This window comes from Mandrillus leucophaeus, unplaced genomic scaffold, assembly GCF_000951045.1.
Source record: "Mandrillus leucophaeus isolate KB7577 unplaced genomic scaffold, Mleu.le_1.0 Scaffold1065, whole genome shotgun sequence".
NCBI lineage: Eukaryota > Metazoa > Chordata > Mammalia > Primates > Cercopithecidae > Mandrillus > Mandrillus leucophaeus.
In genome coordinates, this window is record NW_012098821.1 from 286640 (window position 1) to 353752 (window position 67113).

Genomic DNA, 67113 nt, shown 5'->3' on the forward strand with positions numbered 1-67113 from the left:
TTTTATTGATCTCTTCAAAGAATCAGCTCTGTTTCAAAGATTTTATTTATTTTTTTTCGTTTTTAATTTTATTGATTTCTTCTCTTATCCCTATCATTTCCTTCTACTTGCTTTGGGTTTTGTTTTGCTCTTCTTTTCCTAGGTTCTTGATGGCATAGCCTAGATTGTTGATATGAGACTTTTCTTCCTTTTTAATATATTCATTTAAGCTACAAATACTCTTATCAGCACTGTTTTGTCTGTGTTATACAAATTTTGGTATGTTTTATTTTCATTTTTGTTCACATCAAATTATTTTTGATTTCCATTGAGACTTCTTTTTGTTATCCATTAATTATTTAGGAATTTCCACGTTATCTTTCTGTGATTACATTGTATTTGAAGAACATATTGTGTGTAACTTTTATTCTTTTAAATTTGGTCTCTGTCGATACTGGTGGTGGGGAATTTGTTACTGCTAAGTGAAGATGGGAATTTTCTTCACATTATCTTTATAATAACATGGTGCGAGGGTCCTCATTACTCTTGGGTGATGGTGAATATCTTGATTCTCTACTAGGCCTGCTCTGCCATCATCCCATTGGGGATGGGATGGACGTCTCATTACTGCCCAGAGAGGGTTGAAATCCAGGCACCCACATGGTTTCCACTGACACCATGGAGAAAGGGGCTACTCATTACTGGCTGGCAGGAATGACAGTCTCAACTGCCTATTCAACTTTCTCTGACACCACCACCCTGAGGAGGGTGTTGGGTGCCTCATTACAGCCTCATGAGGTTGGAAGTCTGGGTTCTCCATTTGGCCTTTGCTGACATGAGTTGGGGAGCCATGTGGTCACAGGTTTTTTTTTTTTTTTTCCTGCAGTGTTTTGCTGGAGTAAAGTGGTTTTTTGAAGTCTTCTGCCTTGCTAGGATTCCCCTTTCATTGGCTAGAGGGAGCAGGCTTTTGAGAGGGCTTTTACTGTCTGTGCACGTTTGCATTTCTGTGTTGTCAGTTTCTTCAGCTCCAAGTCAGATATATGAGGTAAGAAGAAAATCCAATCATTAAGGATGACCACTATGTCATTCCTCTATTTCATGATGTCTTTCCTCATATCCCAAGCTCCTTAGATGGTCTGCCTCTTGTCTACCTTTGGAATTTTGTGTTTGTTTTATATACAGTGCCCAAGATTTTTAGTTGTTCTTAGCAAATAAATAAAAACATGTTCTTAGCAAATAAATAGGAAAATATGTCTATTCTGTCTTCTCCAATGTGGGAGGAGTCTTAAATCTTAAAGGATTAGTCTAAAAATCTTAAAGGATTTTTAATTTATCTATTCAGCCTTGGCTCCTGAGACAATTGTAAATCATTTAAAAGCCCTGCAATTTCAATTCCTATTTCAGTCACTGCTATGGCTGCCAGTTCTGTGCAGGCACGGCCTGTCACAGGCTCATCTGGGCCCTGTGCCATGCGTCACCCCCTTCTCACCTGGGGTTTCTCCTTTGATGCTCTGTCATGGGGGCCCATGGGAACCCACTGAATACTCAAGCATAGGCAGTCTGCCAGTATTGGGAGTTAATGCTCTGTGGAGCAATTCTTAACTAATTGAATACAGGAGGAATAATTACTTTTCATTTACTTCCCCAGGAAGAAGACTATGGGCAAATCCTGCAAGATCTGGCAACAGTCTCCTATTATGTGGACAACTCTACAATGCATGTTTTTTTGGGGTCTCCCTTTTCCCTGCTCCAAACTCCCTATCCCTGACTTTTGCTCACTGGGTCCAGTCCCCAGTAGAGTAGCTGCTCTTAGGCTTTTGTCTTAGGAGAACTCAGGGGAACACATGTCCTATGCTCTGGCAGTAAAATCTTGCATTGTCAGAAGTCACCTCACTATTTGATGCCTCCATGTACTCCCTCTGCTTTAATCTCACTTACTTCTCCCAAACCTCAATCTGGCACCTGTTTAAATGTCACCTGTTCATGAAGCTTTCCTTCTTCTCCACAACAAAGCTGTTTTCTCCCTTCTCTGTGGCTGCTGTACCTTGTTTATTCCTCCATGGGGGCACTGAGGGCTCTCAAGACATTTGGTTTTATATCTGATACTCATTGTAGTGTCCACTATTATTATATTTTGTTTCTTTTATATTTTAGGTCTTGAAACATTGTCAATGATTCTTGAATGTCTAACATTAAATGATATTAAGAAATGGACACTGGGCAATAACTTCAGCACCAGCTGGGAGAATTGGTGATGATTATAGTCGGAAAGAATCCCAAATATGTGATGCTGGTAATCTCTGGTCATAAATATATATTGAGTGTAATTCTTTTCTTACAATAATAAAATGCCTAAGGAAATATCTATCCCCAGAAACAAACACATTTATGTTTTTCTCTTATTTCTTATCAATCTAGGGATAGATGATGTGCTGCTCAGAGATGGGGGCTAGATGAAGTTACTGGGGGATGGGAGCTGTCCTATTTATTGGGCAACGTCAGACTGTGGCTCTCTGGGGGAATTGGCTACCTAAACTGGTACCCTCCACTGACCAGGCCAACATAAACATGGCTGGGAAAAGGGCAATGTTTTTATGGTCCTTAGTCCCTGGAGACCCTGTTTCACTGGGAAAGACAATCTCACTACAGTGACCACTTGCCTGAGACTCCCAATTCTGGAAGCCTCTCACAGAAGGAGCTGTCTAGGACCACATCTATGAGTTGATTCAGCTCCCAAGACACCCAGAAGCCCTTCCAGATTAATGAGAACAGGAAGGCAAACACACTCCCAGGACGCTGACCCTTGTGAACAAGGAATAAGCAGTGGCCATAACCCCTCTCTTTTAATTCACCACCTTTTAAACTTCAATCATATTTTCCTGAGACAACGTTGGAGACTGGCCCTTCTGTTGGCATTCCTTCTTCAGTGCATAGATCAATCAGTCATTTTAGGCTCATTTAAATCCTATTTGAATCCCATGTCCCCTGCCCACCATGCTACCTTTCTTTTTACTGTCTTCCACTCTTAGTCTTGGTACTAGTGTGTGTGTGTGTGTGTGTGTGTGTGTGTGTGTCTGTGTGTGACAGAGAGAGAGAGAGAGAAAGAAAGAACAGAGACAGCAAGAGAGAGAGAAGACAGACAGTGAGAGAGAGAGAGAAGAGAGACAGCGAGAGAGAGAGAGAGAGAGAGAGAGAGAGAGAACGAGAGTTCTTAAACTTCAAGCTTCTAGGCAGATGTGACCAAGTGAGTGCTTTAAGAAAATCTGTGACTTGCTTGTCACACATACCAATGCACATTCTCATCCCCTCCATTTTCGTGTGAGGCAGATATTATTACCTGTTCCGTTTCCATGGTAATAATAATGAGTATTTGTTGAGTTTGTACTATGTATTAATACTATCCTAGGCATTGTCTGTGGATCATTGCACATAATTTTCACAAAAGCACTGAGCGTAGACAACATTATCATCCCTAGTAAACAGGTGAGAGAAGCCAGCCTCACAAAGAGTGAATTGAGTTGATGAGTAAGATAACTATCTGTTCTTTTTATTGGACTATGTTTCCTTATAGGAAGCCTGTGAATATCTCTTGGGGTAGAACATCCACAATATTTGGGAACAGATTTGATTTTTGAAGAGAGTCATAATTGGCAGGAACAAGAGGTAGGAGATCAAGTGGAGAAATGCCACCTTTGGGCAAAGAGGTGGCCACAGGGAAGGGGGCTGGCTTTCTCGTGTGGGTCAAAGAGTAGTTTCCAAGGACACTGCAGAGAGTGTCAGCCTTTACAGGCCCTTTGGAATTGCCTGTGACTTCTTAATGGTGTTCAGGGCATCTAATATTTAGAATGGGGGCAGGTTTTAGAGATTTTCTAATTCAATTACCATGTTTTATAGTTAATCCCAAGAGATTATATAAATTAAGTAAGGTCGCCCTCCTAGTAGCAGAACATGAGATGTAGCTCAGAGCTCCAAATTCCATTCCAGGACTCTATCCTTCCCTCAACATAGGACCCAGGGCAGGCTATTCTTGTGTTTTACCCCCGCCCCCAGGTTCTCTCTGGGCCTGCTCTTTGGGAACATAGTATGGAGTAAGAGGGAAGGCATCTCTTTAAAAGCAACTCAACATAGGGCCTGTGATTAACACTACTGTATCGTACACTTAAAAATGTGTTAAGAGATTAGCTCTTATGTTCAGTGCTCTCACCACAAAAGGAAAAACAATAGCAACAACAGCAACAACAATAAAGGAGGTGAGAGGAAACTTTTGGAGGTGAAGGATAAGTTAACCACACTAGCTATGGTGATTGTTTTAAGGGTGTATCACTTATGTTCAAATATATCAAGTTGTATACATTAAAAATCTGTAACTTTTTGTATGTCAATCAGACTTCAATAAAGTGGCTTAGAAAAAAAAAGAAAAAGAAAATCTCACATCACTCTCATGGGTAGAACCTGTGGGAACTGGGACAGATTGGGTTACACTTCTGATGTTCTTTTTCCTCGCAGAAGGGATGCAGAAACATTGAAAGCAAATGATCCTGTGCCTGTGACTGAACCCTCCTTGATCTCCGAAGGGCAAGTGTTACACCGTTGCCCATGTTTCATCTGGAAACAACAGAAGTACACAGAAGAACATGATTTGTGCAAAGTCACCTCCTGTCGTGGAAGTCTTTTCCCAGCATCGGTCATCACTTTGCTGGGCCAGTCCATGCCAGTCCATGCTGGTCCATGCCTGCCTGGTCAGGCTACAATCTTCAAAAAGTAGACTACGAAGTCAGAGAGACCCAGGTTCCAGTCTGAAGTACTGAGTGACTCAGAAAATTATATGACCCCCAGTTGTGCCTCAGTTTCCTAGTTGGAACAGTGGCCATCAACATAGATACTTGTTTTTTTTTAAAAATTAAATTAAATTTTTATTTTTTTAATATATTTTTTTGAGACAGAGCCTCACTCTGTCACCAGGCTGGAGTGCAGTGGCACGATCTCTGCTCACTGCAACCTCTGCCTCCTGGGTTCAAGTGATTCTCCTGCCTCAGCCTCCTGAGTAGCTGGGACTACAGGTGTGCATTAGCACACCCGGCTAATTTTTGTATTTTCAGTAGAGATGGGGTTTCACGTGTTAGCCAAGATGGTCTCGATCTCTTGACCTCATGATCTGCCCTCCTTGGCCTCCCAAAGTGCTGGGATTACAGGCGTGAGCCACCACCCCCAGCCCCAGATGCTTTTTTTGAGGATTATGTAAATAAGGTATTATTTTATTGGAGGATGAACAGTAAGCCCTCAGTATATGGTAATATTAAATGCAATAGAGATAAATGAATCCAAAATTTCTCAAACCTTTACCACCCTCCACTCCCCACAACCAGGTGGAACAGATGCTCTGTGTCTAATGTCATACCGCCTTGGCCCTCTTCTGACTTTACCGGGAGCTGTGTCAGACATTTTAATTCATTCTGAGTATTTCTCCCACTTTAAATTGGTGCCCTTTCTCCATGCTTTTCTGCTTTTGTGCATTCTTCAAAGTCATAGAAGTAGGCAAAGCCCAGGGGCAACCTTGGGTCAAATGAGGATGCAGGTTGACGGCAAATGCCCTAGTTCAGCCTTTGGACAGACAATTCCCCCAAGGCATTCTGAACAGAGTCCTAGCAGAGTTGAGTGCTCATTGTCCACAGCAGCAACCTTGGTAATAACTCTGTGTTGAATTTTCTTCTGCCTTGTCTCACTGTCTCTGTTCCCTCACTCCTATTTTCTAGAAACATGTCTTAATTACACTAGCTTCACCCAAGTCCCTGTCTCAGGCACTGCTTTTAGGACCCCCAAATAAATATTCCAGACATTTCTTTTTTTTTTTTTTTTTTTTTTTTGAGACGGAGTCTCGCTCTGTCGCCCAGGCTGGAGTGCAAGTGGGGAATTGCTTGAAGCTCTACCTCCCGGGTTCATGCCATTCTTCTGCCTCAACTTCCCAGGTAGCTGGGACTACAGGCATCCGCCCACCACGCCCAGCTAATTTTTTGTATTTTTGGTAGAGACGGGGTTTCACCCTGTTAGCCAGGATGGCCAGACATTTCTTACATAACTCTCTGCCTCATGCTTAAGAACAATTAAATGGAACAAAGTACATCAAAAGGAGAGAGTTAGGGAAACGTATTTATGGAGTGTGGAGGATCTAGGGTTAGTCATAGGATGGTTTTCATATGGATTTTTCAGGGGTTTTGTCTTTAGAACATGTGAGTTCATGCAGAGTTATGGTTAGATCAGTTTATCTTTGATCTTTAGTCACATGGTCTAAGCAAACTGTTATTAAAATAATTTAAGCTTGGGGCTGGGCGTGGTGGCTCACCCTTGTAATCCTAGCACTTTGGGAGGCTGAGGCAGGTGGATCACCTGAGGTCTGGAGTTCAAGACCAGCCTGGCCAACGTGGTAAGACTCTGTTTCTACTAAAAATACAAAAAATTAGCCAGGTGTGCTGGCAGGCGTCTGTAATCCCAGCTATTCGAGAAGCTGAGGCAGGAGTATGGCTTGAACCCGGGAGGTGGAGGTTGTAGTGAGCTGAGATTGTGCCATTGCACTCCAGCCTGGGCAACAAGAGTGAAACTGTGTCTCAAAAAATAATAATAATAAAATAAATAAATAAATAAAAGAATTTGGGCTTGTGTAGTTTGTGATGCCGACCTTAGATTTGGCTGGCCCAGTTAATTTGATTTGTGTTTTGCATGTTGTTTTTATGGGGTTTCTTTCAAATTTCAGTTCTCCCTTCACAGGTTAGCTGCTCACAGGGACAATTTTCCCCACTTTTATAACTTTTAGGTTTGTATTTGTCAGAGTTCTCCAGAGAAGCAGAATCAAAGGAGATATATAGATAGATAGACACATAGATAGATAGATAATATGTAGAGATAGAGAAATAGAGATATTTCTGTTGAGGAATCAGCTCACGCAATGGAGACTAGTGAATCCAATATCTGTAGGGTAGGTCAGTAGACTGCAGAGCCAATCTGGAGACAACATGGCAATTAAGTCCTCAGGCCACCTCTGTTGGGATAATTCTTGTTGCCCAGGGCAGGTCAATCTGATCTACTGAGGCCTTCAACTAATTGGATAAGGCCCACCCCCATTGTGGAAGGTAATCTCCTTTACTCGAAGTCCTCTGATTAAAACATTAATCTCATCTGAAAAAAAACATCCTTACAGGGAAATCCAGAAAACATGAGTGACTAAGTATCTGGGTACTATAGTCCAGCCAGTGGGCACATGATATTAACCATCACAAGGTCATATGATTTTTTCTCAGCCACATGATCACAACTTTATTATTCCAATCAGTAAGATATTGCTAAGTTATTATTTGACAGTCATAGAAGGATAATTGAAAGTATAATTGAAGGTTTTTTTCTATTTCTGTACTGCTGTCTGAGAAATGAAACCTACAATAAGGTTACAGGTAGAAAAATGGAGAAGAGAAAGTTGACTTACCCAAGCGTGCACAGTGCCAGGAAGTCTCCCGCCTTCTGTTTGCTCAGCCTTAGGCTAGGTGACCAGATGTACATACAGCTGGTATCCTTCAGGATGGGATTTGAAGACTATAAAAATTGCCGCTATAAATAATGGCCCTGTTACAACCTTGGTAGCCCTACTATTAAAGCTTTATTACTTTGAACTAAATATCATCCTCTTCAAGCTACTCTTTAAAATACCTTAATAATATATTTTAAACCTGACATCTAAAATATAATCATTTCAACATATTCTCAAGATAAAATTGATCATGAGAGTTTTGCATTATTTTTGGCAACTTTTATTGTGGTAAACATATGTAAAATAAAATTTAACATTTTAAACATAAAATGTACAATTCAGTAACATTAAGCAAATTCATATTGTTGTGCAACCCGCATAACCACTATCCATTTCCAGAACTTTTTTATTATCCCAAACGGAACCTCTGCACCCATAAACAATAACTCTCCATCCTCCCCTTCCCCAGCCCCTGGTAACCTGTATTCTACTTTCTTTCTTTATGAATTTGCCTATTCTAGATACTGTATGTAAGTGGAATCATATATGATTTGTCCTTTTGTCAGCTGGCTTATTTTATTTAGCATAATGTTTTCAAGTTTCATCCATGTTGTAGTGGGTGCCAGATTTTTAAGACTGAATAATATTCCACTGTATATATAAACCACATTCTGTTTATCCATTCATCTGTTGATGGACATTTGGGTTGTTTCCACCTTTCGGTGATTGTGGATAATGCTACTATGAACATTGGCACAGAAGTCTTTGGCCTATTTTGTTTTGTTTTGTTTTGTTTTTTTTGAGAAGGAGTCTCGCTCTGTTGTCCAGGCTGGAGTGCAGTGGTGGAGATCTCGGCTCACTGCAACCTCCACCTCCCTGGTTCAAGTGATCCTCCTGCCTCAGCCTCCAGAGTATCTGGGATTACAGACACCCACCACCACACCTGGCTATTTTTTGTATTTTTAGTGGAGATGGAATTTTACCATATTGGCCACACTGGTCTCAAACTACTGGCCTCAGGTGATGCGCCTCCCTCAGCCTCCCACAGTGCTAGGAATACAGGCATGAACCACCATTCCCGGCCTGGGCTACTTTTAAAAGTTAAAAATCTTAGGACAGAGGGAAAGGGAGAGGAGGTGATAAGAGTATATAAACAACTTGGATCATAGTGGGAGACAGTAAGGGATTAGCTGTTCACAGAAGAGAGAGAAAGAAATCTACTACTCATTAAATTGTCAATATGGCTATGTTCTTAGGCATATGGAAGTAGGCTGGAGGATCTGAATTGAGGTAAAGGAGTGGACAGGAAGGTAGAAGAGGACTGAGATTGTGGGGAGAGACATAGTAGAGTTTAACCTCGTAAAATGAGGCACATGACCTCATTATTTGAGGGTGGGGCCCAACACCTGAATCTGCACTTTACAGAGAGCATGGGTACACTTTCATTTCTTTAGAGAAATCATCCATTTCTTCTATTGTGTTTCCTCCCTTTAGCCCTGGCCTATGTGCATTGATTAACTGCCTGACTTTGGAAGCCACTTTACTGCCTCTGAACAATGAAGCACAGTTGAATGCTCACAGATCTATATGCTGGCAGAGCCCGTCATCACTACACATCAAGTATCTGTGATTCCCTCCTCCTAAGAGAGAGCCTACAGTATAGAGTCTCCCTCATGGTTTATCTACCCAAGTCCTGCACCCAAGACTTGTTTAGTGAAGCTACGGAGGGAACATATAGGCCCAATGATTGTATTCAGATCTCAGCTGCTCACTGGATCTGCTCAGCAGTACAGTGGGAATACCCTACATTGAAATAAGATGCATTCAGCATCCTTACTATTGTGTGAACCATTCCAGTCAGGATTCCTGCACTGGTGAGAAAGAAGACTAGGGAATCTCTCACATCTCCAACTCTGATTTATAGGATTCTATAAATGTAAAATCAATAGGCATAACACTCAGCAAAATTTAAAATAAAATTTTATTTTATCTTATACTTAAGTTCAGACAATAGCATGTGGTGTACATTCAAAATTTTTGACAGGTACAGAGCACATTAAAAAATGAAGACATGATCAAGGAGATGTAAGAGACAAATAGACAACAACATTCTCCCTGAATCTGGAAAGAAGCAAGCAATAAGACCATGAAAGGTGGCTGTAAAACAGGAAGAGTATTCTGCATGTGTTGCCCACAACTAGGGCAGGATTATCTCTCATCACACGTTCAAAGCCATTGATGTTAGCGTGTAACAGAAAGAAAACAGAGGATTTGTACAGCTGAGGAAATAAATGGCAGATGTTACCCAGGAAGCAATATAACGTGGTAGTTAAGTAACTGTATTCAACTGTCGAATTTAATTTTAAATCTTGGTGCAGTGCCCACAAGCTGTGTGACTTTAGTCCCCTTGATAATATAAACTTCATTTCTCTCACTTATAATAAAGAGACACAAATGGTACCTACTCCACCAAGTTATGAAGAACACATGAAACCTGTAAAGCACTTACAATAGTGCCAGAACATTGTGAGCACACGTGATATGTTGGTTGGCGTTATTATTAACGGCTTATATAAATTCCCAGGTAATGCATAATGACAATAGAGACTGTGACAAGCCCTGGCTTACATAAATGGTCAGCTTCGTTTTCCCTATTTCATTTGACATGTTATTCCATTGTATGCTTTGAGACAGGGTCTTGCTCTGTTGCCCAGGCTGGAGTGTAGTGGTGTGATCATGGGTCACTGAACCTCAAACTCCTGGACTCGAGCGATTCTCCCACCTCAGCCTTCCGGGTAGTGGGGGCTACAGGTGCATACCACCATGCCCAGCTATCATATTCCCTATTTAAAAAGTTGTACACGGGCCGGGCGCCGTGGCTCACACCTGTAATCCCAGCACTTTGGGAGGCCGAGGCAGGTGGATCACGAGGTCAGGAAATCGAGATCATCCTGGCCAACATGGTGAAACCTCGTCTCTACTGAAACATACAAAAAATTAGCCAGGTGTGGTGGCACGTGCCTGTAGTCCCAGCTACTCAGGAGGCTGAGGCAGAAGAATTGCTTGAACCCAGGATGCGGAGGTTGCAGTGAGCCGAGATCATGCCACTTCACTCCAGCCTGGTGACAGAGCAAGACCCCATCTAAAAAAAAAAAAAAAAAAAAAAGTTGTACATGACAGTTAACCAATACCTCCATAATAATAATAATGATAATAATAATAATAAAAAGAAAGTAGGGACAACACTAAATCATTAGCAATTTGAGCACATTTCCTCCAAGGCATATGCTATTTTTCAACTTGGCTTCAATCATGTATCTTTATGTTTGGTTTTATTGTAGTCTTTAATTCACATAATACTTCATTAGTATGTATTATTCCACATAATAGTCCTTTAAGTAGATGGACCATACTTTAGTTTATTATTCCAGCCAGAGAAAAGCACTGATGTGCTTATGGGCAACTGGAAATAAGCTAGTGTTGGAAATAATTGTTTATCAAGCCAATAAAGATAAGGAGAAGTGTAGTGTTAAGGGTCACTTGCCTCCCACAGCCTGAAAGTCCTTGTCACAGCTGATCTTGAACATAGCCAGCACCCTTGTTCTGATCTGTTTGGTTTTGGCACCATAGATGATGGGATTGATGACAGGAGGCAGCAGCAGGTAGATGTCACCCATGACAACACGCACAATGGGATGAAGGCTGTTTCCAAAGCGGTGTACCACTGAGAGGCCAATAAGTGGCACATAGAAGGCAAGTACCACACCAATATGTGACACACAGGTTCCAAAGGCCTTGGCCCGCTCTGACTTAGAAGGCAGTTGCAGCACCGTTCGTATTATCAGAAAATAAGACAAGGAGATGAACATTACATCCACTCCCATGACCAGCAGAATGGCAGTAAGACCATATACCACATTGGGCAAAGTGTCTGCATAGGCCAACTTCATCACATCCTGGTGGACACAATAGGAGTGTGAGAGTACATTGGAGTGGCAGAAGGCCAGTCGCTTGATCAGCAGAGGCAGTGGGAAAAAAAAGAGGGACCCGCGGACCACAGCCACGATGCCAATCTGGGCTGTTACTGTATTGTTGAGCACAGCAGCATGGCGCAGTGGGTGGCAGATGGCCACATAACGGTCAAAGGCCATGGCCAGCAGGATGGTGGATTCAATGGCCGAGAGGGCATGAATAAAGAACATCTGGGTAAGGCAGGCCTCAAAGCTAATCTCTCGGGAATCAAACCAGAAAAGTGCAAGTATCTTAGGCATGGTGGATGTGGATAAGGCCAGGTCAATGGCTGCCAGCATGCAGAGAAAGAGGTACATCGGAGAGTGCAGGTTGCGTTCCGTCCTTACGATGAAGACCACGATGCAGTTTCCAAACACTGCCACTACATACATGGAAAGGAGGGGGAAGCCAACCCAGAAATGGGCTTTCTCTAGTCCTGGGATACCAATAAGCACAAAGGTGGCATGTGTGAAGTTGCAGGAACTCATAGCTGGAACTGAGGAGGGGTGACTGGAGAGGGTGAGGTCACACTGGCAGTCTGCAGGGACATAGAGCACAATCAGAGAATGCCCTGGAAACTTGAAACTGACATCCCACCCCTTTTGTCTCCTCCCACCCCCACTTAGGGTCTTTTATAAGCTCTGAGGCCCTCTTCCAAAGGGGGAACTGTGACAGCTCAAATTCATTTATGCATCACTACTCTCAAGGTTTATTTAAATTTTTAAAAGGGAACCCTGGGAGAGCAATGCTTTTTCCAAAATGTAGCCTTTCCAAATTCCCTCAGATTCTTCCTACTGATCCATACCTTCATTGTCTGGATATTTGGTGACCCTTTTTTTCTGATATGTGTTAAGAGATACACTTTTGGGAGCTCCTTCCAGATAAGGCTGCCTTTCTTATTTTACTTTCCCTGCTTCCCTCTCCCCACTTTCTTTCTTTCGATTATTCCTTCATTCCAGAAGCATTACTAGCATAATGTATGCATTTAATTCATGCGAAAGAGAGAGGCATGATCACAGAAGAATCTTCCTGTTTAGACTTGAAACATGAGTAGAAATTAGACAGAGAGTGGAATAATGGGTGTTCCAAGGCAGTGAGGATAGGAGATAACTTTGCAAATTTTCAGGATTCCCGGTCCTCAATTCTGAAGTCAGCCAGAGGAATAAGAAGCACAGCAATGACATTTTTTTAAAGCTTAAAAGAACATAAATAAACAAAACCTAAGGAAAAAAAAAATGCCAAAAGCCAATCTCTTTCAGATTAAAGGAAACTCATCTGTGGTCATAAAATCAAAGGTAGTGGCTCCCTCTGATGACTTCTTCAGAGATGAAGGTGCTGTCAAGACACTGGTGAGTACCTCCACATCTGAAAGCTTCTTCCAAGGCCACTTTAATTGCATCCAAGGATAGTTTGAGTTGAGTCCTTACTTTGGAGAAGTATTATTAATTTTACAATGATATTTTTAGAGCTTTGTCTTTCCTGAAACTTGTGCCAACAAGTCATTCATCTCAGGGGAGACATTTCTTTTTTAGAAGCCCAGTGTTTCTTTGCCCCAACTCCCTACCCTCACCCAAACACCTGGGTTCTGACTTCACGAAACTTCTTCTCTGCTAGTTTGCCTAGGTACCTTGGTCTTTAGAGCTAATTTTCTCTAGAACGCCAAAGCCTTGGCTGCAAGGCCTAACTTTTGGAAACAAATGATGCAGGTGTCTTCATTGATTATCTGTTTCATTGAAACAGGTTAGCCTGCTTATATTGCACTCCCCTAACCCCAGAATTTTTCACTCATCATCTGAGTTCTTCCTGCAGCTGGGAGATGCCCTTCAATTTGGTCTTAATGTAGAGGGGTTAGATACCAGTGATCTTAAATTACAATATGATAACATTAATACAAAGAGATTAGAACTGGATTCTCCCCATTTTGGATAAGCAAGGAAGGACAGATTCGGGGTTCAAAGGTTACAAACCCATACTTCTGCCTCTATTTTCTCTTCTCCACCTTCAGAACTTGTGCAGACAAAATAGCTAAGCTCCTTGACAAATATTAAATACCATATTTGGCTCCCAGTTGCTATCAGAACATGAAAAGCCCTTTTCAAAGGCAGATGATTGCATCCTTTAGTGAGATACAAGGTAGTTTGCATCTTGCATCCATCCATCCATTTCTGTATCCATCATAGCTTGGGGAAGGGGATACAGAAATTTAAACAAATCATGCTGTAATGTGTGGGGCAGAAGTAAGGAACCTTCCCTGAAGAGAGGCCAGATCACTAGACCACTGTGTTCCAGCGAAATAGGACCCAGGGTGAAGAAAAGAGCAGGCATGGAGGGAGACCAAGGGGAGCACAGTGACGTATATTTTCTTTCTTAATGCCTTTTGCTATGCTACCACATGCAGTGCTGATAGATAACAAGATTATTGGCCCCAGAGCTGGTTACTTTCTTAAACCCTCTCTCTGCAGAGCATATTTTCTGCCTTGCTGGTACCTGCACATGCTCACTAGAGTATAAGACTTTGGGCCATCATCTCATCTCCCAAAATACCTATCCTGAAAGACCTCACGTCACCCTCCCATGTTGCCTGGCATCCTGCCTAAAGTAGACTCCCTGCTAAACCCAATTTCAGCTTCTCTTTGGGTCGAATGTGGCTGTTGCATTCATTCTCACTTGCCTTTCCTGATTGTTGCTAAGACTCTGGGATATCTCTTCCCAGTCCATAAAGTTGTGGATGGGATGCAAGGACTTCTCCCTGCCCTGACTTGAACCAGTATGTGGGGTCTTCAAGGTCCCTTAGGATGGCAGGAGCTAAGGCTGCCTGACCCCAGGTGAGGGTGCACTTACCTGAGAATGGTACAGTCCTACTTAGAAAGAGCAACTGGAACTGGTTTTGCTTTCTGGTTCAGGCCTTTTTTATAATGTCCCTCAGAAAGCCCATGGGAACAGGCTGTGGAGTATGAACTGAGGCCCCAGGGACTTGGCAGACAGAGGAAAAATATCTCCATGTCCACTTGTGTGCCATTCCCACGGGCTTCCCACTATTCCTGTCCAGGGAGAACAACCTCAAAGCACCCACTGCCTCTGCAATCACTCCCACACTCACATATACAGGGCTTTCGACAATCTGCTCCCACTCCTCCAAGCTAACCTAAGCACACAGAGTCAGCCACAGGATGAGCGTGTTTCTTCATGTGCCACTCTGCTAGACACAACAGACAACATGTGTGACTAGGCATGGTCCTTAGGCTTTAGGAGTTTGCATCCTCTCTAAAACTACAAAAGTTTAGTTCCATAATTCAAAATAGGGACATGCAATTCTCCATATCTTTCCCTAGCCTTTCTTCTGGTTGACAAAACAGCCCTTAATGTATCAAAGCCACTCTTCATTGCTCCTGGATTATAGATAAAGCCTAGATGAGATGACAGCTTTTTGTCCTAGGTCGTATAGTTAATTAGTGATAATATTGGTTAGAGAACCAGGTATTCTGACTCTTTGTTTATTCACATTAAACAAATGTTTGTCAAAGGATTACAAAGTTATAAGCAAAATAGATAAAAAAAAACCACCCCAACCACCTTCTCCAGGATATTGAGGTATCCTCAGTACCTCAGGATGCTTGATGGCTCTCTTCCAGTGACGTGTCCCCTACGTCATACCCAGCAGAGTTACCTTCATACTTTATTAATATTTAACACTAACCTGTTCTATCTGCCATCCTTTCTAAGTATGCCTCACACATGAGTCTTACCTTGTCATCATCACCGTAATCTTTGAACACAGAAACAGAATTACTTTCTTATCAATCAGCCATTAAGTATTTGTTGGTCACCTATATCTGGCAATGGAGTTAATTAATTCATTCATTGTGTAATAAGCACATTCTCAATGCTGGTTTTGTGCAGGTACTGTGCTGAGTTTAGGGTGACAGAGGTGAATAAGACAAAGCCCTTGCCTTCAAAGTATTCACAGACACCTACCCAAAGAAACCTGAAATAATATGAAAGAGCAGTGAATGCCACAGATTTTTGTGGGAACTTGAGAGGGGTATTTATTTAGTCATTGGGTGGGTCCAAAAAGAGCGTATTTCAGCAGACAGAAAATCATGAAAGAAACAGAATTTTCTATAGAGGAATTATGAACAATTGTAGCTTGGCTGAAGCATAGAATCAACCAAAAAGGAAAGAGAAATTGAAGAGGTCAATGGATGTGAACTGATGATAGGCTGTGAACTCAAGGACTTCATCCTGTAGGAATTGGGAGGTGAATAAATGGTTTTAAGCAGGGACATCACAAATAGACATGTGTTTCAGATTGCTATTCCAGAAGCTGTTAGGAGGGTGAATTTTAGGAGGATGAAGTGGATGTGCTTATGAGTTTAGTTATGTGAGACAAAACTTAAGATACGTAGCATTTCCTCATCCTTCACATTCAGTTATTCAACCGATCTTGTCTATTTTTCCTTCTAAAAATCTTTTGCATGTTTCCTCTTATTTCCATCTTCACCACCACTACCATGTTCAAGTAGCTACAACAGTGGCCAGTGGTCACTACTAGTGCTCTGGCTTTTAGGAAAGTCCCCAACTCATTGTGAGCTTATGCATCTTGGTCAGAGCATGACATTTGTTCTGCAACCCACCCAGTCTCGGTATCTACATTATCAATTTCCTATAGATGGAAGCTTATAAGCTGCCAGGATTGTTGGACAGAAGGACTATCCACAGGTTAGCATTTGTGAGGTGAGGTGGGGGAAGAGAATCTGCAGAAGTTGTGCGAACATCTCAGTTGTCCTTGAGGTTGATGTTCCTTTTTCTCCTTTCTATTTTTAGGACTCTGAGTATCTCCATCCTTTTCCTTCAGCTCTATTTGCTATCTTCTGTAATAGTAGTGTATGGAAACAAATAAACATAACCCTAGTCTGTAGGCCTGTATCATCTGAGCTTTTCCATCTTTCCACTTCAGATCTGCCTGTAGCTTCTCTGGATTTTTGTTTTTGCTTCATTGTGAGTTACAGATATGTAAAGATGATCTGTGGGGGTACATATTAGGGAATAGAAGGGGAAAGAAATATGTAGAAATAAACTGGCAGTTTATTCAAAATATAAATCACCCCTTTAAAGTGGCCTCCTAAGTTTTACTATTACCTACATTCATTCACTAGACAAAGCAAGTTTTATGTTGGAAAGTGGGAATAAGGCTTCACAAGATTAGGATCAGGGTATACTAGATCATATGAAAAAGAGTGAACTTTTTATACCAAATAGCAGTACTTGGCACAGTATTCTCTAAAATGTGAAATTTCACAAAAATATATTTGTAGATACGAAGAACTTTCTGGTATAGGAGAACTTTGTTATCTTCTTGTATGCCATCAAAATCCTTACGCATCAAAGACACTATTAATTCATTAATTCAATGAAGAGTAAAAGTTACAATGGAGCAGACACTATAGATAGAAATGTGGAAACAACAGTGAATAGACCCAGTCCCTGACCCCAAGAAGTGAGCTCAGAGTTTGTTGTGGGGAGAATGGTGACAAGAGAGTTTGGAAGGAGTTGTCTTGAGAGAGAAGAACAAGGTGCTGCAGGAGCACCTGGAAAGGGCACCAGACAGACCAGAGAGGTCAGGAAAAGTCCCTGAAGGAGAGCCCCTTCTATTCTAAGTCAGGAGAAGGAACAGAGTGAGAATGCTCTAGGTGGAGGTAGGCTTAAAAGGGACAGGACATTCTTTACTGGGACTTAGGACATGCAGGTTGTTTGTTGTCTCTGGGGCATTGTACAGAGGGGAAGCAATGAAGCTTAAGAGGTAAACAGAGCCAGATCATTAAGACATTCTACTATTTTTACTATGTGGCAGGCCCTATTTTAGGGCTGGGAGATAGCGTAAATGGACCAATTCTTTATTCTCAAAAACATTATGTTGTGGTAATGAAACCAGAAAATAAATAACATTTATGTAATATACTGGGGTATAAAAATGCTAAAAATTAAAAGTAAGGCAGATAAAGATGAGAGTGAATACAGGCAGGAATTGAGGGAGAGGTGTTGTTGTTGTTATTATAACATCAAGGGCCCTGTAATAGGGTGCACTTGAGCAGAGATCTATATAAAGTGAAGTGTAAGTCATGTGGGTCTCTGGAGGACAAACATTCCAGGTAGTGAGAATAGCATGTGTAAACTGATGTTGAAGCATGCTTGATGAGTTTAAGAAAATATTTGGAAGCTAGTGTGGGTGACATAGAGTGAATCACTGGCAGAGCAGTAGAAGATAATATTGGGCTGATGGAGGGAATATAGATCATATAGATCTTTATATGCTTTTACAGTGACTGTGAATTTTTCCTAGGTAAGACAGGATGCCATTGGGGTATATTGAACTTGATCTACCTTGTGCATTAAACTGATTAGTTTAATCAGTCTAACTTCACTATGGGAGAAAATAGACTGTAAAGCAAATGTGGATGAAGGAAGACCCACCAGAAGGCTGTTATAATAATTTAGGTCCAAGATGATGGCTTGCATCACAGTGGTAGCAGTAGAAGTGGTATAAAGTGACTTGATTTTAGACATCAATATCTGAGATATCTAGAAGAAAGGGTTGCCAGAACATGCAGATGTAGCATAGGAGTGATAGAAAGGCATCAGGGATAACTACAAGTGCTTTGTCTCAACAAACTGGAAGGTAGAGTTACTGAGTTAGGGAAGACTGTGGGTGAGCATGCTTTTTCCTTGATGGGAATATTAGTGTATATTAGATGTTGATTCTAAGATGATTATGAGACATTCAAGTAATGATACTGATACATAGGCAGTGGGATGAGTCTGAACTACGAATATTAATTTGGATTTTGTCAGCATAGAGATGGTACTTAAAGACATAATACTGAATGGGATGACCAAGGAAGGGATTATGACAAAGCATAAAGGTCTGAGAACAAAGTCTCAGGACATGCCAACATATTAAGATGAAGACTGACAATAATTGAAACTGAAATGTTGTGATCAAACAGGCTGAGGATTTGACATAATTCTTACAGTACTATAAGTACTATAGTCATTTAATAAATTCCCTATAGGGAATGATGAGGAAACCAGAAAAGAAACAGCCTATATGTAATACGTTGAGGAATAAAAATGCTAAAAATTAAAAATAAGGCAGGTAAGGATGAGAGTGAATATAGGAAGAAATTGAGGGAAAGGTATTACTATTATTATTATTATAACATCAAAGGCCCTGTAATAAGGTGCAGTTGGCAGAGATCTGCATAAAGTGAGGGGGGAAGCCGGTAGATATGAATGATTACTTCTACTTCATTTCTGGATCTATAAAGCCCATCTTAAATTAGTGATATTAGTGTGGCATTGAAATACATGCTTTAAAAATTTTGAGAATTAATGGACATACCCAGGGTGGAACTAATTCTCTTTCTGGATTAAGCCATTACATGACTATTATGACACAAATTTAAAAATACATAAGTAAATGACCATAATTCATTTGTAGTCACTTTCCATTTCTGTTGGGGCAGATTGTTGATGGAGGGCTGAGAGAAATACTGAAATATGCTTGAGTCAGGAACGATCATCAAGTAGAAATATATTTGTAAGGTTTGAAGATTTGATTTGGGCTTTTTCTCCCTAATTTGACTGAAAATTTCTAGAGGTTAGAGTGGTGGTTTTTAAAAATTAATTGTTTTACTTTTTTATGTTTCCTAGTAAAAATTACCTGAACTTCTCTCTATATTTAGATTTATAAATATAAATATAATTTATATATAAGCATATAATTTATAAATATAAGTTTATATATATATTCATATAATTTTTGGAAATATAAATTATATATAAATTATATACCTATATATTATATTATAGGTAGCAATATAGCATTAAAGTTAAGAGTGTGGGGGGCTCTGGAGTCAGTCTGCATGGATGTGCTCTGCCATCAGCAACACCAGTTACTAGCTGTTTAAGCAAGCTACGTAACATTTCATGCTTCAATTTTCTTATTGATAATAAAAGTGATTATCTTATAACATTGTTTTAGATATAAAATGTGTTAATACACATAAAAAACACTTAGAACCATGACTTGTCAGAGCAAATAATAAATGGCAATCGAAATTACTAGAACAGTTGGAAAATACTACCTATTTCTCACACAGGAGTGACTTTTCTATAATGTGTCATTCTAACTGCTATGAAGTAGATGAGATAATAATAGAAAGGCTGTCGGCAGGGACAGAAGGCAACAACAGTTTGGACCCAACAGTGGTGTGAGAAGGAGAATTTTTAGATGTAAGGCTAATTTTAGGCTGTTCATCTCTTCCATTCCATGTCTTCACCTCCTCATCTGGGAAATAAAGTAGTCAAACTAGCTGATGTTCTAGATGCATTCCAGCTTTAACTTTAAATGATTATATGCTTAGCTTCAATGGGCACCAGTTCTTTGGTTGTTTTTGTTTTTAATTGGTAACATGACCTGAAGTATACCATCTTGAGGGGTCCATCTAGTGCTGGAATTCTACAATTCTATGTTTCTTTGGAATGGAGAATTTTTATCACAGCTCTACATACCTGTTTGGTTTTCACACTGTAGATGATGGGGTTCGTTACAGGGGGAATCAGCAGGTAGGTGTTAGCAATCATAGTATGTACATAGGCTGGGGCTTGTTTCCCAAATCTGTGAACAAAGGACAGGCTGATCAATGGAATGTAATCTATAGCAACAGCCACAATGTGGGAGACACATGTGCTGAAGATTTTCTTCCTCTCTTCTGGGGAAGCAATGCTAAGGACAGTCCTAATGATCAAAACATAAGAAAGGAGGAGGAGAACTGAGTCTACACCAACAGTAGGGAACATGGCAGTCAACCCAACTGCATTGTTGATTCTGGTGTCTGTGCATGACAGCTTCATCATGTCAGGGTGGTAGCAGTAGGAGTGGTGGAGTACGTGGCTGTAGCAGTAGGAAAGTCTTATAAGAAGTGCTACCATTGGTGTCAGCATTAGGATCCCCCCGATGACACTTGCCACTCCAATTTGAGCTATTCTGGAGTCAGTTAAAATTATGGCATACCTAAGGGGATTAGAGATGGCCATAAAACGATCAAAAGCCATGTACAACAGCACCGAGGATTCCATGACAGTGAAGAATTTAATAAAGAACATCTGGGACAGGCAGGCATTAAAGCTGATTTCCCTCACATTGAACCAGAATATACCCAGCATGGTGACCAGAGTGGATATGGATAGGCCAAGGCCAGTGGTAGACAGCATGGAGAGGAAATAGTACATGGGTTCATGGAGGCTGGGCTGAGTGATGATAGCGAAGAGGATCAGGCTGTTTCCCAAAAGAGCAGTTACATAGAGGAAGCAGAAGGGAATGGAGATCCAGGTGTGGAAGGCTTCCAGCCCAGGAACACCAGTGAGCAGGAAAATGATGGAAGTGGAGGTGATAGTCTGCAAAGCTGACATGCTGAATTAAAAGTACAGAACAAGGTGAGAGCTTAAAACAAAAAAAAAAGCTACGTTCGTTTGTGTATTGATCGAATTAAAATAATTTTATTGTACAGAAAACTGACATGAGTATTTATATAATATGAAACTATGAATGACTCATTTAAATTGATTAAAAAATGTCAGATTTCAACTGCTGTAGTGGATACTTTGCTTTGTCTTTGAATTTGCCTCAGTGTACAATCTTTCTTCTCTAGGGCACTTTGCTGGCAGCTGTGTTTATATCATGTGACCAGTCCTCTGATCATTCTAGCCATAGATAACCGAACTAATAATAAACACTTTACCCCAAATTTGCCAATCATATTTCATTCTTTCTGGCATGTTGAAATTGTGCTAAAGAGGTAGTGCGTTATTTTTCCTCTATGGTTATCGCCAGAGAAAAATTCACTGGAGCTGTGGAACAGCAATATTACATTGGTCGTAAGTGTGGAAAGCAGAGAAGCTTACAGACAATTTGGGAAGCCAGAAAATATGAAGAAAGAGATCATTATAATACAAAGTCACACATAGGAAGTGACAAATAAATGGCTTCAGCATCTAACTATTAAATAAACCCTTACAATGTGATACCTGGCGTCACATTTGGAAGAGATGGTGAATTAGAATACAGACCTCCCACCAGGCTTAAGAAGACAGGAGGCGGCCCCCACCTGATAGAGTGTGCTGCCACCTTCCAACACAGTTCTCTCTTCAGTCCGCTTGAAGACTAGTTCTCCAGAACGGAATCTCTCTATTTTGTTAAGACATACTTCTTAGGAGATAACTAATGGAATGTTACTGTTTTGTTTCGGGAGGAAAAAGTATAACTTTATTGCAAACATCACATTTTTTTTTTTCATTGAGTACGGAATTGCAGAAAGGTAGATGGGTATGGGTGAGTTGAAGATGGGGGTCAAGGGAAAATCAGAGATTAGGGCTTTGGCTGCAGAGGGCTCAATCAATGAGAGATAGCTAGTTGCAGGGTAACTATTCTTCAGGGGAAAAGAAAGGGTGCTGGGTGGCTGACAGTAAGTGTTGATAAAAGAGAGGATGGAGAGGAACCTCAACGTATCCAGACTCACACATTCACCCTGATGAAGTGCCACCTCAAGGATCACCGAAAGAAGTCTTAGTGAAAAAAAGGGTAGGGATTTAACTAAAATTAACAGAAAACTAGAGGAACAATAAGAAATTTTAGGTTACACGATTTGACCAAATAATGAAACTATAGCTTTAGATTCTGGAATAACGTGTCATCAGGAGAGTGATGAAAATATCTAAAATGTATGATCAAACCTCTTAGAGAAATAAGACTTATAGTTAATGTATAGTATATTTCCAAGAAAACAAAAAGAATTTTAAATGTTCTCACCACAAAGAAATGATAAATATTTGAGGTGATGGATATGATAATTAGCCTGATTTGATCATTCCTCAATGCATACATGTATTACAACATCACATTTTACCCCACAAATATATACCATATTATTTGTCAACTAGAAATACGATAAAATAATTTTTATAAACCAAAACACACTAAAACGGAATTAACAGAAAGAGAGCATTCAGTGGTTTGTCGAATTTGGAGAAGGCTTTCTAGAAAAACCAGTGCTTGAAAGATTTCTGCGTTTTATATAAGTTGAGATGAAGAATTCCCAGGCTTTCAGAATGGCCTGTGTAGAAGTGTTGAGCAGTAATGCACTTGTAACACTTCTTCTCTTGATCTTGTTTTACTCTCTCAGGGACATTAACTGAGTATCTGGATCTTACATAGTGCTGTGTTAGAAGCTAAAGGACAACACAAATAAAACCCCTCTTAGAGAGTTTATAATCCAGTGAGAGAGAGAGAGAGCAGAACCATTGTTCAGTAACTTCAAGATCTCATATACATTGATGAATAATACAAATGGTTATGAAAGTACAGAGGGGCTTCATTTATGTCAATTAATTCAGGCTTTCATGATTTTTAATTCCCATGCAATGTCTGAGTTGTAATTTTTGTCATTGTGTTGTAGGAAATTTTATGTAACCACTTTAAAAAATTTAATTGCTATTTGAATAATTTCTCTTTCATCCTAACTTCTTCACGGTTCCCATTACTTCATTTCAACAATTTATTCATTGCCTATTTTCATTCTTCTTGGCAGTTTTTTCCTCCTTCTTGCTGAGAGATCATAAACAAAACAAAAGAAAACCATAGTGTATATAGTTTGACCTGATCTGTGTTGGGCCCAGCAAAAAAGAAATGATTTCTCTCCTTTCCATCACTCTACAACCATATCTTCTTGCACCCTTCCTACATTCACTCTGGGCTCAGAGACAAGAGGGTACCTTATTCTTTTCCACAGCCAATAACTCCACTTTAGCTCCTGACTATCAACCATGAACACTTGGTTCAGTTCAAACTGAACTGAACTATATGTATACATATACAGGGAGCCGAGTTTGCTGTGTCAAGAGTCTAGGGACTCTTACTGAAAATAAAAAATGACTAATTTTAAATATCCACTACATGCCAGACAGTGTATATCAGCAGTGTCAGAGACAAACAGACAAACAGATAAATGCTACTGGTTGTAGAGTGTATAAGAATAGGTTGTATCTAACAGATAAGACAGAAGAGATAATAGTGTGGAGTGGCAGATTTGGAGTGTGTGCATACATGAATGTGTCTGTTTGTGTCAAGAAGAGCCAGTTCCAAGAATTTTAACAGACTGTACGACTTATAACTGTGTGAAGTTTTGATGGGTAGATGTGAGTTTATAAAGATGAAAAACAGGAGAAGTGTGCTTTTGCAGTGCCATTGATAACATGAGGAGAGACATGAATGAAAGAATAACATAAGGCAGTTTGTTGGATAACTACAAGAGAAGGGATGTATCGAAGTCTTAAATGTGAGGCTAAATGAAGCTAGAGAAAGCACCAGAGGTCAAATCATGAAAATCTTGAATTTCGTGGAAAGTGTAATGAACTTAAATTTTTGCAGAGCATCAAGAACCAGACATTTCTAAACATTTTATTCACCTTTTATTGACCACTGGAAGCAAGGAGCTTTGCTTTTAATAAATAAATCATTTTCCATCTCTTCTCATTTAATGCCAACAAAATTCCTTTCCCTCTTTAGTATCTTGTTTAGTACCATTGGTTGCTTTTTTGCAGTCTGCAATACTCAAGTTTTACTCTAACTCAACAATAAAAGCTTCCCACAGTTTTATATAGATATTTCCAAACCATTCATTTCAACCAGGATATATTGAATAGTTTTCATAATTAGCCTTGTGCTTTGATAGTGATAGTGAGGGATACAAGACATAAACCCTGTTTCTTTCTCAATTTCCTGCTGTATCTTTTATAAGGATAAAAATTCCTTTGGAGAACAATCCGCTTTTGTTTATTATTCCTTCACCTTCAGTAACAATCTGAATTCTTTCCCTAATGACTCTGAAAATCCTCCAAATGATGTCACCCGTGATTTTTAATCTCAGTTTAATCTCAGATTTGTTTTTCTCTCCCTCATCTCAACTTTTGGCAATGTTTACCTCCCCCTCCTTGAAACTTTCTCCTTCATTAGCTTCAATGATGGTTATTCTGTGAGGTGTTTTTTTTCTTTTTTTCTGTTTGTCAAACAATGGTTTTGTTCTCTACCTTACAAATTGTGGGATTCTAGAGGAGTCTGCTTTTCTCCCAAGAAGTATCTCTTCTTTCCTTGCTTTTCTTATGCTCTCCTTGAGATATCTTGGTTATTCTCATGGCTTTAAATAGCACTTATATCCAGAAGACTCATAAATCTGCAATCTAATTATGGCATCTCCAGAGTTCTATGTTTTAAAAGTTAGCAGAATCTTTAATGCTGTGGCAAAGTTTCTGGTTTTAAGTGTAAAGGTAGTAATGAAATGTGAAAATACAGTGAAGCAATCAAACCTGTAATTTAAAAACATAATTGATAGCACTTTGGAGAACAAAGCTCCATGCTTCACGTGGTGAATAAAAGGTAAATAAAATACTATGGCAACCCCTGAGGGACATCTTCACCCATCATCACTCAGTTACTTCAACCTCTGTATGAGACAAATAGAACTCATTCTCTCCTCCCTTCCAAACTTGGCTCTTCTTCCTGCTTCATTTATCAGCAAATGGCATCGAACTCTAGCAAATCACTGAATTAAAATTACTACCCACCATATGCACACACATGTGTGCACACACACACCCTCGTCTTTCTCTCTGTCATCCCTTACATATAAAGATTAGTTTTTAATTGATTCTACTCCTGAAATGCAAAAAATGAGAACCTCGGGAGGTCTATATAAGAAGGCCAAGCAATTGTTAGTAGTGGGTATTTGAAGCTATTATTTCATTGTGTTTTTCTTACATTGAAAAAATCTTAAGTGTTTCTATCCAAGACTAGAGGGGGACTAATGAATATTCTTAGAAGGAGGCACTAAATTTCCCCCAAGCTTCTCTTTTGTGCTGCCTTCACTCTCAAATCTTTCCGACCCATCCTCTGCAATTCATACATACCTTCATTTTCTCTCTTGCGAAATAAGGTATATTCTCTCAACTAATTTTCCTGCCTACTCAGATTATGATGATACTCTTCTTTCACTGCACTATTATAAGCTATAGTTTGTGGCTCTCTTAATCTGCTGAACTAGACCGTATAGTGTCATCAGTATTCTCCATGCTATTGGCAATGGTATGGCTATCGTGTGTAACTGACCTGGGTTCAGATTCTAGCTCAAACACTAACTAGTTTTGAGACCATCCACACCATTAATAAAAATATTGCTCAAACACTAACTAGTTTTGAGACCATCTACACCATTAATAAAAATATTACTCATAGAAATAGCTAACATTTACTGGACACTTGTTTTGTGAACATTATTGTCCTCAGTGCTTTATAAGCATTATTTTAATTCTTACTATATCGTCATGCGACAAGTATTATTAGATTCACTTTAATTAATTTTTCTGGTAAAGACACTGAGTATCAGAAGTTCTGAAACATATTTGAAATCACACACAACTAGTGAAAGTCAGAGCTGAATTTTTAACCCAGGTGTTTTTAATTCCAAAGCTCATGCTCTCAAAAACAATTGTTTTACTGAAATCTACAAATAATACAAACTTTCTGTGATCCAGTTTCTTCATCTATAAGACAGGATATGCACTGTGTCTAATACCAGTAGCTGGCATGCAACGTGCTCGAAATTGGTAATTTTTCATTTTTAGTAATAGCTATTGGGCATAGAAATGAGATTCACTGACTGTGATAAATATATTAGCACACTAATTAAACCATTTGACGAAAAACAAGTTATCCAACCTGTATCAGGCAGAACAAAATACCCATTCTCTACCTATTTCCTGAGAATAAATAATTCTGCAAATTCTACCATCCTCCTCAGCCCACCATCCCAACATCTAATCTAATTCTGCACATTGTGAAGAAATTATTCCCTGTGGGTGAGAAAGTCCAATTCATCTAGAGTCAAGCATTTTCATTGAACAAAACAGTTTTACTTACAGAGCCCATACAGCAGTCCGGCCTGTTCCTTTCAGGCTGACTCAGAAGGCTGAGAAGCTTTAGATTCCAGGGGAGGGCCAAGCTTTCAAATATGAGGAGACTTATTCCAGCCTGATTGGAGACAAGCATAGAGCTGAGAGGCCAGTTCCTGGTGGTGGTGCTACTAACTCACTGTGTCTTCAGGGTGTGGAGATTCCCAGAAGACTTCTTTTGCCTCATATAGTCCTTTTATATCCGTTTCATTATGCAATTACTTATGGTGGCTATGTGCTTTATGGGCTGATGTAACTTTTTGTTCATGTGTCATTTACTCAAAAGCTTTTTTATTTAACAGCTTTATTGATATATAATTCACATACTATAAAATTCACCCATTTATAGTGTATGATTCAATTGTTTTTAGTAAAGTCACAGAACTGTGCAAAAAACATCATCACAATTCAATTTTAGAACATTTTCATTACCCTTAAAAGGAACCTCATAATCACTAGCAGTCACTCTGAAGGAGATTTTAAAAGACAAAATATTGTATCAAATTGCTAAATGGCATCCCCTATTATGAGTGAGAGTCCAACTCCAGCCCTTAACTCCTCAGTATCTATTATTATTCACAGCAGCATGGTTTCATTAGTCTGCTTGTGGTTCTTTGCAGCAGCAGTCTTTCTCTTATAGATAAAAAATGATTCATTTACTCATCCATACATATATCCAGTAAATATTTCATAAGAATGTCCCATATTCTAAACATTATGCTCAGTGATAGAGTTTTTTTTTAAAGAATACACCATAATTCTTACTGTTTAGGATTTTAGTGTAGAAGATAGGTTAACCAATAATTACATGTTAACCAATGATAAGGTTATCCTAGAGGCATGAACCAAATGTTTGGTGAATACGGTAGGTAAAAGTCTTAGTTCACAACTTAGTTGTGCATAAAATACAGTTTCATTTATTTTTTGTAATTTTGACCTGTTTTATATTTTGAAGTCCCAACCTACCAGGTTGAAGAGAATTAGTCACAATAATTTGGGGTTCTCCCTACTTGTAGTCAAATTTTGAAAATCTTGTATTGTATCAAGAAAAATTGTGGGTAGATGGGTGATTGATGTCACCTTCTGTCAGGTTACTATTGCTCTCATTAGTCTTTAATAAATAGAATGCATAGATTGCTATAAGTTGTCCATCTTGTCTACTTAATGGCCTCTTTAAATCCTTAGATATTCCCACTAATTTTGGACCACTCTTTGGGCATGTGGGGCTTGGATTCATTCTCGGTTTCTGTCTCTTACATCCTGCATTTAATCCATCAGTAAATTTTGTCAATCTCTTTGAAAAATACAACCAGAAATTGATCACTCTTTATCATCTCCAGAAATGTCACCTTTATTTAAGTCACAATTATCTCTCACTTGAGTAATTTCAGTAGTTTCCTAACCATTCTCCCTGCTTCCGATATTATATCCTCCCCACTATCAAGTCTGTTTCACTACTGAAAATGTGATAGCCTGAGTGATTTTCTTCTTCATAATGTAACAAAAACAATAAATAACAAGAACAATAATATTTTATTAAGCATTCTACATCCACGATACTATGCCAAGTGTTTGCGATAGGCAGGATAATGGCCCCCAAAGATATCTATGTCTCAATGCCTGGAATCTGTGAATATGTCACCTTACATTGTAAAGGGACTTTGCAGATGTGATTAAAGTTAAATAACTTGAGATGGCGAGATTAGATGGATTAGCTGGGTGGACCCAATATATTCACATGAGTCTTTAAAAGTGGAGAATGAAAGAGATGGCAGCATGAGAAGGATTTCATCCACTGTTGCTGGCTTCGAAGATGGCAGAAGGAGGCCACAAGCCAAGGAATGTGGGAAGCCTCCAGAAGGAGAAAATAAGATAATTGATGTTTCCCTATCCCCTCTATAAAGAAATGCAGCCTGATGATTCCTTGATTTTAGCTCAGTGAGATCCATGTCAACTTTTGACTTACACAACTCTGCAATAATAAATTCGGTAGAAGAATCCATTATTAGTTTGATTTATGTCTTAAACTATGTTTAAACCAAAAGTTAGCGTTTAAGTAACTTAGTTAGGTTTCTCAGTTATAAATGGCACAACCAGTATTCAAAGCCTGGGCTATCTGACACCCTTTCAGTTTTCAAAACTCAAGCCTTCACATGACCATCCATCCACCACTACTTTCAATTTGAGTCGTCTACACCCAAAAGCCTTCATGCATGCTGATGCGCCAAACCGAATGTTAACAGGTTGTCACTTGTGCATGCTTATACCTTGCACATAAAGGTTTTTTATTGTTGTGTTTCCTCACAGTAAATTTCTTGAGACCTTTGAAAACACTTTGCCTACCAAGTTGGGCAAATTCTAGGGCTGTGACTCTTTTCCCATTAGTCTCAGAAACTGTTTTGGAATAGTCACATATTTTTATTCTTATGGTTGAAAGAATGTTACTCTTATAAGAAAAATAAAGTTACTGTAGTGGTATCATGTAAATTTTGTGCCAGAGCTTAGTACATGAAAATGAAACTAGTGTGCATACTGGTCAAAGCACCAATACACACACTGGTACACATACTTCAAAATATGACTCTTCTCACTGCCCTATTCTCATGCCAGCCTAGCAGAACAGTAGTTGGTAATTTAATTAAACTTTCTGAAAATTCCAGTTCATTGTTCCTCCATGAAATTACATAGCAACACACCTTGTTGGTACATTAATATTAACACCATTGAATCCAGGAAACATATCATAGTCTGTGATGTCATTTGACTTCATACTAATGTTTCTGAAACTTGGTAATCCAAATGGGAAGTACCAAATTGGAGACAGGAAAACTCTGCACTAGGAACTTGAAATAAGTCTCATTTATTGACTGTCAACATTTTACTACAGTAAACAGTAAAATATTCTTGCCTATCAAATCAGCAAATGTTTTTTAAAACACATAATACACAGTGTTGTGTTGCTGTGTTACAGTGGACTAGGCATTGTTTTACAATGTTTGCATGAACTTTCTGGAAGCAGATTTTCCAGTATATTTTATTGTCCTAAAATGTCCATAATATTCCATTTCTAAAACTTTATTGAAAGGAAGATATCAGAAATGCACGTATTTTATGTACAGGAAAATTTATTGCCCCATTATTTACAGTGGTAAAAATATAGATAAAAATTCTCAATGATGCAGAATATATAAAGCATTTATACCCAGTCCCGGGATGTTATGCAACCTTTAAAATTTGTGCATATAGCAGCTCAAGTGGATGGTCATGCTTGATCAGGAAATAGAAAAACAAGTTTCAGGGCTAAGACTAGTACAAGGAGCAAACAGTTTAGGATATAAAAGAAACAGAATTTGATACAGGAGCAAGAGGTCAGAGGCAAACCAGGTAATACAAGGTTAATGTACTGAAATTGTAGAAATAAACTTAAAAGAGAACAAACGATAACAACAGCAACAAAAATGGGTTGCTGCATGTTACTGTTTGAATATGTGTCCCATGTTGGAAATTTAATTCCCAAATTCATATCTTGATTAGATATGAAACCTTTGGGAGATAAGTAGGATTAGATAAGGTCATCATGATGGGACTGGTGGATTTATAACAAGAAAAAGAGATCTGGGCTGACACACATGCCCTTGCCCTTTTGCCATGTGATGCCCTCCACTATGTAATGACAGCACAAAACCTCTCTCCAGATGCTGGCACCGTGCTTTTGAATTTCATAGCCTCCAGAACTGTGAGCTAAATATACTTCTTTCCTTCATAAATTACCTAGTATTTGGTATTGTGTTAGAGCACGAGGAAATAGATTAAGACACTATGTCAAAAACCATTTTGTTTATACTGCTGTTTAAAAAAGTTATTAAAACTCCATATCACCTACTAGCCCTCCACGGTCTGATAAAAGTCTCATTCATGTCTTTTCCTGGATCCAGCCATGTTGGATTTAGCAGTTTTCCTACCATGTTTATATGGCCAACACTCACCATTCAATTTTGGTGTGTATAGAAATGTCACTCATCCTTACCTCTCCCTGTGAACTTCTGGCTATTCCTAATATTCCTATTTATTCCATTCCTCTCTGCTCCCACTATATCTTGTTGCACATGCCTTCATTATAGTTCTTAATTCATTTATTAAAAGAAATATGGTATAATCTACATATATCTGGCATTGAACAAGATCCTGAGGGTGTAACAGTGAACACAATAGATATCACCCCAAATATTACACAGTTTGAAGTCTAGTGGGGGATACAAATAAGTAAATGGGAAATTAAAATACTGTGTTATAATTACTCTATAAGTGGTATTCACAGAGATCTTTGCTATTGAAGGACCAATAATGTTAGCATCGCCTGGAAACTTGTTGGAAATGAAAAGAAAATTAGATCTTCTGAATTAGAACCTGCACTTTTGCAAGATACCTAGAGCATTAATGTGCTGTTCATATTTGTGAAGTGCTGGTATAGATCACCTAGGTGCTGGGACAATTTAGCCCGTGTGATCAAGGGAGGCTAACCAAATGTAATCGATAATATGAGATCTGAGTGAGTGAAAAGGGTTTTGTCAGGGGAGCTAGTAATGAGGGCAGGAGAGTAGAGTAGGGTGAGGGGATGACAGAAGGTTAAGGAAATATTCCAGGCACAGTCAACAGCTGTGGTGTTTCATCTGCTTGGCGGACTGAGGACCAAATTAGGGCACTGCAAAGTAGGGAAACTAAAAAGAAAAATTAAAATAGGATAAAAAGCCCTACAGAGTTAAGCTTCCATTAGTTTATCCACGATCTGCAAATCAGAAAATCTAGGATAAAAAGCTATTTTAATTTTAATATAAATAAAAAATAAAACTGTTTTGAATTATATTTGAAACAGAGTTTAGGAATCAGTAAACATCATAATACTGCCTCAGAGAATAGAATGAAAGAAGGCTCAGACCTGAGCCAAACCATGCCATGTTAAGTTCTGTGTGACTGAAGGAGAAAGAGTAGAAATGAATGTTTCTCCACCTCAAGGGGTCGCAAGGCCAGATTTCTGAGGACCTGGGAAGCCAAAGAATTGAAAGCAGGGTAATGTCCTGACCAGATTTGTGTTATAATGGTTGTCTATCTATCTGTCATATATATGAGTTCCTTGAGAGTAGATACTACACCTTTTCATCTCAACATTGGAACACAGTATCTGACACATACTAGGCGCTAAATGATAATTTAATAAAATTGCCATTTTAATGAAAACTAGTAATCATAAATAATAAAAATAAATAATTATAATGATTAATAACACATTTTGAGTGAGTGAGTGCAAAGTGTACTGTGCTAAGACCTTTTTATGGATCAATACTGGGTTACCTTATTTTACAAAATAGACTTATAAAGCAGTATAACTATTTTCTCCAAACTGAAAGCCAAAAACAGAGATGATGTAGTTACACAGTTAGCCTAAGGTCACACGATTGGTGACAGAACTGAGCTTTGGTCCAAGGTTGTCTTGTTCCAAATACTTTCAGTTGAACCAATGCTATGTTGACTCTTTTTTTTTTAATTTTAATTTTTTTTTTTTTTTTTTTTGAGATGGAGTCTCGCTCTGTCGCCCAGGCTGGAGTACAGTGGTGCGATCTCGGCTCACCGCAAGCTCCACCTCCCGGATTCATGCCCTTCTCCTGCCTCAGCCTGTTTAGTAGCTGGGACTACAGGCACCCGCCACCACGCCCGGCTAATTTTTTTGTATTTTTTTTAGTAGAGATGGGGTTTCACTGTGTTAGCCAGGATGGTCATGATCTATATTGACTCTTAATGGACAGGTGGGTGTAGGCAAGTGTTTAACATACTTAAGTCCTGGGACAGTACAATTAGAATATACAACCAGTCAAAATGAATATTGATCATTATGCCCTTCTTGTAACCACTGATTGTTAGGCCATGGCTGGTGAATGGTTTAAATGTCTGGAGTTTGCACTAAAAAAGAGCCTGAAGTTCTTCTGTGTCCCATTTTCTGCAGCTGTGTGTAGAAGATCAGCCTGCACATGTGTCTGTGAGCATCAACCAGTGCTCCTCAGACTGGAATTCCTAGCATGGATAGTAAAATTTTCACATTTATTTCCCTGTAACAGCCTGGACATCTGTTTTTGCTTCTGTATCTTGAAAGCTTCTATTTAAATTGTGCATTTTTTCCCACGGAGTCTCACACATTATGTTGCACATTTATCTGGGACTGTTAAGATTTCCCCCCAACCCGCTGAAGTATTTCTGGGGGAAGATTGTGTTTCAATTAGTACAGAAGATACCTAAAAAGAGAGCATATTTTCTCAGGTTCTTTGTGAACTTCTGGGAAAAAATGCGTCTTTCCAGATTTTCCTAGAGATCTAGCATCTTGTAACATAAGAAGAAGAAAAAAATTAAACAGGTATCTGCTCTGTAGCAACTCTAATGGGAATAGTTACCACGTCCTCTTCTTCCATATAGCAGGCCTTTGCAAGGTAATGTCCTCTTGATACAGCCTCTTATACCAAGAAACATGTTTAAATAGTTGTCCTTGAAACTTACCAACCTTCCAAGCTCACCATTAATTGTGAAACACTGTATTAATGAAAAAGCTGAAAGTCATTTATGAGCGTTCACGGCTTAAATAGAAGCTATCTGTCAAACATGGTTAATTCTCCACCACAGTGGTAAACATACTGGTAGCAGTTTTAGGACAGTTAGAGCAGCCTAGTATCTCTGTAAGCTAGCAAGGGACACACAAGGGACTCATAAAGTTTTGTAGTCTTCCTTTAGTCACTTCCTCTTAAGTTGTCATTTTCTGTGACTATGCACAGGTTAGCAACAACTCCCAGGAAATTCAGGGGAGGGCTTGGGCCCTCAATCAGAAAACCACTGCACTACCTTCAGTGAATGTAGTAACTCAGCAACCCCTTTCCTATTTGGGTTCCATGTCTTATGATTGCTGTGAAATTGGCAAATGGCAGCTGAGCAAACTCAGCTGTTAATGATCCGTTAACACCACCACTTCTTTACTCTGGCTCTATGTACACTGGTCCCACAGCTATTTAGGGTTCAAATTGCTCTTGAATGAGACCTGAAATTGCAGTTCATCTATAGAATTGTCTTTTGGGGAAGAAAGAGTGAAGACAGACTGAAAATATGTTGCCTTTTACAATTTGTTATTTGGAGCACAAAGGGTTAGCAGAACACAGCTCTATGGGGTTCTCACCTAGGAATTTGTTTTTCTGTTGGGTAAATGACTCTCACCAGGTGACTTCTAGGCTCCTTATAAAGGCTCTTTCTCTCAAATCTGGTAGTTCTCCTATTCCTGAATTTTCTCCCTATGTTTTCTCCTGGCAGAAGAGGACCTCTTTGTCAAGGGGCAGGGCTGATCAGGGGCTGATTCCGTAGCTGTAGTAGTACAGAACCTTTCTGCAAGTTAGTGATGTTGAGACAACTCTCACTTGCTTTGTGTTAATAGATTCTCTGCTGTGTGGGATGATCCTTCAAATAGCAGGGGGCAGGATCAAATAACCTCACCTTCCAGACCCCAGAATTCTTCTGCGCACAAGGTCAGTGTTGTGGTGCACTGAAGACATTTATAAGTAGATCAGGTACTGTATAACCTTCAGATAGTATATGAAGTCAACACAGAAGTGTTCAGAGTAAATTAGTGAGCATGAACTCAGTAGTATATTTTCATACATTATGTCAACTCAAAAATATTGTTGTAGCATTCAAAATAGTTATTCCAAATATAGAGTACAGTCATCAGCATGTGTTTGTTCATTCCACAGTAAAAAAAAAAAAAAAAAAAAAAAAATTAAATAAAGAGTTTGCGAGAGCATGGCGTTTGGAGTAAGAACAGAGCTCAATTCCTGAATCTGCCATTGGCTTGTTGGATGAATTTGAGAACGTCATATGGTTCCTCTGAGACTCGATTATCTCATCTTACCCTGCTTTCTCATCCATAAAAGGGAGTTATTAATACCCAATAATGGTGTTGTGATAGTAATGAATGTGAAGCATTGTCATGAGGGCTATTTCGATGTTCCTGGTAGTCTGGTGACAGGGATGTTTAAGTTATAGGCCCTGTCATGGAAGAATTCTCAGTAGGGGAGAAAGAGACACTTAAAGAGATCTGTTTAAGAAGAGTTTAATATTTGCTTGTTAGTTTTAGTGCAGGACAACTCAAGACTGGTTTAAGAATCATAGAATTTTTTTAAAAAGCTATTCTTGGCTGGGCGCAGTGGCTCACACCTGTAATCCCAGCACTTTGGGAGGCTGAGGTGGGCGGATCATGAGGTCAGGAGATCGAGACCATCCTGGCCAACATGGTGAAACCCCTGTCTCTAATAAAATAGAAAAAATTAGCTGCGTGTGGTGGTGGGCGCCTGTAGTCCCAGCTACTTGGGAGGCTGAGGCAGGAGAATCGCTTGAACCTGGGAGGAGGAGGTGATTGTGCCATTGCACTCCAGCCTAGAGACAGAGCAAGACTCTGTCTAAAAAAAAAAAAAAAAAGAAAAAAGAAAAAAGAAAAAAAAAGCTGTTCTTGGACCCATGTTTGCTAATAGAGTTCCCTCTGTTACAAGAATCCTATTATGTTTCCCTTTGATTGTAGGAGTTGAAGAAAGATGCTATGAGCTGTGTGCAGTGGAAAGAGGGACTCAGAGATTCAGTGAAGTAAATTATTTGGCACTTAGGAGACATGAAATACATTACCACTAATTTTATTAGAAATATAGCTGAGTACTTACTCTGTTGGGTTTTTCTTTTATGTTTTATTTTTGCTGTTTACAATATAGCTATTCTATTTATTTTTATTGTGATAAAATCACACTTGTAATCCCAGCACTTTGGAGGCCAAGGCAGGTGTATTCCTTGAGTTCAATAGTTCAAGACCAGCCTGGGCAACATGGTGAAACCCTATCTCTACAAAAAATTTTAAAAAAATTATCCAGGCATGATGGTGTGTGCCTGTAGTCTCAGCTACTTTACAGGTACTTTACTTGGCAGGCTGAGGCAGAAGGATCACTGGAGCCTGAAAGTTTGAGGCTGCAGTGAGCAGTGATTGCACCACTGTACTCCACCCTGGGCAACAAAGCAAGACCCTGTAAAAAAAAAAAAGAAAGAAAAGAACACTTAACATGAGATTTACTCAAACTTTTAATCACACAATACAGTATTGTTAACTATAAGTAAAATGTTGCATATCAGATCTCTGGAACTAATTCTTCTTTAGTAACTGAAACTTTATACCTGTTTAACAGCATCTCCCCCATTTTTCCCTCTCCCTGTGTCTGTTGCAATCACTATTTGACTTTCTGTTTCTATGAGTTTGGTTAAGGGATACTTCCAATATAAGTGGAATCATGAAGTATTTCATTTCAGGTTCATCCATGTTGTAGCATGTGTCAGAATATTACTACTTTTAAGGTTGAATAGTATTCTATGACATGCATGTCTTGTGCTTTCTTTATCCATTCATTTGTTGATGGATATTTAGGTTGTTTCCATGTGTTGGCTATTGTAATTAATTCTGCAATGAACATGGAAGTGCAGATATCTCTGATTATTTATTTCCTTTGGATATATACTCAGAGTGGATGTGCTGTTTTTCACAGTGGTTGCATGATTTTACATTCTCACCAACTGTGTACAATAGGTCCAGTTTCTTCTCATTCTTGTCAACACTTGACATCTTTTTATATTTTATATTTGTTGGCCATTTGTATGTTTTCTTTGGAGAAATCTCTATTCAAGTCCTTTGTCCTTTTTTTTTTTTTAGGCTGGAGTGCAGTGGGCTATCTTGGCTCACTGCAAGCTCCACCTCCCGAGTTCACGCCATTCTCCTGCCTCAGCCTCCCAAGTAGCTGGGACTACAGGCGCCCGCCACCACGCCTGGCTAATTTTTTGTATTTTTAGTAGAGACGGGGTTTCACCGTTTTAGCCAGGATGGTCTCGATCTCCTGACCTCGTAATCCGCCCGCCTCGGCCTCCCAAAGTGTTGGGATTACAGGCATGAGCCACCATGCCCGGCCTTTGTCCGTTTTTAAATTGAGTTATTTGTGTTTTTGCTACTGAGTTGTAGGAGTTCCTTATATATTTTGAATATTAACCCCTAATCAGATATATGGTTTGCAAATTGGGCTTTTACTATAATAAAAAGAACATTAAATTGAGAGGTTGCTTCCTCATTTTTAAAATAAAGAGTGTATGATCTTAAGGTCGTTACTTGCTCTCTACTTCAACTGGGAAAATAAATGTTTTTATCACTAGGTTCAAATTTGAGCAAAGTCCTTGTCTCAAAGATAAATACCAGATTATTGAGAAAACTGTTTGTTTTCCTCCAATGTTAAAATATGTTCTTATGGTTGCATGAATTTAACTTATAATTTGAGGGGGCCACATATCAGAAATCACACATATGTGGAAATATTAAGTGCTGGGGTTTATCACTATTTTCAGAAGCAGTTCATTCATTTATTCAACAGATACTTTTAGATGCTGTTGTGCTAGCCATTTTTTCTGGCTCTAAGATCATAGGTCTGAGGAAAAATGGTCCTTGTATTTTCCTGGGAGTCATTTTTACCTTAGTGGCCATGCCTCCTCAATATCGTTAGAGGATGCTTCTTCTGGTCTTTTCTTTAAATACTGCTGTTCCCCAGCACTCTGTCCTCAGACTTCATTTCCTTTAGATTTATTACCCTACGATATTTGTCACTGATCCTGTGACTTCAACCATAGACATTAGTTTCACAACTCTCAGGCTCCATTATCAGGGCACGAGTCATTTTCCCCAGGATGTGGAAGTTGGTTCATGTCTCGATTCTTGTATGTAAAGTCGCAGGTGAAAAAGTGAAGCTTATCTTCTAACTGAGATCCAAGGGTTGACTCAAAAATCCATATATTTTGTTTTGTCTTGCATTGCCTCTCAATTCAGAATTTCCAGCATGTATATATATTTTAGTGAGAACTCAAAGAGCCTTCCTGTATTGAACATTTTTCCTTCTTCTCAAATACCTAGAGAAATGCCCTCTTGAACGCACTTTCTGTAACCAATTATTCTTACTGATGTCTAAGTTCCTGTCTATTCATTCAGGGGATTGCAACAACTCCCAGGAAATTCAGGGGAGGGCTTGGGCCCTCAATCAGAAAACCACTTAACTTACACTCAAATATTTTCTTTCTCAGAGTCATGTACAGACCTTCTTAAAGTAGCAAGTCTGATTCTAATGCACACACTAACACTGTAGGTATTTAATTTTTTTTGAGTAAATACATGCATGAGTGAGTGAAAGGGGAACATAGATATGTTAAAAACCAAACATTCTTTCTGTAGATAAAAAACTGTCAGAAAACTTAAGACAAGAAGCAATATACAGAAACGTTTTCAATCCCACAGATTTATGGATCTAGGTGAGCACACACTTAGATCTCCAGAGAAAACCTCTTTCCCCCAGCCAATCTATTCTCAATACCCTTTTGCAGAAATGGAAAATTAAGAAACTTGCTCAGGTAAATACTCCAGTTATTATCCATGACTTCCCAATGAGTTCCTTTGTTCTTGTTAAGGTTATTTAAGCCATCTTTTTTTTCAGGCAGAATTTCATTTGAACATAATCAACTTCTCAATTATTACCTGTATAAACAAACCTTTTTTCTATTATCACCCACTGTGGTCCATTTAGATTTAATTGTTTCTTTCCTGGTACTTAGTTTTATGTATTTGTTTTTTCACTCAGCAGCTGTTGTGTATTTATTTGATCAGGAGTATTTTACTAGAAAATGTTTAATATTATCTTGTCATCTTACTTTCATTGGGTCACATGGACTTATAAACTTTAATGCACCTTAGGGTTTTTGCCTCAGAAACTGAGAAGTGAAGAAAAGCAGGGTGAATTTCCTGTTGTGCTTCTTATGGTTGCCCAGAAATATCCTGTCTGCCCATGTACATACAGTCATAGAACTGAAAATATTTTCTATTATTGAATCTAATCTCCTGTTTTATATATGTATATATAAATATCCTGAAGCCTAGATGGAGTATAATGGGAATCTTGCTAAAAACCAGGTTTCTTTGCACAGTTTAGTGTCTGTGTCCTCTCCTAGTTCATTCAAGAACACATCTAAGAAAACAGTAAGTGGCTATGCATTTTCAATGAAGAATAGGATGTGGTTCTCTAGTGATCGTAAATTGTATGGTGTATAGAAGAGAGTGAAAATACTTTTCTTCTCCATTATTACAGGACTTGGTTCTTTTCCTCGAAGACATCTGCTTCTTCACTCATCATGCCATCCTTCAACCAGAGCATTTTCCACTCTGCAGTCTTCTTCCTTACTGGCATCCCTGGCCTTGAAACCCCTCAGACCTGGACCTCCATCCCATTCTGTTGTCTCTATGTCATTGTTATCTCTGGAAATGGCATGATCCTGTTTGTCATCATCACTGAGTCGAGCCTCCATGAACCCCTGTACTATTTTCTCTCCATGCTATCCTTCATGGACCTAGATCTGTGTCTTTCTACATTGATCACCATGCTGGATATTTTCTGGTTCAATGCTCGAGAAATCAGTTTTGATGCCTGCATTAGCCAAATGGCTTCACATTCATGGAGTCCTCAGTACTTTTGGCAATGGCCTTTGACCGCTTCATTGCCATCTGTAACCCACTGAGATATGCCACTATCTTAACCAATTCATGGATTATTAAAGTAGGCTTTGCAATTGTTTTTAGGGGGACAACAGCTCTAGTGCCTCTACTCCTGCTCCTTAAATGCCTCTCCTTCTGCCGTAGTCATGTGCTCCACCATTCCTACTGCTTCCACCCTGATGTGATGAAGCTCTCATGCACAGACACATCGATCAACAGTGCGTTTGGCCTGGTCATTGTTATCTCTATTGCTGGCTTGGACTCCGTCTTGATCCTCCTCTCCTATGCTCTGATCATCCACTCTGTGTTCTGAATTGCCTCCCCAGAGGAGCGGAAAAAGGCTTTTGGTACCTGTGTCTCTCACATCAGTGCAGTTACCATCTTCTACATCCCCATGATCAGTTTGTCACTAGTGCACAGATTTGGAAAGCATGCCCCTCCTCTTGTGCACACGCTCATTGACAATGTTTATCTGCTTATCCCTCCTGTAATGAATCCCATAATCTACAGTGTAAAGACAAAGCAAATTCGCAAGACTGTGCTCAAAGTATTTCTCTCTAAGCTAATTTAGGGAAGTTTGAGTGTACTCCTTCTTTACCAAGACTTCCCTGACCCATGTTTGATCATTCAGTACTGTGAGTTACTGTTGTTTATTGAAAAAGCTGGTTTCAACATGCTTTCTCTCTATTCTGACGATCCATTAACTTACTATTTACACAGTTCTAAATGGTGGGTTATTTGAGGGCAGAGATTATGCCGGTACATCTGATCCTGTCATGAATACTGAACCTAGCACAGTATAGGACCACAGTTAAAACATGTCTGAAAGCATGCACAAGTAAAGTCATACTTGGAGTTTAGGCAGTCTCACCACCTCTAGAGTATGTAGCTATGCAAGGTAGGTCTCACATAACATAGATCAGTAGGCAAAGTCTAGTCTAGGTTTTAGTAATTCTTACAGTTTGTTTGTAATGATTCGTTATTCCACCAGACAGATTGTAAATGGCTGAAGAATATGAATAAGAACAATAAGCAAGAAGTATGAATAAAAGGACTACTTTCCTAATTCTTAAAAGAGTATTTGAGGTCACTTTGGTAAATGCATTTGTATTTTAATAGTAAAAGATCTGGGGGTCCATTGTTTAAATATATGTCTAAAGAAGAAAAATGGGCAAAGATGTAAAGATATATTGTGATGTTCAACACATCATTCATTATACATTGCAATGAAAATGTGGAAACTGCTTAAACAATTATTTTAGGGTATTGACTAAATAAAATATAAAATACAATGCAACAAGTTAAATACCAATACAAATATAAATTACATTTTGTTAAAAAAAGATAGGTTAGTATACAAAGTACTTACTATTGTGTATATATTTCATGTGAATATGTGTACATGTATATTAAAAAGTATAAATAAACATATCCCAAACATTAAAACAGCTTATATTTGATAGCTGGATATTGTTTTGTTGACATATTCTTTGTACTTTCCTGCATTTTATAAATGTTCAATAATGAGGGTTTCTTTTTCTTTTTAGATAATGAAGTAATTTCCACTTAACACCTTTCCACAAAACAAAACTTTTTTAGTTCTTCATCTTCCATAAGATCTTCATTCCAATGGGTCTTCACAGATCTGGCCTCATACAACCCACTGAATACACTCATTAGATGACATCCACTTTCTACTTGCATCTATCTGTTTTCTCAATGTGGTCCAGCATCTGTGCATCCAAACCACTTGACACTTGTTTTTAAGGTGCAGCTTCCTCAATTCTGCTCCAGAACTACTTAAACAGAAGTGCTTGAGATGGAGCCCACAAATTTGCACTTTAACAAGACATTTATGGAACATCATGTATGACAGAGTAACAGTTTTCTGGGGTCTATCCACTTTGATGAATTATGTATATTTCTGTAAAACACCAGGAATATATTGCCTCTCAGTCTTTGATTATTTTGCTCTCTCTGACTGAAATACCCACCTCCTTCTTTTCCTGATTGTTCCATTTATTATTCTTTCAGGTGCTGTTAATAAATCTTTGTCTTATAGTTAGTCAGATTTCTCTTCCCCTACTGACCTGAAGCTTTTTGAAAATGGGCATTGGACTTTGGGGATTGATGTATCTTGCACAGATACAAGCACTGTGCTTTATTAATAATAGCTACTTAATGCACGCTTATTGAATTAAATTTATTTTTATATAACTTCACATATATACTTACATATTTTGAGCATCTTCATTTTGGCAAACACTGTGGAAGGGAGGTACTAGGGATAAAACAGTGAACAGGGAAGGCACAGGCTTCATTCTTAAGGTGTTTAAATCTGACTAAACATATCTAAATTAAAACAATATTTTAATGAGTTGTTACTTACAAACTGTGTACAAAACATTATACCATATACTAAGAGTAGTCATAGATGGTGGTCTCTCTTTCTCCTAGTAGGAGCCTGAACCAGTGGAAAAACAAGAAGCTTAGGAAATACTTGACTTGATAAGAAAAATATAGCTCCTAGAAATTTACTGTTTAATAGAGAAAATATAATATGCATTCATTTCTAAGCAATACAAGCACAAACATAAATTATTTAAATTCCATATGGATAGGAAAAGTTTTGAAAAGTAATTTTGAAGTTGGGGCAACCACATTTTTGGGTGCATCTTAAAATAAATGTACTAAGAATGTTACTGTGAAAGCAACGATTTTGATTCATGCTTTAATAATGTAATTTATGAGGTGTCAATTACAGATAATCTTGCATAGTATAGTTATATGTACCTTAATTAAATCCACTTTGAAGTATATTTATTTTCTCTCTTGTAATACTTTATATTTTTTCTTATTTCTAAGTTTTTTTTTTCTTTCAGTATTAAAGCTTATACTTCTTATTTTTCCCCGCTATCTATGTTATACTCTAAATTCAACAACATCCGATACTATGGTCTATACATTTTGCTTTTATTTATAGTCCATCTGAAAAAATGGTTGTTTAAAACTGTCAGAACTAATGCTGAAAATAGTAGTCTGGTTAATCTGAGGTAGACTTGGAAAGAGTGGGCGATGGGGTATTGAGGTTCTGTTTGAGAATGTCTTCTAAATTGACATTTCTGTAAACTGATATATCAGAGTTTACAAGGAAAATGTGATATCTGTACCATTCAGGTTGATATTGAAACCAAGCAGAGAGCTGCAATATATTAGGGATTCTCAAATTAGGTGCCCAACTTCCTCAGCTGCTTCATGTGGAGCTGTAAAAATGACGAGTTAACGGGTGCAGCTCACCAAGATGACAGTTGTATACATATGTAACAAACCTGCACGTTGTGCACAGGTACCCTAGAACTTAAAATATAATAAAAAACAGTAAAATAAATAAATAACAAGAATAAAATGAGTTTTTCTAGGGAAGAGAAAAGATTAAGTTCCATGCTGAGTAATTTGTATTATGTTATTTAGACTCAAATGACTTAGGATGCCTAAAAGATCTTCATGCCTAACATAGATCCTGTCTCCCTATTTAGCTTCATCTCTCCACTACACTGGCACCGGGAGTTCCAAGCGAGCTGAGTCTGCTGTTAGTCACCTTCTGTTCTTCCTACGCTCTGTGCTCCATGTCTCCTGACAGACCTGGTTCTGAGTTTCCTGCAGCATAAACACAACTCTTCTGTGCTGTCATCATAAATATCCCTTATTGTAATCACCGAGTTTTACGTCTGTTTCCACAAGGGGTTCCCTCCAAGGAGCTCTGGAGGGAAAAGACTCTGTTTTATTCTCTGTATTACCAGTATGAAGTCCTAGAATATGAAAGATACTTCAAATGTTCCATGAAAGAATAAATGAAGATTTTTTGGGGGGATGGAGTGAAGCACAAGCAGAGGGGCTTCTAAAAATATACAAAATTCACCTAAATAATATAGGAGGAAGATAAGTTTATCAGTTGGGTGTGGGAGTGGTGTGAAGATGAGGGGCGATCTTGTGGGGATTTTTTGGAGGGTGTGGTTACTCACAAATTTACTTTTAAGAAAATTTTACAAATACATAAGATCAAAGACCTGTAACAGCAGTCCCTTCATGGAAACTATAAAAGTACATGAAGTAGAAGGAGAAGGAAGCCATGAAGTAGAATGAACCCTTGGGAAGCTTCAGACTCGGGGGGATGCAGAAATCTTCACCAGGAGCTTATTAAGAGCTTTCAGGCATCCTGAGATATGGCTTCTTATATATGCTACCTGTTTCCGGGTAGAACACATCCCCAGCTCCTCAGGCCCCTTTATGGAGAACAGTGTGGGAAAGAACATATCCTTATACTTTGTAAGTAAAACTGCTGCATTCAAGAAAAACATTAGACTTTACATGCCTGGTTTCTTTTAAGAATGAGGGAGACTTTATTAACTGCAGAAAGCTCTCGTGGGTGCCTAAGGAAAATTGTGGAAATCTATTTTCTGATATCTGTATTTTCTAGGAACATTCTATTCTGACTGAGGAGGTTTGATTGGTCTATGAGCCATTTGTTTTGCTGCTTAGAGCAGGCTGTTAATGTGTCCATGCAATTTTAAGTCTCCTGGTTAGTTGTGTCACATTTTATAACTGCCACTCAAAGTCCTAAGGTCAACGGCCACTACCACCATCACACACTGCCACTGCCATTCTTATCCTCATCCTCATGTTCATTTACCAATATCAAGTGACTTTCACGTCCTGCACACTGGTTAACATATTATATGTTTTACAATGTTGTCTCATTTAATCCTTTTAATCCTTATGAAGTAGTGCCAATGGTGAACTACCAGTTTCACATTAGTGGAATCTGATGTAAAGTGCTTATTTGGAAAACTCTGGCTAGCTCTAGATGGCAGAGACGAAATTTGAACCTAGGTTTGTATGACTGTATAACAATATCACTTACTCTGTAATCAGAGAAAAGAGATAAGTCAAGGTAGCCCAGGACAGAACTTGCAACACATTCTTACAATGGGTCTGGAGTGTTATCTTGATATAGTACGAAGAGAATTACTGTCAACAAATGGGAGGGCACATAAAAGTTAACCCTCCAATACTAGGACAGAGTCTTCCATCAGTAAAACCCCAAACCTCTTTCTCTCTCCTCTCTCTCTCTCTCTCTCTCTCTCTCTCACACACACACACACACACACACACACACACACACACACACATACATCACTCAGTTTGTGAGAACACTGGAGAGCTCTGTGCGATTCTTCCAGAAGCCACATATATAATTTTAGGCAACACAGCATGTTTTAAATAGACAAAATTGAATGTGTTGAAGTCCTGAGATATGTTCAGAATCTTAGTTAACAACTCTTGGATTGAATTTACATCAACATGTATATATTGTATGCCCACACTTCTCAAAATATATTTCAAGGTATTGGGAATATAATGATGAAAAAACAATGATCTACCTTCCAGTAACTTAATTTTGTTAGAGAGGCAATTTTCAAATAACCCATGATCATACAATGGAATAAACACTATTCTAGATGCATAAATAGAAAATAATATAACTCCAGAGGAAGAAGTTAGTTCTTCTGACTTAGAATAGGTGATGCCACCAAATGCTTCCTGAAATAAATTCATGTTTAATTTACACATGGTTCGGTGGATCAAATAATGGATCTAAAAATTTTTGTCTTATTCAAAAAAGAGAGAACTACATGAATTAAGCGAGCACATTAGTGTGAAAGAACTTGCTATATTTGGTAGTTTGGTGAAGTAAGGAAAAGCCCAGGTAGAGTATATAAAAAGATTTCTGAGGGTAGGAAGAAAGGTCACTGATAAAACTAGAAGATAAATATGGTCAATCAAGAGACTTTTCAGAAGTTGAACCTATAAAGATTTGGAGACTGGATAGTCTTGACAGGTGGGGTTAGTAGGATTCTAAAAGGGCCCTAAAGATTTTTGTCCATCCTGGCGTACTTGTTTTGAGCAGTACCCATGCCTTGGGTGTGTGACTAGGGCCTGTGAATGTGATGGGATATCACTCCCATGACTACATTACATTATATGGCAAAAGGGTTTAACAGATGTAACTAAGGTCCCTGATTACTTGACTTTGAGTTAATTAAAAGCAAGATTATCCTGCTAGGGCTTACCTAATCATAGAAGTCTTTAAAAGAGACAAGAATCTCGAAGGAGGTTCTCCTGCTGGATTTGAAGACCTAAGATGTCATATTGTGAGAAGAACACATGACTGGGACTGAGAGTAGCCTCTAGAAGCTAAAAGCCCAGCAAGAAATTGGAGACCTCAACCATATACCAAAAGGAACTAAATTCCTACAGCAATCTGAGTGAGGATTTTAAGGACCCTCCTCTCCAATTAAGAACATGGTACTGGATGGAACTTTAATTTCAATCTTGTGAGATCCTGAGTAGTGCATCTAGTTTTGCTGTGCTCAGACATCTGACTTACAGAACTGTGAGGTAATATATGTGTTTTGTTTAAAGCCGCTGAATTTTTACTAATTTCTTATGTAGTTATAGACAACTAATGCAACAAAGTATGCTTTGGTCAAAAACAAAACCAGATTTCAAATATAGGTATGAACCATGAGGTACAGAAATGAGGATAGGCAAATCATTTTATGAGTTGTTGGTGTAGAAAAAGAGATACACATAGCAGGGATGCAGGCTAAGAAGAACGAAGAATGTTGTTCATCTGCATGTTTATATAGATTGTATGAATAGCACAAATCTCTTACCCTTTTGAAGTGAAGATGATAATTCCATACTTGAGCTCTCTTAAGAGCTTTTTTTTTTTTTTTTTTTTTTGAGGGAGTCTTGCTCTGTCGCCCAGTCTGGAGTGTAATGGCGCGATCTCAGCTCACTGCAATCTCCGCCTCCCAGGTTCAAGCGATTCTCCTGCCTCAGCCTCCTGAGTAGCTGGGGTTGCAGGTATGCGCCACCACACCTGGCTAATGTTTTGTATTTTTAGTAGAGATGGGGTTTCACCATGTTGGCCAGGCTGCTCTCGAACTCTTGACCTCAGGTGATCCACCTGCCTTGGCCTCCCAAAGTGCTGGGATTACAGGCATGAGCCACCATACCTGGCCTTCTCTTACCTCTTACACACTACCTTTTGGTACACTGTATTTCACACTTTAGTGGCATTTCTAAAATATCTGAAACTCCATCGCCTTTGAATATGCTTAGAATTTCTTTCATGATGATTTTCACTTATCAGCCTCTGCTCAACAATTCTTTACTTACTCAGAGAAGCTGTTTGACTCCATCCCCTCCAACTATCTAATATATATACCTCTGTATTTTAAATACAGTCTTATCATTTGTTTACAAATTTGTTTTCTGAACTATCCTATTATTTCCTAATGATCCTCAGGGCAGGTGCAATACTTCACTTGGCTTGTATGTCGACAGTCTGGATTGCAGCTTGCACTCAGTAATGTTTGATGTTAAACTAAACTAACATCCGAGATAGATTGAGACTAGGTAATGAGGCTTGTCTGGAAAGCAGTAAGTGCACTTCTTTTTAACCTGGAAAGATGAAGAAAGGATGAGAAAAACATAGTTGTAGAGGAATTAACCAGTGGATATTACCTAAATTAGACTTAGAATATTTCCATTTTTTTTTTTGTTCTCAGCTACCAGATAAAGAGAAAAGTAGATAAGTGAGGGTGGGGATTGGGGATAGATGTTGGAAAACAATGTGTGTATACATTTTTAACTTTAATTTTTCTCTTTAATGATAATAACTAACATTTGGTAAGTTTTTACCATAGTGAGATGCTCTGCTCAGATTTTCACATACATTAATTTAATCTTTACAACAGTCCTGTGGATATGCACACCATAGTTACTTTAGAGATGGAGAAAATGAGGCACATACAGTTTAGTAACTCATCATGTGGTAACCCAGCTGATAAATGTCAGAGTAATTTAACCCAGTTAAAATTTATAACACGCAGCTGTAAGAAACGTCGACTTGGGATGCAGGATAAAAATTCATAACATCAGACTATCCATAATACTTTCATATTGGATGCCCCGTATACTCTAATTATGGTTTATACATAAGTATACGTTTTTATATCTAACTCACACTCGTTATGTGGTATGAAAATTTCTTAGGTACAGTTTAAGTTTTGATATCTCAAATAGACTGTATGCTTATCCAGGATATTATCAACTGCAGATAGCAGGGGATCAACAAATGTTGGCTATTTGTTGGATGTATTGGATTTGATTCTGATTGAAAGAAAATAGCAGGAGATAAAGAGAGGATTTTTTGGATGGGCCTCTAAAAGCTAGTGTAATTCAGTTATGTATCAGACTCACTGCATATATTGTTTACTATTTGTCTAAAATATCACACAACCCTTTGAACACACTTCAACAAATATTTGCTGACTACTTACCACTTGAAGTCACTCATCAGACATGTGAACTTAAATAAGAAGGAATGCTGCTCTCTTTGTTTTTGTGCAAATTCTGTATCCTCAGGGAACCATTCATTTCCTGTTTTCTGCTCCTTTGTTTGATGTGGACTTCATTTGTTGTTGTCATTAATCAATCTTTATGAGTTTTCTATATAATGTAGACATCATCTTTTATAAATGTTTACTTGGTGAAATAATTTCCAATTAAATGCATAATAAATAAATACAGTTTATCATTTCCAGACACAGCTGAAGATTCTGCCGTTTGAATTCAATATGTCAACTTTGCAGAATATCACTTCCACTTCCATCATTTTCCTGCTCACTGGTGTTCCTGGGCTGGAAGCCTTCCACACCTGGATCTCCATTTCCTTCTGCTTCCTCTATGTAACTGCCCTCTCAGGAAACAACCTGATCCTCTTTGCCATCATCACTCAGCCCAGCCTCCACAAACCCATATACTATTTCCTCCTCATGCTGTCCACCACTGACCTCGGCCTGTCCATATCCACTCTGGTCACTATGCTGGGTATATTCTGGTTCAATGTGAGGGAAATCAGCTTTAATGCCTGCTTGTCCCAGATGTTCTTTATTCAACTCTTCACTGTCATGGAATCCTCAGTGCTGTTGGCCATGGCTTTTGATCATTTTGTGGCCATTACTAATCCTCTTAGATATACTTCTGTCTTAACTGATCTTAAAATAGCACAGATTGGAGTAGCAATTATCACCAGGTTAACAATAACACTGATCCCTATGGTGTTGCTTCTTAACAGACTGTCCTACTGACGCAGTCACGTGCTCCACCACTCCTATTGCTTTCACCCTGATGTGATGAAGCTCTCATGCACAGACACCAGAATCAACAGTGCAGCTGGGATGACTGCCCTGATTACCACTGCTGGGGTGGATTCTGTCTTTATTGTCCTTTCTTATATTTTGATCATTAAGACTGTTCTTAGCATTGCTTCCCCGGAAGAAAGGAAGAAAGCCTTCAGCACATGTATCTCCCATATTGGGGCTGTTGCTGTATTTTACATTCCATTGATCAGTCTGTCCTTTGTTCACAGGTTTGGGAAGCAGACCCCACCCTATGTGCATACTTTGATTGCCAGTGCCTACCTACTAATCTCTCCTGTAATGAACCCCATCATCTATAGTGTGAAGACCAAACAGATATGCCAGACTGTGCTAAAAGTTCTTCATTCTAGCATGGCAAAGAACTAGATGAACGTTTCAATTTTTTCTATTCTTTGTCACTTTATAGATGAGTAAAATGCCATTTAAAGAGGTTAATATGTTTAGACTCATGCTTGTATTTAAAGTTTCCCAAAATACAACTTAGTTTGAAGTAAGAAGACTGTGAACTCAGAGAGCTTAATATGAGCTGAAGATTCTCAAGGATACCATTCTTTTCCTTTGATAGTCATGATGATAATAAGAACATTTCTATATTTGAGATGAATCATTTTCAAAGGCTTTGTTAACCAACGGCCCACCTTAGTTTGCAAATGTGGTATTATTTTGTTTTAAAAAAATGGAAAAAGAGAAAGTGTCTACTTATTATTTAAACTTCTCCTTTAAAGAGATAAATAACATCACCCTGCTCTCAATTGGGAATAAAAAGTGCATTAACAATTTCAAATTACTGAATCTTATAAATGAAATTTACCATAGACAACTTGCCGTGTCCATGGTTACTTAATTGTTCCAAATATTTTTACTTTCCTTTGCCTCTGGCCTCATTGACCTCCACATTTAACAGCTAGTATAATAAATAAATATTTTATTGCATTGCCAGTAACCTAACTGTATTTGGTCAAATATTCATACTTTCTCTCAGCTCTTCAGGGAAGATGTCGAGTATAAGCATTCTGTGAAATACAACTATGCTTAATTCAGCTCCAATCTGTATAGTTTCTTCAGAAGTCGTAATGTCATGCTTATTGCTAAACAGGCATGTTCCTGCTTTTGGGAAATACCATCTTCAAATAAATTAATTTTCTTTAAGGCTTCAAGATTAACAAGAAGCAAATACAGAAATATTTTAATCTGGTGGGATTTATAATGCTATGCTTGGACCTTATCCTCAAGGAAAGTTGAAATGGATATGCTATTAAGGGTCTAGACTGAAAAATAGAAGTCACACCAGTGACTAACACAGGAAGCATTTAGTACAAAGAACTGGATAAACAGATATTAGAGGACTGAAAGGGAAAAAAAGGGAACACGGGAATAATTCAGGGATAATAACTACAGGAAGTTTACTCGTATGGCTTTGGGAACAAACAGAAGAGTCTGGGCTTATTAAAAACTATAATTTTGATGGAGAGTTTCCCCAAGAGCTTATATTCTGACCTATAATGAGAGGGTGCTGCTCTTTTGGTTCTGGTACCTTAGGAGCTCAAAGGATGGAGAATATGAGGCCAAGAGCCAACTTTGCAGGAAAGAGGACTTCCCCGCTACAGCTCATACCTCAGGAACACCAGAGAAAGACCTCTTGTGAAGTTGGCACTCAGGTCCCTGAACACAGCCCACTGATAGTTGGTTCTATTTCTTTTGAGGGACATGATTAGAATATTGCTGGAAGTGTGGGACAAAAATAAACTGGAAACTGGAACCAATGCATCTGGGCAAAGAACTATTGCTGTGATAGCACTGATAGGTATAATAAGCAAACATGATAGAGATATTTGTCCCTACAGCAGCTTCCAGTGTCCTAGCCTCCTCCAATTAATGGAACATAGCAGGGAACCAAACGATGATTCTGATTGATGAGTTGCAGCCTTCTTATCAAAAGCAGAGTCTATAGAGTGGTGGATTTGGAGTTGAGAAAGCCAACAGCCACCACAATGGAGTAAGGTGCTTGTAACAGAAGCTCAATATGGTCATGATAGAGGACTGCTGTTAATAACATCAGTAACTAACAAATACAACCAACCAAATGCTTTAGCAGTTCACCAAGTACCATTACATACAATCTTCCAAAAGGATGCTAGTTGACAATTTTGGAGTATTTCTTGGGGATGTTTTCTCTCCTTTCTACCAAATATCTACTTCTCCTAGGACATGCCCCTCTCTCCTCTGCTACTTCAGGTCTCCTGTGCAACGGCCAGCAATAGAGTTTCAGATTGTGTCTGCGTCAACATCTGTTTTGGAGCTTACTGGCTGTTCAGGAACTCTTTGTCTTATGTCTCATCTTTCCAATTGCTCTCATGTCTGTTCAAGAATGGATTTTTTTCCAAAGACAGAGAATATAGCATATCTATTTTTAGCTGATATATTTTGACTGGAAACTTGTGCTCATTATTTTCACTGTCCTCTTAATCTCCAGTTCTATTGTCCATTATTTTGTGCTCTTCTTCATGCTTCAGACCAAAATGGACTGCATTATCAGGTTCTCTTGTGAGCTGACTTGGGGTTGGGTTCACAAAATGAAAGGCACCAGAATGAGAATGTAGAGTTGGAGGAGACATTCTGCTTTGACAATGTTTCGTCCTCCCGCTTTGGCCCCTGGAATTGTAATGGTTTCTCACTATCACCAGTCTCCAGGCATCTCAGCATCTCTTGTGATACGGTTTGGATCTCTGTCCCCAACCAAACCTCGTGTTGAAATGTAATCCCCAATGGGTTACATCTTCCTCTTGCTTCAACCATGTGAAGTGCCTTGTTCTCACTTTGCCTTCTGCCATGACTGAAAGCTTCCTGAGGCCTCCCCAGAAGCAGAAATTGCTATGCTTCTTGCATAGTCTGCAAAACTGTAGCCAGTTAAACCTCTTTTCTTTATAAGTTACCCAGTCTCAGGTATTTATTTATAGCAGTGTGAGAATGGACTAACACACTTTGTTTGTTTCCTAAGCCATGTCCATTATTCTATAATTAGTTTTTTCACTGACATCTCTCACTTTAAATTATTCTGAATGAATTTTATTTCCTGCTGATTTTGTGACTGATACATATCTCTTTAAAGAGCAAAGGAATGACTCCTTGATCTTAATAGGTCTACTTTTACTTAACCTTAAGTACTTTTTAGTTTGAAATGCATTTAATAGACGCTAATTGTTTTTTGACCACCTAAGGCATTAAGTAATTACTTTTTTTTTTTTGGTCAGAGCTAGCTGAGGTTTTATTTAGGACAGGAAAAAAAAAAAGCAATTGAATTGTTTTGTAGCTGGAGGCATGGACAAGGGGGGTCCTTAGGCATTAAACTCCCTGCTGTGGGCTGAGGGCTAGGGCTGAGCCTCAGGGGTGCTCCTGTTCCCTGTGCTACCCTGCACAGCGGCCTCTCTCCCGGGCTCTCGGGCAGCCGCAGGAGGGGCAGGCTGGGAGGGGCTGCCACCGCTGTTCGCTTCGGCAGGACGTCAGAGGACTCGGACACCAGCTTCCCTTCGCGGGTCTCGATCTTCTTCACGACCAGGGCTCTGGTGGAGCTGGTGTGGCTGAAGGAGCTGGAGCCTGAGGCAGAGCCAAAGCTGGAGGCCAGGTAGTAGCTGAGGCCAGGGCTTGTGAGGCCCCCATAGGCTGAGCTCAGACCACCTGCACAGAGGCTCGTAGTCTTCCTATGGATACTCATGTTCTGCATCCCAGACTCCAGCCGACTCTCCTCGCCTTCCAGCAGCTTCCTGTAGGTGGCGATCTCGATATCCGGGGCCAGTTTGACGTTCCTCAGCTCCTGGTACCCACGCAACTGTCAAGCCATGTTCTGCTTGGCCCGCTGCTGGGCGGCCTCCAGCTCCGACAGCTCGGCGTTGGCATCCTTAATGTCCAGCTCCCCACTCTGCTCCGCATCTGTGATGGCAGCCTCCAGGGAAGCCCTCTGGCCTTTGAGGCCGTCAATTTCAGCCTGGAGTAGGCTGATGTTCCGGTTCATCTTGGAGATCTCAGTCTTTGTGCGCTGCAGGTCATCCGGTGCTTCCTGGCCAGTGTTTGCAGCTCCTTATACTTGATCTGGTGCATGCTCTCAGCCTCAGCCCGGCTGTGGTTGGCGATCTCCTTGTACTGTGCCTTGGCCTCAGCGATGATGCTGTCCATGTCCAGGGAGCGGCTATTGGCCATGGACAGTACCACAGAGGTGTCTGAGATCTGGGACTGCAGCTCGCGGATCTCCTTTTCATACAGCTGCCTGAGGAAGCCGATCTCGTCAGTCAGCCCTTCCAGGTGAGTCTCCAGCTCTATCTTGTTCATGTTAGCTTCATCCACATCCTTCTTGAGAAGGACAAATTCATTCTCCATCTCTGTACACTTATTGATCTCATCCTCATACTTGTTCTTGAAGTCCTCCACCAGCCCCTGCATGTTGCCAAACTCTGCCTCCAGCTTCAGCTTCTCCTGGCCCAGAGTCTCCAGCTGCCGCCTAAGGTTGTTGATGTAGCTCTGGAACATGTTGTCCATGTTGCTCTGAGCTGTCTTTTGCTGCTGCAGGAGGCTCCACTTGGTCTCCAGCATCTTGTTCTGCTGCTTCAGGAACTGTACCTTGTCGATGAAGGAGGAAAATTGACTGTTGAGGGTCTTGATCTGCTCCTACTCCTGGGTGGGCACGGCCTGGATGTTGGGGTCTACCTCCAGGTTAAGGAGGCTCAGCAGGCTCTGGTTGACCGTGTTAGTTGTGATGCCTCCCATGCCACTGGTCCCACCATAGCCTCTGCCCAGGCTACCCCGGAAGTTGCTGGTGCCACTGGGGAGAAGCTCGAGGAGCTGATGCAGGCAACGGGCCCACTCGTGTAGGAGTGGCTGCTGAAAGCCCCGGGGGCCAGAGGTGGACACCTCGTAGGACTTCTGGGTCACCCTGATGGACATGGTGGAGGCAGGAGTGGAGGCAGGCAGGCTGAACCAGGAGGATAGGCCTTTGATCTGGGTCTTATTACCATAAGCCTTGCTTTTGCCAGCATTTAAAACCCCAGGAAAAGCAGGATTTTCTCTATACTCTTCAGGACCTGAAACCAGAAATGGAAGGTGGGGTGGACTTGTGGCCTCCTGGATAGATGACTTGTAGGGATCTGAACACAAAGCATTGTACGTTTTCTCTGGCCTAAATAGCATAGACAGCTAAAGTTTCGGACTAAGAGGAGAGAGGCTTCAGTTCTGCAGTAGTATTGTTCTTTTGACTTTAGTTTACATTAGAAACATAAGGTTAAAGGAACTGATTTACTGTTTACCTTGTGAAATGCAAGGATTAGAAATTTGCCGTTCTAATGGTTTGGAAGCAAAAATTATACCCCAATATTTTGGAGAATATAAAATCTAAAGATAAGTTCTCCATGATTCCTACACAAAAATCCCAGAAAGGGATATGAGGTGGTAGGAGAAACTTTCTGTATAAATGAATCCAATAGAACAACTTCATTGATTGCTATAATACAATGTTAAAATTGAATTTTTCCTCCCTAGTTATGGCTGAGGCAGAAAAATCATAACTACTAAATTCCAAAGTGAGCTGTCAGACTATCAAGGAAGACAGGTTAGGTGACAAAGAGAATATGCAATTCACTGAAGAACTAAAGCAATTGTTATAGACTGATGTAGTTTGGATCTGTGTTCCTGCCTAAATCTCATGTTGAATTGTAATCCCTATTGTTGGAGGTGGGGCCTGGTGGAAGGTGATTGGATCACAGGGACAGTTTTTCATGGCTTAACACCATCCCTCTTGGTGCTGTTTTTGCATGGTGATTTCTCATGAGATCTGGTTGTTCAGAAGTATGTGGTACCTCCCCCTTGCTCCTTCTTCAGTCATGTGAATTATTGCTCCCTTTTGGCTTCTGCCATGATTGTAAGTTTCCTGAGGCCTCCCAAGCACCATGCTTCCTGTAGAACCTGCAGAGCCGTGACATAATTAAACCTCTTTTCTTTATAAATTACCCAGTCTCAGGTATTTATAGCAGTGCGAGAACTGACTAATATATAGACACAAAGATAACAGCCTAAAAAGTGAAATTTAAGACTATTTTGTTTCCTGCTAATCTGCATGCCCAAAGAGGAAATAGAGAAACATGTATATAACAGAATTCTTGGCATCTTAAAATTGCAAATGTCTTTTTACACACCCTAATGGTGGGCTAGCTTAGTATCTTAAGCAAGAGGCAAATGGTGTCTTTGCAAGAACTGCCAGCTTTTGTTGTCAGAGCCTTGTTTGCTGAGAACTTCTTTTCTTTTTCTTTTTCTGATGTCAGAAAATTGTGATATAGAGGTAGTATGGACATAGTATCTTATGACACAGGAGGTGCTGTTAAATGGGGGTTCTCATCATAAGACTTGTGAAGAGGACCACTTTAGAGAAAACTGTGTTAAGATCTTATTCACTGTCTCATCAGGTGGTTGGGCAGAGATATAATGACTCCCTTCAGAGAGATCTGAGGTAGTGAGTGCACTGATGACCGACTCCCTCTGAGACAGCTGAAAATCAGAAAAAGGGAGAGTTTCTGTGGTGGTAGAGTAGAAAGAATTGCTGTTTCATATATAGGGTCCATACTACTCTCACAAATCTGCTTGTGCAAGACTGCCTGAGTGTGTCCTGTGGACCAGAAGTACACTGTGTGCATTTGAGAGAGCCTGTAAAAAGGTCCTCTTAGATGATGTCCAGTAGGGCTGTCTGGAGGCACAGTAAAGCCTCAACAGAAGAGAACTGGGGGTAACCTCTGGGCTGCGGAAAGAAATAGAGCACATTCACCAGATCAAAGCAACCTCTGGTGAGAAACCAGCAGTGTTTGTTGGGAGACTTGGATGAACTCATATAAGAAGTCCAAGAGAAAGTCCCCAAAACCACTAAGCCTAGCAAATATGAAAACATCTTATGACAATATCGAATAAATAAGAATTTTACTAGGTCAGGCATGGTGTCTCACGCCTGTAATCCCAGCACTTTGGGAGACTGAGGCGAGTGGATCACTTGAGGTCCAGCCTGGACAACATGGTGAAACTCAGGCTCTACTAAAAATATTTCAAAATTAGCCAGGTGTGGTGGCACGTGCCTGTAGTACCAGCTAATTGAAGGCTGAGGCATGAGAATCACTTGAATCCAGGAGGCAGAGGTTGAAATGAGCCGAGATTGCGCGACCGCACTCCAGCCTGGGAGACAAGAGCGCAACTTTGTTAAAAAGAAAAAAAAAATTTACCATTGGTTTTATTTTCTTTTAGCTTTGACCTTGACAGTGTTAAAATAATAGCTAGAAATATATGAGTGTGTGAAAGAGAAGAGAAGCCAATGAAGCCTCTCTCTAGATGTCCTGAGGACTACCTATAGCCAGCTTTAGCTCAGATAGCAGAGAGGAGTATTATTTTTGAATGAAGATGCAAGTGTCGATTAATTTATTTCTAAATGGAAAGTGTGTTTTATAACTTTAAGTAGGACTTTTTGGCCCAGGGTGGTGCTTCACGCTTGTAATCCCAGCACTTTGGGAGGCTGAGGTGGGAGGATCGCTTCAGGCCAGGAGTTTGAGACCAGCCTAAGCAGAATACTGAGATCCTATCTCTACAAAAAAGTTAAAAAATTAGCCAGGCACAGTAGGGCCTACACCTATAGCCCTGGCTACTCAGGAGGCTGAGGCAGGAGGTTCAGGATTGCTTGAGGCCAGGAATTTGAGGTTGCAGTGAACTATGATCATGCCATTGCACTCCATCCTGGGTGAAGACAGAGACTCTGTCTCTAAAACAAAACAAAACCAAAAACAAAAATCCATAAAAATCAAGTAAGACTTTCTATTTTTTATGATAAGCAAAAAACTTTTATTGCTTGTCAACATTTTTATACAGGGGTAAGAAAAAATGTTTTCCACTGAGTAGCTATAAAGGGAGTGAGGGATAAAAAACAAATAAGAAAATAAAAACCAAAACAAAAACTCCATTTGCTTTAAAGATAACATCCCATGCATACTGTTTGTTCATCAACTTTAGTTACATTATAAAAGACAATCAGTATCACTTCTTACTTTCAATCAGATCATTTAGAAGGAGATATTGCTCACTAGGCATCACATGGTCTGTTTAATAGCATTTGCTAAAATGTTTGCTTACAGTCATCAAACATTTATAAATAGCAAATATAAAGGTTTTATTATTTAAAAAGAAATTTTTATGGCCATATTTGAAAAAAAATCTGTATTTTTTAAAATGTTTGGTTTAGTACAAGGTACATGACAATCCTAATAAAAAAAATACTTGGCTGGGCACGGTGGCTCACGCCTGTAATCCCAGCACTTTGGAAGGCTGAGGTGGGTGGATCACCTGAGGTCAGTAGTTCAAGACCAGCCTGGTCAACATGGTGAAAATCCGTCTCTAATAAAAATACAAAAATCAGTCAGGCGTGGTGGCGGATGCCTGTAATCCCAGCTACTTGGAGGCTGAGGCAAGAGAATTGCTTGAACCCTGGAGGTAGAGATTGTAGTGAGCCAAGATTATGCCACTGCACTCCATCCTGGGCAACAGAGCAAGACTCTGTCTCAAAACAAAAAACAACAAACAAACAAACAAACAAACAAAAAACCTGTCTATTCAGGGTTAGTAGTAATTAAGAAGTCAGAGAACAAAATAATGAGCTGTCATTATCCAACTATTAAATTAGAAAATATTGAAGTAAAAATGTCACAATACTGCTGAGCGTAGGTGAGCAGAATACGCTCATGATCAGCTGTTGGGAGTATAAACTGGTACAGTTCTCCTGAAAAGTAAAAGTTTAAAAACGAGGTATGTATTAGGAAAAAATTATCTTTAAAATTCAGTAATTGTAATTAAAATGATATATTCAAGGAAAAATAAGATATGAAAAAAATTATTAATAAAGATGCTAGTCACAATTGGATTTTCACATGACATTAACAGTTGGAAAGGACCTGAGTAATTTAACATAGGGAAATCGTTCCTTGTTAAACATATTATAATCCAAGAATAAATTAAAACTTACACATATTAATCCTCTCTTCAGAATGAAGGCATGATTTCCATAGCTTTCCAGAGTATTGGGTACTGACTGCTTACAGCTGAATCCCTCTCTAGAAATTGCCCTTGGACCAGTGGAGTTGCCACACCCAAGTTTATTAAGGGTTTATCCAGTGACTGGTCAATACTGGTCAATACAGAGTACAGAGGCCTTGTCCCCCTTGCCTAGGCAACTCTGAAGGGCCATTTCAGCTCTAGAGTGCCCATGGGACTTGTGGCCTCTGTTATAAGTGTGACACAGTTCAGATCCCCTTTTGCCCAATCGGGCCTCCCTTACTTCTATTATGGATGCTATTTCAGAAAGGACACTTTAATAAGTTTTCTGCGTACAAATCTCTATCTCACAATTTTGTTTCTGATAAATATGATCAAGGCAAAATATTGCCTTTTGTCTCCTCTTAATAGTCTTCCCCTTTTTTTCTTAGGAGGTGCTTGCTAGAGGTAAACACTATCTCAAAGTGGTGAGCAACATTCCTTTTAAAGTCTTTTAATTTTTCTTGAATATATACACATGCACATACACATACACACACACAGAGCACATGGAATTGTTTAGAAATTTTAAAATCAAGTAAATGCATTCTATTTACATATTCAATATTCAATGTGCATTTTGCTTTATTAACTAAATCTATTTTGAGATCATGCATGTTGATGTATGTAATATTTATATAATTATATATGGTTTAAAAAACTTGTGTGTAGCATTTTATGTTAAAAACATACTACATGCTTTGCATAAAAAATCATCTCCCTAGTCACAGCCATTTAAATTGTTCCCATTTTTTTGCCATGACTAAAAAAACTAAATATTTTTCATTAAATATTAAATATTTTTATCCAAAGCTTTAAAAATTGTACGATAAGCATCTTCCTAGTTCATATGTAAGTTAAATTCTCTGGAAGTTAAATTGTTGGGCAATACAATGTAAAAGTCAGAGTTTAAGCAGAAAATTAGAAGCCACTACAAATATTTTCAAAGGATGTTATTGAAACCTGACAGCTGGGCAGATGATGGTGAGGTAACCTGATTGCAGCAAGCTACTACAGCCTCGTGGCTGGAATCTCCTTGGTGTGATTGGAGCTCAGGAGCTATGGCACCCTGATAGAAGGTGGACAGGTGGAGAAAATGCAACACTGCTAGAGAAGCTGCCCCAAACAGAGAGGGGCAGTAAGAAACTCCCTAACTCCTTGCCTCACCTTCAGACTTAACTAGTTTCTCCCATGGGCCAAACCCAACTAGAATACGGCTAACATGGAAGGCTGAGATAGCTAGCCTGCAAGGGTCAGCTCCTTGGAGGTATTGAGCAGGGTAGAGTAAGGGAAATAAATGGATTTGAGGGCAAACATGTTCAAGATAAACACAGTCCACTCTTTTTGCTATTCATCAAATATATTTAATGACTTCATGATTTAACCTAATAGGCATCAGCATATATATGTGTGTGTGTGTGTATATATATATACACACATATAAACATAACTTTCCTTTTCTCTGTCAAAAGTGGAAATGAGAAAGCCTCTCATTGAGTTCATTGCAAATCCAGGAAGCCCAACTGGTAAACAATTCTCCCAATCTGATCAGGCATGGATTTTTGTGGTCTGATGACCTACGTGATGCATCGTAAAGTTAAGTAATATCCGCACTCCTCATACAAAGTAGTGAGGGAAGGGAAAATAACTGGGTAATATATTTGCATTAAAAATGCATAGATAATACAGTCCTCATTTTTGTAGCTAGTCATGAGACAATGGCTTATATTTATCATTTTCTTTAAGCCCGCTAAACTAATACACATCACCTTTTCCTTAGCTTTCACTTTGACTGGTGGTTTACCCAAATTTTTATTCCAAAAGGACTGTGTTCTCATTGATCTTTCCCTATTGGGTTTCTTTAGTATTTCATTTGCCTTTACTGTCAGATATGAGACATACGAGGTGCCCCAGTGAAACCTCTGAGTTCCAGATACAGTCTTCACTTCCCTCGTGGGATAGCTGCAACCTGATTTCTCCTTAAGTTTTGGAATCAGTATTGGAAGAGGATGACAGACATTAATAGCACCATTAGAGAGCCAGGGTGCAGAGATAGAATTTCTCATCAGATCTCCTTTTATTTTAACACTTAGGTTTCTGGGGGAGAGAGAGAGAGAGAGAGGGAGGGAGAGAGAGAGAGAGAGAAAGCGAGCATTGAGAATGACAGATGACTAACTGCAAACTTAACCAAACAGGAGCCTTATTTGCTGCTGCTTTGCTAGATCATATTAACACAGCTTCCAATGCATGCTATGTGGCTATTGATATTTTTCCATCCACGAGATAAACTGAGGAATAGGAACAGTTTGAATTTAGTCATAATGTACGATAGTATGCACTCAAGACTATGTTGTCTCTCTGGATCTCTATCACAATGCAGTCTGAGAGACCTGGAGCAGTAAGACATCCCTTAGAGAATCACACTGGTCCACCATATTGATGAGATGATAAAACCATGCTAATCATGTGAGACAGCAGGAACTCCCAAGGATAGCTGGTAGACCCTACAAAGATGCTGCACCCTTCCACATCAGTAAAACTTTTAGTGGTATGGTAGTCTGAGGTATGCTGGGGCATCTCTTCCACAACAAATGAAAAATATTGCATCTTGCATTTCCAACCACAACAAAGATGCACCATTCTTTTTTGTTTTGGTTTGTTTTAAACGGAGTTTTGCTCTCTTTGCCCAGGCTAAAGTGCAATGGCGCGATCTTGGCTTACTGCAACCTCCACCTCCCAGGTGCAAGTGATTCTCCTGCCTCAGCATTCCTAGTAGCTGGGATTACAGGCGTGCACCACCTCCCAAAGTGCTGAGATTACAGGCATGAGCCACTGCACCTGGCCAGATGCACCATTCACAGTAGGCCACTTTGGGTTTTAGAGATGTACACAGACAGAGTCTGCTTCCCCACCACTCCCAACACACACACAATTAGATGTGGCCTAGCTGACACTGAATTTTTCTTGAATGCCAAGAGGGTCCACAAACATTTCTTTCTTTTCCCATTAAATGTGTAGCTCATTTGTATAAGCTCTTTCAGTAGGAAGATGAAAGCTGTAAGTATCCACTGGCCTAAGGACTATGGCTAGTTAGGAAATAGGGCACTGATCTGTCAGTACCCTGACATGTAAAGACAGTTGTCAGTGGCTTTGCTGTCCCTTGCCCTCTCCTTCCACACTGATGTTTCTGGAGAATAAGAAAAGACACTATAAGATATGCTACATATATACCTCTGGTATGGGGACATTTTCTATAATATTCTGAATTTAATGTTCTATTACTTAATCTAATGTTAAAGAGTTTTTGTGCATGTGTGTGTGCACATGTGTGGGTTCATGCATGTGGCTATTTCCTGTCAATTTGTAGCCCACCAGAAATGATGTATTTAGGGATTCTTTACTGTTTTTAATATTTTCTGTTCATGTTTTTGTGGATATTGTTTCTATTCACTATGGATGGCTTTCCTTCTGTATTGTGGGGAAAGGATAAAATATTCTGTCATTGGGAGGGATGGTAGACTATTAGCTCTTCATCTGGGTATAAGGGCTCTCTGTTCCTCCTGGATGTTGCCAGTGAATTGAAGTGTAGACCTACCTTGGAGAAACTACCCACATTCATTCTTCCCACCTTGAGGCAAATATCTCTTCATGTCCTAAAGGATGGCACAAATAGGCCAGGGTAGGGTTAGTGGGACAGTAAAATGACTGGTCATTACAATGGAGTTTACCAATCCACACTTCAGAGACTGAACCATCCCATTGAATTGCTTCCACTTCTCCTTTGATATTCTCCTGTACATATTTTGGGCTGCAGTTTGTCTGTCAATGTTATTTCATCTTTTGTTGTATCTTTTTATGAATTCTCTATCTTTAAGGATCACTAATTATAAGCTTACTTATATTCCAGGGAAACTGTGAATTTAATCTTTTTCTTCTTATTTTTATAGGCTAGGAATTAAAGATCAACTTTCTTATGTAATCTTTAATTCTTTTTTAATATAATAGTTTTATTGTGATACAATTCAGATACATACAATTCATTCATTTAAAAGGTAAAAATTAATGGTGTTTAGTATATTCATGAAGTTATATGGCTGTACTTAATATGTTACTTGTTGTTCTAAGAAACTATAGAAAATTTTCATGAACTCCAAGAGAAGCACCCTATCCAGAAACAGTTGTACCTCATTGCTCTCCATCCCTCTCAGCCCTGAGCAATCACTAATCTACTTTCTGTCTCTATAGATTTGCCTATTGTGAAGATTTTTATAAATTGAATCATGCACTATTGGGCATTTGTGATGGGCTTTTTTCATTTAGTGCACTGTTTTCAAGGTTTATACATTGTGTGGTAAGTATCAGTACTTCCGTCCTTTTCATAGCTGAATGAATATTCCATTGCATGGCTCCATCACATTTTGTATATTCACTTTTTAGTTGGTGGAAATTTGGGTGGCAACGCCATTTGTCGAAAACACCATTCTTTCTTCATTGAGCTGTCTTGACACCCTGGTTAAAAATTAGTTGACAGGACATGTGAGTGTACATTTCCTGACTCTGAATTCCAGTTCATTGGTGGATATGTCTGTCCTATGCCAGTACTATGTACTGGCTGAATAATGGCAGCTGTGTAATAAATTTTGATATTAGTAAGCGTGAAGCACCCAACTTCGCTCTTCTTTTTCAAGATTATTTTGGCTCTTCTGGAACCCTTAAAATTCTGTATGTATTTTAGGACCAGCTTGACAATTTATGCAAGGAAGCAAGATTGAATTTTGATGGTGATTACATTTGTAAACCAACTTGGGAATTACAGCCGTCTTAGCAAGATTAAGTCTTCAAATCTATGAATATGACATGTTGTTCCATTTACATTTACAACATGTTGTTCCATCTTTAATTTATTTCAGCAATATTTTGGTTTCAGTGTGCAAGTCTTACGCCTCTTTAATTAAATATATTTCTAACTATTCTTTTTGATGCTATTGTAAATGGAATTTTTCTCTTAATTTTAGTTTTAGATTGTTCATTTTTAGTGTATGGAAATACAATTTTTTATTGATCTTATATTCTGCAACTTTTCTGAACCCATTTATTAGTTTTAATATTTAGTAGATTAAAAAATTTAGTAGAAAATTCTAAGAATTTTAAAATTCTTAGATCATGATGATGATCATCATTAATCAAAAGATGATGTCAAAGCAAATAGAAATAGTTTTACCTTCTCCTTTCCCTGGATGTTATTTCCTTGCCTTGTCTAGCTGTTGTGGCTCGAACCTCCAGGGCAATGTTGAATAAAATAGATGAGAGTGGACATCCTTGCCTTTTTGATTATATTAGAGGGGACTATTCAGACTTTCCCCATTAAGGATCATGTTACCTGTGGGTTTTTCATAAATGTCTATTATCAGTTTACAAAGTTCCTTTTTGTTCTACATTGTTGAGTGTTGTTATAAAAAATGATAGTTGAATCTTGTCAGATGCTTCTTCTACATCTTTGAGATGATCATGTAGTTTTTGTTCTTTATCCTATTCATTGTTCTATAGGTTTTTTTCTAATGTTAAATCAACCTTGCATTCTTGGAATAACTTTCACTTAGTCATGGTATATAATCCTTTTTATATGTTGCTGGATTTAGTTTGCTATATTTAATTGATGATGTTTTCATCTATATTCACAACAAATCTTAACGATTTTCTTTTTCTATGATGTCTTTGCATAGTTTTAACATCATGATAAAATGACTTCATAAAATGAGTTGGGATGTATTTACTCTTCCATTTTTGAAATAGCTTATGAAGAATTGATATTAATTTTTCTTTAAGTGTTTAGTGAAATTTGCCAGTGAATCATCTAGGTCTATGTTTTTCTTCTTGAGAAGTTTTAAAATTACTAATTCACTTGTATCAAATAATTAACTTTGTTTTGTTGATTGTTGTTTTTTCTATTTTCTATTTCATTAATTTCTAATCTAAACTTTCTTTTATTCTTTCTACTTGATTGAACCAGAATATGCCCAGCATAGCGACTAGTGTCGAAACACACAAGCCCAGGTCAGTGGTTGAGAGCATAGAGAGGAAATAGTACATTGGTTTGTGGAGATTGGACTCAGTGATGATGACGAATAGAATGATGCCATTCTGAGAGACAGCAGTTATGTAGAGACAGCAGAAGGAGATGGAGATCCAGGCACCAGCAACTTCTAGTCCTGGAACTCCAGTCAGGAAAAAGATCAGAGAAGAGGAAGTGATGTTAAGAAAAGACGATATGGGCTGGGCGCGGTGGCTCAAGCCTGTAATCCCAGCACTTTGGGAGGCCGAGACGGGGGGGTGGATCACAAGGTCAGAAGATCGAGACCATCCTGGCTAACACGGTGAAACCCGTCTCTACTAAAAAAAAACAAAAAACAAAAAACTAGCGGGGCGAGGTGGCGGGCGCCTGTAGTCCCAGCTACTCAGGAGGCTGAGGCAGGAGAATCGCGTAAATCCGGGAGGCGGAGCTTGCAGTGAGTTGAGATCTGGCCACTGCACTCCAGCCTGGGCGACAGGCGACAGAGCGAGACTCCGTCTCCAAAAAAAAAAAAAAAAAAAAAAGAAAAGACGACATGATTACTATGGAAGAATAATTCTGTTGCAATAAATGTCCTAGAATGAGAAATGATAAAACCATTCATCAGTTTTGTTATGATTTCTACTAACTGTAGTCAGATAAATAAAATTGGAGATTATTTTTAGGATTTTAACGTCTCCTTTCTACTTCCCAGTTTTAATATTTTTTTCCCTGCTGAGTTGAATTTCCTCTTCATGATTCTTGTTTCCCGATTCACAACAGAGAATAGCACATCTTGTTTTTTTAAAACCCAGGGGTGGCTGGGTGCTGTGGTTCACGCCTGTAATCCCAGCACTTTGGGAGGCCAAGGCGGGTGGATCACCTGAGGTCGGGAGTTTGAGACCAGCCTGACCAACATGGAGAAACCCAGTCTCTACTAAAAATACAAAATTAGCCAGGCGTGGTGGCGCATGCCTATAATCCCTGCTACTTGGAGGTTGAGGCAGGAGAATGGCGTGAACCCGGGAGGCGGAGCTTGCAGTGAGCCCAGATTGCACCATTGCACTCCAGCCTGGGCAACAAGAGTACAACTGTCTCAAAAAACAAACAAACAAACAAACACACACACACACACAAAACCCAGGGGTACTTTTGGTCCCCTTTCACTTTGACCCTAGTCAGTTTCTTTCTCCCTTCCTTTGTAAGGTCCACACAAAGAGATCAAAAGTAATTTGAAAATACCATAAATTAATTGGGTAATTTGAAGTGGTATTCATTTTTAAAAGTAAGATTTATTATTTAATAAAAATATACATGTATGCGAATATTTGTTTAAAAACTCTGCTGCAGGGTGCAATCATGACTCACTGCTTGCTCAAACTCCTCTTGTCTCAGCTTCCTGAGTGGCTAGGGCTACAGGCTCGAGCCACCACGCCCCATTATTTTTCGTTTGCTTTTCGTAGAGACTCAAACTCCTGTGCTCAAGTGATGCTCCTGCCTCAGCCTCTCAAGCATTAGGACTACAGGTGTAAGCCACTAAGCCTGGCTGGGTTTTTTTAAAACAAGAATTCCACTGATGCCCCACAAGAAACAAATTCAGCTCCTGCTTTGGTATCTGTCCAAGGAGCACTCATGTTTGCCATCTTTCCTTCTTACTTCTCTCCTGCTGCCTCCCTTCCTGTGTCTGCTTTTGCAATTTGGTTTCTTTGCAAGGAAAGAAAATCAAGACAAATGAACACAAGAAAGCCGGGCAGTTCGGTGGAGGTGTGGGCATTAGAGGCTAGCCTGAGGAGGCAGGTGGACATGAAGCACCTTATTTTGCTTCTCATTCATAATGTGGTTTTGCAGATTCTTACTGGTTAAGACTACGACCGTGAGAAAATACGTCATCAACCAGAAAAGTGCAGTTCTATCAGCTTAAGGGGTGTTTTCATCTGATGTTTAAATTTGTCCATCTACAGGGCTTTGTGATAAAGAAAAAACCTTCCAGATTTTATGAGCAGTTCTGGTCTCAACAGTCAGAATTCTGCCACTAGGATTGTTTTGAAACAGTAATACATGTAAACAGGAACTTGGCTGTTACCTCATCTAATCATGGAATTGTCAGGCTTCGGTCAATAATTACAGAAATAAATAGTCTTTTGTCTTGGGAGTAAGTTATAGTCAGTATTCATCTCTTCGTTTTTTTGTCACTTTTTTCTCTAATTATGCTATTTGAAGTTTTGAAAGTGTTCCTTCTATAAAATTAAATTAACCTGCCTTAAGAAAAAAACCTCTATTATCATGGAACTTTATCATACATTATATGTATGTAATCTTTTAAGAAAATAATTTTATATAAAGAAATAATTCTATACAAGTCAAAATAGCCCATTTGCTATTTCTTGGTCAATGGATTTTGCCCCTACCTTACTAGAGTTATTTCTAGTCTAGGTTTACACTTCTGATCTTGATTCTTGATTTTCGTATCTGTTGTCACTATAGCTGAGTTGATATATAACTGTTGAAGAAAATTATCTGTAACACCACCTTTAGCAATTAGTCTTTTAAAAGCCAACTGTATTAAGCTTCAGGGATAGGAGTGAACTAGATATGCAGAGGCCTGATACCAGACACTTCTCTTTCTAGCCTAATATTGTTGCAATTATTGCCACCCTTGGTTTATATACAAGACTCAGGACAGTATGCTTTCAAAGTCTATCTTCATCAATGTAAATAACACGTGAGCTTTTAACTCCACCAGGAAGTAGCATCTGAAATGAGTCTTATTGCTATACAGGTGTGGTCCTAGGTGAGTTTTCTTCTCTTTCCTTTCTTCTTTTCCATGTTGACTTTACTTTTGTCATCTGGGACCCTTAGTGCTGGAAAATCTTGCTAAGACCCTCGCTAAGCCAGTCTGGTAGTGCTTTGAATATTAATGTTTTGTTCTTCTTGACTGCAAGAAGTTTGGGCAATTTTCTCATAGACCCAGGCATTGGCTAGAATCCCACTGATCATTCATGGACATTCAGAACTATGATGACTCCAACCATTGATATGGAGAATATACTCACGCAGCTGTATTATAGCCACACAATTTCACCTCCTTCACTAGTGAAACATTCTATCTCCAAATCTTACTTTATGATACCTCTTGGGACTACATGTTGTATTTTTGACTACTTTTTTTTTTTGTCTCTAGCTGCTACTGCTGTCCAGTCTCAGCTGTTACTCCTGCTCTTATAGGCTGCTGAGAACCCGGCATATTTTTCATCAAAGCCTGCTCAGTTTTGAATCAGCCACAAAATAGCCATATGTCTTTGGTCTTGACGTTTAATGTTAATAGTAAGAAAGGTTGAATTTGATAATCTCCATTTTTTTATTCAATGTAATTGCAGTTAAAAATGTCACAACGATAAGCTTATGGGCATTACTTAATATCCTAAATATATGAAATATTATGGAAAAAGTCTCATATAGAAAATTTCAGGTA

General features: G+C 39.1%; 3 protein-coding genes and 2 pseudogenes across 4 annotated transcripts; 2 read left to right on the top strand and 3 right to left on the bottom strand.

The window, feature by feature from the left end:
- Nucleotides 1–9458: 9458 nt before the first annotated feature.
- On the bottom strand, nucleotides 9459–26738 carry LOC105542928 (olfactory receptor 51E2). 2 transcript variants are annotated; one of them, XM_011984644.1, is made up of 3 exons: nucleotides 26535–26738; nucleotides 15071–15149; nucleotides 10728–12044 (listed from the first exon to the last, which is right to left on the bottom strand). In XM_011984644.1, the coding sequence occupies exons 1-3, from the start codon at nucleotides 26661–26663 to the stop codon at nucleotides 11032–11034; spliced, it is 1221 nt and encodes a 406-aa protein (XP_011840034.1). In that variant the 5' UTR covers nucleotides 26664–26738; the 3' UTR covers nucleotides 10728–11031. The 2 variants fall into 2 exon arrangements, with proteins under 2 accessions (XP_011840040.1, XP_011840034.1); XM_011984650.1 differs by lacking the exon at nucleotides 15071–15149 and having other exon boundaries at nucleotides 9459–12044; nucleotides 26535–26730.
- Nucleotides 20033–20977, bottom strand: LOC105542919 (olfactory receptor 51F2-like). The gene has a single exon (XM_011984637.1). The coding sequence runs from the start codon at nucleotides 20975–20977 to the stop codon at nucleotides 20033–20035; it is 945 nt and encodes a 314-aa protein (XP_011840027.1).
- A 12101-nt stretch (nucleotides 26739–38839) lies between the features above and the next one.
- Nucleotides 38840–39771, top strand: LOC105543077 (annotated as a pseudogene).
- An 8137-nt stretch (nucleotides 39772–47908) lies between these two features.
- On the top strand, nucleotides 47909–48859 carry LOC105542943 (olfactory receptor 51F2-like). The gene is given in 1 exon segment (XM_011984664.1): nucleotides 47909–48859. A coding segment is annotated over 1 exon segment (951 nt).
- A 2899-nt stretch (nucleotides 48860–51758) lies between these two features.
- LOC105543084 lies at nucleotides 51759–53428 on the bottom strand (annotated as a pseudogene).
- Between the last annotated feature and the right edge of the window lie 13685 nt (nucleotides 53429–67113).

Bases quoted from the DNA above. Each gene is read 5' to 3' on its own strand.
- LOC105542919 (XM_011984637.1), bottom strand. From the start codon at position 20,977: ATGTCAGCTTTGCAGACTATCACCTCCACTTCCATCATTTTCCTGCTC.
- LOC105542928 (XM_011984644.1), bottom strand. From the start codon at position 26,663: ATGCTTGTCTCCAATCAGGCTGGAATAAGTCTCCTCATATTTGAAAGC. The intron at 15,150-26,534 runs GTAAGTAAAACT...GGTATGACGTAG, and splicing joins CGGACTGCTGTATGGGCTCT to GGGACACGTCACTGGAAGAG. The intron at 12,045-15,070 runs GTGGTTTTTTTT...ATGTCCCTGCAG, and splicing joins TCCTGGAGAAGGTGGTTGGG to ACTGCCAGTGTGACCTCACC.